Source organism: Mytilus californianus, unplaced genomic scaffold, assembly GCF_021869535.1.
Source record: "Mytilus californianus isolate M0D057914Y unplaced genomic scaffold, xbMytCali1.0.p SCAF_11, whole genome shotgun sequence".
NCBI classification, from domain to species: domain Eukaryota; kingdom Metazoa; phylum Mollusca; class Bivalvia; order Mytilida; family Mytilidae; genus Mytilus; species Mytilus californianus.
In genome coordinates, this window is record NW_026262593.1 from 14653463 (window position 1) to 14724930 (window position 71468).

Genomic DNA, 71468 nt, shown 5'->3' on the forward strand with positions numbered 1-71468 from the left:
TGTGGAAATAATTGTTTAAATATGTTTTCTATACTTACTATTCTATGTTTCAGTTAATTTAATGTTTGAATTTCCTAAAGAATGGGACATCTTTCTGATAAACAATGACAAAAAAATATAGGTGGCGCTGATTATAGGCGTGAACATTTTACATACTATTTGTGTTGACAGATGGACCTTTATTTGTCAAATTGAGGCGTTAACCGTTCAACTGATTGAGTTTATTGCAAATACATGTAGGAAAATACATATGATACGGGTTTAATAAAAAAAAAACCAATTATTTTGAATATATGAACAGTATCAAAACGGTCTAAAACAGAGCAAAAAAGAAAAAACAAGAGTATACACACTGAAATGTCTTGCCTGCTTTACTTGTAGTGATTGAATTTTTGTTATATGAAGGTTTTACTACAAGTATCACATAAACTTAACATTATCAATGACCCATGTAAATGAGGTCAAGGTCAGATAAACCTTGCCAGACAGACATGTACACCTTACAACCATACCATACACCAAATAAAGTTAGTCTATAGTTTAAAGTATCTTACAAACAGACCTATTCACGAAAATTGAACACTGACCAATGAACCATACAAATGAGGTGAAGGTCAGTTGAACCCTGTGAGACAACATGTAAACCATACACTTAACATTGTTGACCTATTGCTTGTAGTATATGAGAGACAAACATAACCATGAAAATCAAACATTGACTAATGAACAATGAAAATGAGGTCCAGGTCAAATGAATCCTGCCAGACAGACATGTACACTTTACAATCATTCCACATACCAAATATATATCTATTACTTATAGTATTTGAGATATATACTTGACCACAAAACTTAACCTTGATCACTGATCCATGAAATGTGGTTGAGGTCAGGTGAACCTTGTCTGACAGACATGTAGATTGCAAGGATTCAAATGTATACTAAAAATTATTAACCTATTGTTCATAATAAGTGAGTATTTCACATGACAAAAAAACTGTACATTTTTTCCAAGCAGTTGCTGAACCATCAAAATGAGGTAAAGGACAATGGACATACAACAGATGGAAACTTCGTAATATAAAGCATCTGCATACAAGGTATTAAGCATCCAGGTCTTCTACCACCTGAAATATAAAGCTTTCAAAAAAAAGTTTACACCACTGCTGCCAATTATTAATCCCAATGGCTCACGTTATGTGACTTTCATGGCAGGCGAGACCAAAAACCAGAAATAAAATTGCCTATATATATATTTTAAAACAAGAGTGCACTATACTGGCCATTGATTTTATGTTGATAGTCCTAAATATAAAGTTTTACTACAAGTACCACATTAACATTTATGATCCAAGAAAATGAGGTCAAGGTCAGATAAACCAAGAAGGAAATACATATACACCTTTAATACAATTATTCCATACACCTAATATAGATGACCTATTGCTTATAGTATAAAAGAAACAGACCAAACCATGGAAATTTTATATTGACCAATGAACCAGAAATGAGTTCAAGGTCAAATGAACCCTGCCAGATAGACATGTACACCTTAAAATCATTCCATGCATCAAATATATTTGACCTATTGCTTATAGTATCTAAGAAACAAAGTTAACCAGGAAAACTGAACATTGACCAATGAACCATGAAAATGAGTTCAAGGTCAGATGATACCTGCCAGACAGACATATACACCTTACAATCATTCCATACACCAAATATAGTTGACCTATTGCTTAAAGTTGAAAAAAAAACAGACAAAAACACAAAAACTTAACATTGAGCAATGAACCATGAAAATGAGGTCAAGGTCAAATAAAACCTGCCAGATTGACATGTACATCGTAAAATACTTCCATACACCAAATATAGTTGACCTATTGCATACAGCATTAGAAAAACAGACCAAAACACAAAATTTTTTACCACTGAACCATGAAAATGAGGTCAAGGTCAGATGACACCTGCCAGTTTGACATGTACACCTAACAATCATTACATACACCAAATATAGTAGACGTATTGGTTATAGTATCTGAAATATGGACTTGACCATGAAAACTTAACCTTGTTCACTGATCCATGCGATGAGGTGAGGTCAACTGAAAACTGTCTGACAGGCATTAGGACCTTGTAAGGTGCGCACATACCAAATATAGTTATCCTATTACTCATAATAAGAGAGAAATTAACATTACAAAAATCTTAACTTTTGACAGACAGAAACTTCCTATCATAAGGCATCTATATACAAAGTATGAAGCATCCAGGTGTTCTATTGAAATATTAAGCTTTTAAGAAGTTAGTTAACGCCACCGCCGCCAGATCACTATCCCTATGTCTAGCTTTCTGCAACAGAAGTCGCAGGCTCGACAATAAACACATAATTTTTTTATACTTTCAAATAAATTTCTATGCTCTGAAATGTTCATAAGAAATGTTTATTTGTTCTGAAAATTAAAAAAAAAATCCTTTTCTCCAGGACAAAAACATGATATTCAGAACTTAGGCATTTATAGTGATCCTTCTGTAAAAATGACCAACATTTGTCTTCCCTCTCAATCAGACTTCATTAAAAGTTCAGTAAAGCTGATGTCCATCCTTACAATTGCCTTTAACTGTTACTCTTCATGACTTTAACATGTCCAAAATCTCAGGCAATGTACAGACAATCATGTAACCTCATCATAAATTTTACATGTCCAAAATCTGAGGACATGGACAGACAATCATGTGATTTGATGTTGATAACATGCTATCCTTAGTAAAGACTCGTACATCTCAGATCTGTCTGCTGCTTTCAATATGTTATATGGTCTAGTGTAGGATATAGAAGACCTTCCAATAACTTTATCATCACCAAGAGCATCGTCAAGTACTTCTCCTTCCAGTTCTTTTATAGCATTTATATGACTTTTGCTCATTTCAAGGGCAGTAAAAATAACCTACAAAAAAATTATGGTCATATATAAACATCACTCAAGTAGGTATCCATGCACTAAACTCTTGAGTAGCAATTACTTCAGGACTGTGAAACACAATATGATATTCTGAAAACTAGAGGCTCTAAAGAGCCTGTGTTGCTCACCTGTATTTACTGATGCTTTGTAAATCATGTAAAATAAGGTTAAAATCATAATTAATAGTATTAGATATAAGTTAATATAATGATATCTAAGATAATAACAAAAAACTGCAAAATTTCTGTAAAATTACTAACTCAGGGGCAACAACCCAACAACGGGTTGTTGGATTCGTCTGAAAATTTCAGGGCAGATAAATCTAAATCTGATGAACATTTTTGCCACCTGTCAGATTTGCTCTAAATGCTTTAGTTTCAGAGATATAAACCAAAAACTGCATTTTACCCCTATGTTCTATTCTTAACCATGTCGGCCATTGGACAAATTTTTTAAACTAGATAACCTAATAATGATTATGGCCCAGTATGGTTAAATTTGTCTCAGTAGTTTCAGAGAAGAAGATTTTTGTAAAAGATTACAAAAATTTATGAAAAATTGTTAAAAATTGACTATAAAGGGCAATAACTCCTAAAGGAGTCGACTGACAATTTTGGTCATTGACGACTTATTTGTAGATCTTACTTTGCTGAACATTATTGCTATTTACAGTTTATCTCTATCAATAATAATATTCAAGATAATAACCAAAAACTGCAAAATTTCCTTAAAATTACCAATTCAGGGGCAGCAACCCAACAACGGGTTGTCAGATTTGTCTGAAAATTTCAATGCAGATAGATCTTGACCTAATAATCAGTTTTACTCTATCCCTATGTCAGATTTACTCTAAATGCTTTGGTTTCAGGTTGCACTTTGTAAATACAGCTGTTTCTCAAACCACGCCTCTTTTGGGGAGATATTTAATATTCATAGGTATGTTAATTTGTTAACGTACTGGTTCCAATTGATGATCTCTGTGTTTCATAGTAAAAGTGTCAGAGTTTTAGCCGCAAAGGGAGTTCCTATGGGAAATTGCATTGTCTGTATTTACAGAATTGCAACCTATATAGGGTTAAAAAATGGAACATACAGAATTTCACAAAATCTGGATTATCTCAGAGATTTTAAAGAATTTAACTCAAATATGAAGTTTTATAAATATTTCATGAAGATTGAGAAAATCCTGGGCCTTAACTATGATGACTCAGCATAAATTCACAGTTTACAGTATGCTTGGTTTACTTAAAGCCCTGAATTCAAAATAAATTCATAATATATGCCTATTTGTAATTTAAATTGTTTAGAAGTGCTTATATTTACTCTTCGCAGTAATTGCAACTCATTGATCCTTCCTAAATATTTTTAGTGGGGTGTTTTTTTCCTGTCGATAACCCAAAAGTAAGCCGTAACGCCTAAATGTGTTTTTTTGTGACCGCGGCATAAAAAAGTACAAGCTAGAATTACAAAAAGACCTCAATAAAACTTACAATAGTGTGTTCTATCCTAAATATGTAGTAAATATTCCACATTGCTAGAAACAGGGAAAAAAATTTGGAATTATGAGGCCCCAGGGGCAAAAAACACAAAAAATGCCTACCCCTGAGTCATAAAACAGATAATTTAACTTGAAAATGCTATGATTTTTTTATTTTAAAGGTATTTTGTAAAGTAAACAATAACTGTGCTAGAAAGTTATGCAAAAATCAGATGTTAGCAGTCATTTCAATCAAACTTTTAGTGAATTTATGCACCAGACTGATATCTTCATAAATACAACTTTTGCAAATATGGCTTTGTTTAAACACTTCTAGTTCATATATTAACTAACTTATGTTAGATATATGGTTAGAGATGATACTGTTGTGACAAGAATTCTAAACTGACCATTTGAGGCAGAAATTGTGAACTTTCATTGACAAATAGGCATACAGTAAGATGTGGACTGGAGACACATGCAGGATTGGATACTTTGTACAGTCTTGAATGTTGGAATGCTTAACTACTAAACAATACATTTATAGTATTCTAAAATGCTTTCAATTTGTTATCAGAATAGTTTCACACAGGTTTTAGACAGTTCATGTCAGAAAACATGCACATAGGGTAAGCTGGCAATAATTAGAGTCTTGTTTTCAAAATCTTTAAAAATTTGAAACAGGGGTAGGGGTATAAAATGTACTGTAAAAGGAAACTTAGAGTATATGCAGTGATTTCTTTAAGGCTATAATTCTGATAAATAAGTATTGTTGTGAGAAAAAGTGTTTTTAGAGAGTTTTCTTTTTGAATAAATGTTTGTATAGGTTGCACTTTGTAAATACAGCTGTTTCTCAAACCACGCCTCTTTTGGGGAGATATTTAATATTCATAGGTATGTTAATTTGTTAACGAACTGGTTCCAATTGATGATCTCTGTGTTTCATCTCATAGAGACATCACTTGGGAATGTAACCAGTATAGAAAAACATGGTAGCGGCTAAATTTTAATTCTTAGGAGGTCCAAAAATGGAGGTAAGGGTAGTATAGAATTTTAGTATAAGTTTAAACTCTTAGAAGTTCAGGGCATATAAATGTTGAAAATATGCCGCACAGCCCTATATTTTGACCTTTGAATAAAATAGTAGTGCATATAAACTTTCCGTTCTGGGATATCATTTTTCACGAAACTTCATAGTAAAAGTGTCACAGTTTTAGCCGCAAAGGGAGTTCCTATGGGAAATTGCATTGTCTGTATTTACAGAATTGCAACCTTCAGAGATATGTCAAAATCTACATTTTACCCCTATGTTCTATTTTTAGCCATGGCGGCCATCTTGGTTGGTTGGCAGGGTCATCGGACACATTTTTTAAACTAGATACCCTAATGATGATTGCGGCCAAGTTTGGTTAAATTTGGCCCAGTGGTTTCAGAGGAGAAGATTTTTGTAAAAGCTAACGACGTCGACCTTTGGGCCAGGTGAGCTTAAAATGTAACATAATATTCTTACTTTGGAAAAGAGAACATTTATAGTTGATTATTACCATCAACATAGATGTCAAAGGGAGATAATAGTCTCTTTTAATTCCTATGGACAAAAAGGGGGGGGGGGGGGGAAAGTTTGTCTTAAAAAAAAAAGGCAATGTCTAGTTTTGGTCATTTGGAGGAAAAGATTAGAGAATATCAGAAAAAATTGGAGATATATATACTGTAAATTCAGAAATTATTGCGAGGATTTTATTAATGCGAATAATGAGATTGGGTGAGAATCGCAATAATAAGAACTCACTTTCTGATATCTGATACATGTACATACATCTGCTTGTAGCTATTCCTGAAATCACAATAATTAATATTGCATTTTTGTCCATTCTTTAAAAATCGAAATTATAAATGCACGCAATCATTTCTGAATTTACAGTAATCAATTACATTTAATTTTTAATATGTATTTGACATGAGATTTTGAATGCAATTAAAAATGGAAAAAATTGAATTTGAGATTTATTCTTTAAATTCATATTTTCAGTGATAACCAAAGAGAATTAAAATAAAATGCTTCGCTGAGCGCAGCTGGATTCAACCGCAGAGGTCCAACCCTGAACAGTTGGGGCAAAAATGGACACAATATTCGCGCTTGATACCGGTCTGAATTTGGATTGTAATTAAATATTTGACACATAATAGGTTTCTGACACCGAATAACTGTAGTCAAAGAACTTAGAATTGGTTATACGATTTGAATTTATATTTTTTGTGCAATACACTATGCTGTTGCGAAATTGACCCCCCCCCCCCACCAATTAAAAAAGAGAAAATTGTTTTACCCCCCCCCCCCCTTTTTTTTGCAAAAAGAAATAATATTTGAAGAAATTTTCTTTTTTATTTCTGAAATTTTGAAAACTTGTATTCATAAACACTGCAATGCTACAATATTGCATACAAATTTTCATTTTATTTACAATTGCAGCTTCTACACATCCAGTGTGCTTTTGGGAGCATGTTTTAGTCTAACGCATTTTTAGTGGAACCACTCTAAGCAGCCATCACAAACGAGTGATGCAGCAATGTGCACATTGGTTTTGCAGAATTAACAGTTCCCGCTGCAATATCCACTTTTGAAGCTATAGCACCTTTCAATGTCTGCCATATGATAAATATTTTTTTATTCTTGAAATGTTTTTCGCCTTTGACACTACTTAACTATAGTATTATCTTGAAAAACATTAAACAATTATTAATACTTAAAAAAAATTTAAACATTATTTGTTGAATAATAATAATAATAATAATAATTATAAAAATAATAATAATAATATTATTATTATTATCAAGTATATAGAAGAATTAAGCTACAAAACTACAGTAGGTTGAAAGTTTAATAAATCTAACTTAATGTAACATAACGCAATGTAACCGTAGAAAGAAATGTTATTGTTACGTACGTAATAAATCGGTTCCTTACCCAACAAATCATTCCGGCAATTAGTGTCCAACGTAACAATACCTTTTTTTATTATTGTTACATTTCAAAGTAATCGTAGCCAGTGTCATTTCAGTTTTCGGTAAACAGGAAGGTAATGAGAAATGAATCTCAAAATGGAAGCTTCATATTGTTAATCAATTAAATACAAAAAAGCTTTTATTTTAAAACAGATAACTTGGCAAACAATTTCAAAAATTCATATCATAATGAACATATGTGATAAGGTTAAAGTTGATCACAATTTCATGGTTAACTACCTACAAATGTATATAACCAAACAATTTAACCTGAGAATGTAAGGATTTCAAACTACATGTATCACATTTCCATGTTCAATGAACCATAAAATCATGTCAAAACCATAATTTAGCATATAATTTCAAAGTTATAAGTTGATGTGACCACAACTTCATGGTAAACTACCTTTTAAACCAAAATCTTTAACCTGATACAGGACAGATATACTCATGACAGAGAAAGAGAGAGATGAAGGAAGGACACACAGTGCTCAGTACTAGTTTCTCAGGTTTGAGGAAAAACCTTATTTTCATCTTCGCTAGCCAAGGGTTACGATCCAGTCCCCTCCTCTCCACCCTTGGCAGATTAAGCCAACATTTGTGATTACAATGCTGCGCCATCTACCAGTAGATAGAAGTCACGCCCATTTTGACTACATCATTCTTGACCAATGGCAGCGCTTGAACTCTCTTCAGTGTATAATCATGATAATGGTGTAAAAATGGTTGTATGTAGTGTTTACAAATTTTGTGATGTATATACGTTGACATTCTAACATTTGCTCAGGAAAAACATACCCAGAAACACTAATTAGTTGATTAAGAACTTTAAAATTGTCACTACATATCGTCCTATGTTTTGGGGGTAAAGACTTGTAAAATCTGCACGTGCCAATTGTTTATTTACATTTTCCACATTTACACATGATCATCTTAAAGGCGCTTTTTGATTGGATGCAGCCAGTTACAACTGCGACCAATAGAAATCATTACCTCGTGGATCCGAAATTCTATCTAAATCCGCCGAGGGTGGATAGGATGGAACTGGATCGTAACCCTTGGCTAGCGAAGAGGATTGATATTTGATTACTTGGTTTTGTCTGCATACAAGCCAATAGAAAAATGATACATCTTTGAAGATTTAAATTTGTTGTTTACCCATTACATTGAAATCCACAAAAAATTGGTATCTCACCCAAGGATCCGGAAATTTTTCCAGACAATTTCGGTCATTTTGAGATGTTTGAAAAGTTGGTGCCCCTTTTCAAATTGTCGATATTAACTTGAATATATTCATAGCATCAACGAACATGACGAAATTGTATTGCTGTTTCATCGCATTTACTAAGTAAATGTCTTACCATTACCATGAAGGACAGTTTAGGGAAGGCAACAGTCTAAAATTGAAATGATTTTCATGACTCAAAATGGTTAATTTCTCAGACATTGCATAAGTTTCTTTCGATTTGACAAAAGATAAACCGGAAGTTTGCAATATTTTAAAGTACGAATAATTTCGGATTCATTTCAGGGATTTGTTTTGTTTATCAAATTGACAGGAAATCACCGGCTTTTTATGGCTTTTTTATTTTATTACCTTTAAAAGTGTTTGAATATAACAGATAATAGTTGCACTCGTTTAATTTAGCATGAAATCAATTTTCATTTTACGATTAAATATTAAATTTGCTGAAGACAATTTCACGCATGCGTATTACATAGTAAATAAAGCACATGTGTTACTCATGCATGATGAAAAAATACTTTTTTCTACGTAAATTTAGATTTAATTTTTAAATCAGAATTGACGAATGTCTTTGATGAAAAGTAAATAAATAATGAATACACTTGTCAGGGAAGTTTAATGTTTTAAAGATATTATTCTGAGCTTGTGATCACTGTCAGGTGTGAATTAAAACCACAGGTAAAAAGTGATTAGCGATAATTAGCCAATGTTTCCCGGAGGCATTGATATAGATATTAGGAGGGCCCTCAGGATTATAAAACTACTGTAGTGGCAGTTTTATTACAGGAAAGGGATTATAAACAAAAAAAAGTGATCACAAGTGCAAAATGGCGATTAAGAAATCCGATTTCAAACATTGACAATGAATGACCGAAATTACTTCTGTAAAAAAATAAAATTTGTCCTAAATCCCAATTACTCGTTTAGGACAACTAGTTTCATCTTAGGACATGACTGGCAAATATGACCGTTTCCGGACCCTTGATCTCACCAATAATAATGAGTCTACAGTAATCTATTGTCGCTTCAGTTTTATCATTACCTGTGTCCCTACACACATTGCTCCAAAAACTAAAATGCTTTCATCTTCTTCATCTCCAGTTTTCTCAAAACATGAATCTTGTATTTCAAGCAACAGATTTCCTCCATGTTGTCCAATTATATCATATGGATACAGATGTTCTATTTTAAAGTCATGAGGACTTGGTAATGCAACTTTCCTTTGTTTTACCTAAAACAAAAACCATTATTGATTATTATAAATTACATTATATATATTATATATATACATCAATTATATAAATTTGTGAAACTGGAAATATGTAACTTTTTAATCTTTATAGCAAAAATGCAGGTTTGAACATTAATGCTTTGATTTAATTTGTTATACTCTGCTTTTCTTAAACAAAAGTGAAGTTTATACATAAATAGTATATAACAAATTATCAACAACAGTGTGCATGCTGAAATGTCTCACCTGCTTTACTAACTTATCATGATTGAATTTATGTTGAAAGTTTGTAATATAAAGTATCAGATAAACTTAACATTATCAATGATCCATGTTAATGAGGTCAAGTTCAGATGAACAGTTGGACATGTACACCTTATAATTATTCCATATACCAAATATAGTTGATCTATTCCTTATAGTATCTGAGATACGAACCATGAAACCTTAATCGTGATCACTGATCCATGAAATCAGGTCGAGGTCACTTTAACCCTGTCTGATGGACATGTAGACCTTGCAAAGATCCCATATACAAAATATAGTTATTTTATTACCTATAATAAGTGAGTATTTCACATGACAAATTAAAACTAAACATTTCTATCAAGCAGTGGCTTAACTATGAAAATGAGGTCAAGGACAATGGACATTGGTTCATGTCTGTCATATTTGTTTTTCGGAAATTGTTTTGTTATAAATTAGGCCGTTTGTTTTCTCCTTTGCATTGTTTCACATTTTTCTTGTCGGGGCCTTTTATAGCCGACTTTGGTATTGGTTTTTCTCATATTTCAAGGCTGTACCGTGGCCTTTACCGGTAATTGCTTACTACCACTTCATGTTAACTTTGGAGGATATTTATCACATTGGCAATCATACTACATCTCCTCATTTTTATATATGTCAGACGGAAACTTTGTAACAGAAGGTATCTGTATACAAGGTATGACACATCCAGGTTTTCTACCTTCTGAAATATAAAGCTTTATACAAATAGTTTATGCCTCCACCACTACATACGGTAGTAATCCCTATGTATCGCATTCTTTGACTTTCGTCGTAGTCGTGACAAAATATTAGACAGTACAACAGACCACATCAATCAATAATACCCTACTCCTCCTTAAAAAAAGATAACATGTACAAATAAAGAAAAAAAGAAAACAAAATTTAACAAACAACATTTAGTCCAGATGGTCTGACTTGGTACAGACACAACATGTGGTGGGGTAGTAATGTGAAAAGATACATACGACTTTTGTTTTCACAAATGGACAATGTACGACTTGGGGCCAAATTGGCCCTGAAATTAAATAGATTTCAAAGTATCTGAGATATTCAGAACTAAGTGCCAATCTGCACAGAATTTGAAAATATTGACTAATCTTAATAATTTTTTCAACAGTTATATACAATTTAAATTTCTACTTCAAAGAATTCAATGGAGGTGGTGCATTTCTTCTGTTGTTGAGTATATTTTAAATCATGATGAAATATCTTGAAAATAAAAGGCAAGGTATGGCATAATTGCACGATAGGGTAAAAATTACACTGACCACAACGAGACAAAATGTTTTTTAAGATACTGTGCCAAAAATTGTATTTTTCAGATAAAAAGGAGATCCTCTTTGCCCCCACCTGAATCCGGAAATGCTGTTTTTGTATGTTACCATCAGCAACATTGTATTAATTTACTACATACCCCTCCTACTAACATCACTGTTTTCATGTTACCATCGGTAATATTGTATTAATTTACTACATACCCCTCCTACTAACATCACTGTTTTCATGTTACCATCAGTAATATTGTATTAATTTACTACATACCCCTCCTACTAACACCACTGTTTTCATGTTACCATCGGTAATATTGTATTAATTTACTACATACCCCTCCTACTAACACCACTGTTTTCATGTTACCATCGTTAATATTGTATTAATTTACTACATACCCCTCCTACTAACACCACTGTTTTCATGTTACCATCAGTAATATTGTATTAATTTACTACATACCCCTCCTACTAACACCACTGTTTTCATGTTACCATCGGTAACATTGTATTAATTTACTACATACCCCTCCTACTAACACCACTGTTTTCATGTTACCATCAGTAACATTGTATTAACTTACTACATACCCCTCCTACTAACATCACTGTTTTCATGTTACCATCGGTAATATTGTATTAATTTACTACATACCCCTCCTACTAACATCACTGTTTTCATGTTACCATCGGTAATATTGTATTAATTTACTACATACCTCTCCTACTAACATCACTGTTTTCATGTTACCATCGGTAATATTGTATTAATTTACTACATACCCCTCCTACTAACACCACTGTTTTCATGTTACCATCGGTAATATTGTATTAATTTACTACATACCCCTCCTACTAACATCACTGTTTTCATGTTACCATCGGTAATATTGTATTAATTTACTACATACCACTCCTACTAACATCACTGTTTTCATGTTACCATCGGTAACATTGTATTAATTTACTACATACCCCTCCTACTAACACCACTGTTTTCATGTTACCATCGGTAACATTGTATTAACTTACTACATACCCCTCCTACTAACATCACTGTTCTCATGTTACCATCGGTAACATTGTATTAATTTACTACATACCCCTCCTACTAACACCACTGTTTTCATGTTACCATCGGTAACATTGTATTAATTTACTACATACCCCTCCTACTAACACCACTGTTTTCATGTTACCATCGGTAACATTGTATTAATTTACTACAAACCTCTCCTACTAACACCACTGTTTTCATGTTACCATCGGTAATATTGTATTAATTTACTACATTCCCCTCCTACTAACATCACTGTTTTCATGTTACCATCGGTAATATTGTATTAATTTACTACATACCCCTCCTACCAACAACACTGTTTTCATGTTACCATCGGTAATATTGTATAAATTTACTACATACCCCTCCTACTAATATTGTATTAATTTACTACATACCCCTCCTACCAACAACACTGTTTTCATGTTACCATCGGTAATATTGTATTAATTTACTACATACCCCTCCTACCAACAACACTGTTTTCATGTTACCATCGGTAATATTGTATTAATTTACTACATACCCCTCCTACTAACATCACTGTTTTCATGTTACCATCAGTAATATTGTATTAATTTACTACATACCACTCCTACTAACATCACTGTTTTCATGTTACCATCGGTAATATTGTATTAATTTACTACATACCCCTCCTACTAACATCACTGTTTTCATGTTACCATCGGTAATATTGTATTAATTTACTACATACCTCTCCTACTAACATCACTGTTTTCATGTTACCATCGATAATATTGTATTAATTTACTACATACCCCTCCTACTAACATCACTGTTTTCATTTTACCATCGGTAATATTGTAATTATTTACTACATACCCCTCCTACCAACAACACTGTTTTCACGTTTAGTTCAGTTATCTCATCTATGCAACACCTTAAATATGGTTGAGAAGTAATAACAGACTTTCCAATCTTCATACTTTTCTTTTTTGATTCTCCATCCCTGAATATAAGATATTTTGGTACTTGTTTTAATAATCAAAAGAATTTTTCACTACTGCATTTTTTCTTACCTTATTCATTGTAGACATGGTGGTTGAATGGTCTAGGTAGTAATTTACAGTAATCACAAGACTGTCAATTCTACTGTTGTGTGTTCCAATCACACTTATGGCATTTTCTACTTCTATCTTAATTGAAAAGGATGACCAGTTTTCCTGTTGTTCTCTCCATGTACTCCTGCTTCCTCCACCAACAAAAAGTGAACACCATAAAGTAGCCAATGTCAATTAAAAACGTGGTAATTAACACCAACCAAGAGATCAATATTATATATAACATGTCCAAATAAAATTATCAAAGATACCAGGCTTAAATTTTGTATGACAGACACACCCTTCATCTAAAAAAAAACTCATTGGTGATGCTTGAATCAAAAAAGTTTAAAGGACGAAATAGAATTGAACAGACCTAAAACTATTCTTCTTAACTTTAAAATGAGAAAAGTTGGAAAGTTTTGAAAATGCAAAATCCCTTTGTCATGTTTGTTGTGAAAATTATATTTTTCATGATTAATTTCTTTGATGAAATCCAATTTTTACATATTTAGGGAATTAAAAATAATGCTATATCAGAAAGAAGTAAGTTTTTCAGAGTGATTTAAAGATGTGTTACTCAAAGAATTCATCTGAGAAGAACAGCATTATATCAGTGTAATGACTGTTTGATAGATTGCTGCTTAAAAGGAAGCTACCCCGTTACGGAACCAAGAGTTCATAGTGGCAAAGTTGAAGTTATCCCAGACCATTTCAAAAGTTTTAGGGACACCATGATGATTGGTTGATCAGGGATATATATAACAATTATCACAGCCACTACCTTATTGTTATTGATTGGAACTTGATGCATGATGATTATGGAATGATACTTATCAACAAATTTGTACTTACTTTGAGTAACACAATGATTGCCATAAGTAAAGGGGGATCAGCTTACCGCTAAAGCACCCAAGATCCACCCAAGTTTTTGGTGACAATGGCAGAGTTTGGGCCGGGGAGGGGCTACATATATGGTTAACACATGGACTTTTCACAAGTCCCACTCATAAGGTTGACTTGTTGACAGGCCACCTATTCAAAGTTTTGGCTATCTGGGTGGGGTTTGTTTTGCTAAGTCTTTAGTTTTATATGTAGTGGTTTGTAGACTCAAAATGTTGTTGGTCTTTTTGTAGTTTTTACATTAATTTTTTTTAAATTAATAGTGACAGCATAGATTTAAATCTAAGCACATCTCCTGTTGTTCTAAATGGTTTTTTTCTGGTTTTAGCGTGTTAAAGGGCTGATGTCCAATTGATATATAGTCCATGTCTCTTTGTATCTGATCTACAGGCCAATAAACATAAAGCAAGTTAATTAATAGTTCTCTACAGGATATAATGCAATATTCTATTTATAAAAGACCAATGTATATAATATGGACGATAAAATCACCTCATTTTTTACCCAAAGATATACCTTATTAAACTTTCATAAGTAGGAAGAATATGCTAGACACACAGGTCAAATTCTGTAAAATGGACCTAGAAGTTTTGAATATTTTAAGATCTGCATCAAAACCCTCTTAATAAACAACAATGAATATTTGTATGATGATTTACAATCTAAAAATCTATCTTTACATGCTGGTTTTCAAGTTAATCTGTAAATCATAACATGCATAAAGAAAATCTTTCACAATTTATTATACACTTTTAAAAAATACATGAAAAAATTAATTTCATTTGACTGTTTTTTAGGCTCTCATTTATATTTTTATAGATAAAAAAAGTGTTTGTGGGGGGCATATTAATAACATTGTGTACATGGCCAAAAAAAAAAAAAAATAGGGTATTTCAATTTACAATGATTTATGGTTATCTTTTTTACTTGTAGAAGTCAAAATTTGAAATATTTGTTGAGAGGAAAATAAACATGATACGCTCGTCGTCTTGTGTGTGAATTTTTATGCAATAAGCATGAACAGTTTCTGACATACGGCATGACATGCGAAAACCCCCTTTTTTTTTTACAAAAAACTCAACATCTCTAAAATAAAATTTTGAATCAAAACCAAAAAGTATAGAGATCTTTAGATTAATATAACTAAGAAGTGTGTAAAATTTTAAGCAATAATCATAAATCGTTTTTGAGATACGGCGCGACATGTGAAAACCCCCCCTTTTTAAAAAAAAAAAATCAATATCTCAAAAGTAAAATTTTGAATCAAAACCAAAAAGTATACAGATCTTTAGATTTATATAACTAAGAAGTGTGTAAAATTTTAAGCAATAATCATAAATCCTTTATGAGATACGGCGCGACATGTAAAAAACCCCTCCCCTTTTTTTACAAAATACTCAATAACTCAAAAATAAAATTTTGAATCATCACCAAAAAGTATACAGATCTTAAGGTTAATGTAACTAAGAAGTGTGTAAAGTTTTAAGCAATAATCATAAACTGTTTTTGAGATACGGCGTGACATGTGAAAAAAACCCTCCCCCTTTTTTAACAAAATACTCAATATCTCTAAAATAAAATTTTGAATCAGACAGACGGACGGACAGACGGACAGACCCCGGACATTTGTATAACATAATACGTCCCGTCAAAAATTTTACGGGCGTATAAAAAGGTATCAAATCTCATCTGACTTGTAGTCTTGTAGAAGTCTGGCTTTTTATTAATGATGGGAGGTAACTCATGACATTAAATATTCAGACTTCATAAGTCAGTAAATTCTGACTTGTTTCTGTCAGAGCTTAGACTGCATGAAATGCATGTACATTAATTTGTACGTGACAAATCTTCTTTTATTCATACGTACATTAAGTTCAATCCACACATAACAAAAAAGTCCCTAAATAGCTGTCTGCATACCACATCATTTGAAGTTCCTTTCCGGTTTTCAAGCATAAAATAGATTAATTTTTCACCAAATCCATAGATTCCATTCCATTTAATAGCTTCAAACATACTGCAAGAAAGCATACACAATAAAATATTATAACAGTATAAGATAAGTTAACAGAACAATAGCTCTTAAATTAGTATTTCTTAAAATCAATTATACAGCAAGTGTACAGTAAAACCAAGGTGCACTTCTGGAATAGAATAATTAAGATGTATGGTGTTTAAGAAATTCCACTGTAACTAAATATATACGTCATTGGAGCATTTTAAGACTAAGTAGATTTTATTATTTTGTTTTTATTTGCTATACCATTTATATGAACCCCATCTTCAAATTTTCTTTATTTTTGCAGCAAAAAGTCTTCCAATTTCCACAATGTCATATTATATATATATATATAACAGAACTAAAATTACACATTTGACATATAATTTTCTAGCTGTGGAACCGTAGCTGTTAGGTCCTTATGGTATTTTTTGACAATGTCTTCAAATTATAAAAAAAAAATCATAAGGAACCAAGAGCTAGCCTTCAGTTCCCCAGCTAATAATTTTGAAGTTGGATGCAGACCAAGCTTTTCGCAAACTAATGCAAAGTTAATGCTGTGTGCACATTTTCATACATGTACATATACGTAAATCTAATACACATTATCGCTATTCATTCCATTCCGGGTAAGTTCTAAAATTACACAACTTTTTCATCCAGTTGAAGCTATCTGGGGCCCTGTTGAAACAATGTATCATGCATAATACTTTTTAAAGAGACCTGTTTAAACCATAGTAAACACTTCAAACAAAATATTTTTTTTACTTTAATTTGAGTTTCAAAAAGTGGATCATAATTTCAAAGTTTCAAAGTGTTCGCTTTCTAAATTTTTTCCTCCCTCAGCTTGTTACTGATGACCTTTGTTTTGGCACCGGATGACCCAAACAGAAAGTTGTCTAAGTGACTGTTTTTTCTGGATTTGACCAAATAGCGATAAGGTGTATTCAAGTTTTTGTGTTTTCTATATTTACATATAACATGTATAACCTGTCTAAATGATAATTTCTAATGTCTACTCTAGTTTACCTTGTGTTTGTTTCGTTGTTAGTAAACAGGAGGGTAACAGATGTCACGTTTACTCTTTATGTGCACTTGAAAGTTAATACTACAGTGTGTTTGTTATGTATGTCTTACTAGTAGTCTGTTGTTATTTATGTATTATTGTCATTTTGTTTATTTTCTTTGGTTACATCTTCTGACATCAGACTCGAACTTCTCTTGAACTGAATTTTTATGTGCGTATTGTTATGCGTTTACTTTTCTACATTGGCTAGAGGTATAGGGGGAGGGTTGAGATCTCATAAACATGTTTAACCCCGCCGCATTTTTGCGCCTGTCCCAAGTCAGGAGCCTCTAGCCTTTGTTAGTCTTGTATTATTTTTAATTTTAGTTTCTTGTGTACAATTTGGAGTTTAGTATGGCGTTCATTATCACTGAACTAGTATATATATTTGTTTAGGGGCCAGCTGAAGGACGCCTCCGGGTGTGGGAATTTCTCGCTGCATTGAAGACCTGTTGGTGGCCTTCTGCTGTTGTCTGTTCTGTGGTCGGGTTGTTGTCTCTTTGACACATTCCCCATTTCCATTCTCAATTTTATGTAGACATGATAGATGCACATGTTAAAAGATAAAAATTTCTGAAATATTCAAAAAGAGTTAATTTCATTACCCTCTTAGAAAGTTTTCCTCTCTTGAAATATCATCTGCAAAGAGATGTCTAACCGTCTCAAAAGTAGCCTCTTTTGCTTTCGCAAGTGACAATTTTATATTGTTTACATCCTCCTTAAACCGTGTTACCCGGTCTGTACTTTGATCAACAGGTTCTTGGTATTCGCTTGCGTCAAAATCTAAAAAATAATCCAATACTCTAGCGAGAGGTTGAATTTTAGAGGAATGCGTTGTAATTTTTGAATCATAACATAATGTTTTATTCAGAAGAAACTCCAAGTCACTGACATGTTCTTTTTCGTAAAAAAGTCCAAGTAAGTCAAGCTCAGTTTCTTTCCAACAATATGTTTGGGGTATAATTTCTTCAACTAGCTTCCCTGTCTTTCTTTTCTTGTAGCATGGCGAGGATGCATCTACGAACATGATTTGAATGGCAATATTTATACGTGTCGTAAAAACTTTTCGACTGTCATCAATTTGGGGACACTACTGGAAGGGAAAGGAAACGAATATCATGTTTATCGTTACACTCGCACAACAAAACTAGATATTTTTTCAAAACATGAACTAGATGACAAAAAGGTAATGCAATATTATCAAAATATCATTTAATCGAAGCAACAGTTGTGTCGTCATGTGTGAGAACCAGACGAAAACGTATTGTAAAGATGTAAAAGGAGAAGAGTTGTGGTAGAAAGGAGGAGACGGTGGGAGAGAGGAGAAGAGGGGTGGAGAAAGGAGGAGAGACAATTTACTCCTTTTCAGGTCACTTTTTGGTCATTGCCCTCTGCGCACTAAACACGGCCTTCGAGTTTGCAAATGCCCAAGGACGTTGGCATCAAAGTCTGTTGATTCTTTACTAGGCAAAATCAGAGTATTATTCATAGACGAGGGCCGATCAGGAGAGTGGAATCCTATGCTTCTTACGGGTATCCCGGCTGCCTCACATTTGTTAAAAAAACATTTGCAGGTCATAAATCAGGAGCAGGCTAACGCCAACATTTCTGTAAAACAAGCTACTCCATTAATGTTTAGTAAGTTAGGAAGGTTATGCAGACATTTATCATATCGAGTTTCAGTAGAGGTAGATCCTATTTCGAAATTTCTTTATGCAAGAGACCTAGCTTATTTTTCAATTTTATGTCATTCTGGTAGCAGATAGAGGGGGCGACCTTGGTTTATTGACTGCAGACAGATGTTTTCAAATACCCGACTCGGAGGGGATTTTTGTGTCGCAAACGGCTGGAAAAGTTGCCACTTTAGATAATCCAAGAAATTTCATAGTCCTTCCTTCAAAGGACTCTGATATTTGTCCGGTCAATAACTTTAAAAAAAAATACACCACCAACGCTAAGGAGTTAAGCATTACTCATACTGAAGGGTATGTTTTCCGTATACGAGATAAAGGGTCACGCAAAAGTGTAAATGAACCCAGTGGCGGATCCAGAGGGGGGGTTCCGGGAGTTAGAACCCCCCCCCCCCCATTTTTTCGGACGATCAATGCATTTGAATGGGGACATATAGTTGGAACCCCCCCCCCCCCCCCTTTTATCCTGGGTTGGGAACCCCCCTTTTTAAAATAGCTGGATCCGCCCCTGGAACCGGTTACTTCATCTTGCATGACAGAGAGACTTAAATTGCATTTAAATGTGTTGAAATTATACGAAGGGGAAACTTCCCACAGCAGTAGAAGAGGATGTGCAATTACATTACGTATGCTAGGGGTTAATGATAAAGGAACTAATCAACATGTAGGGTGGGGCAAAAAAAAAAAAATGGTTGATCATTATGCCAATGTAGGGAAATTGATAAGTCCTACAGGGCCGGGTTCAATTTTGTCGCAGGCTGCGGAAAATTTGGATAAGGGAAGTTCTTCTTTTGATAAAGTTGCAAATCAATATACTGGTTTGAGCAAATTAAAAAGTTTCAGTTTCAATTAATTATGTTTGTGTTGAATACAATTAGGGTAATATAGCCATGCATGTTCTGACATGGAACATACTTCTTTTTTACAAGTATTGAATATGTTTTATGATGGGTATAGTTGTATAATAATGAAGTTGGAACATTAAATAAGGTTTTGTATTTAGTTAGTCAGTTATGTAATATCAGTTCACTGAGGCCCGTTTATACATCGTTGGTTTGTTGAATCCAATATCTTATATATGAGAGGAACCGTTGTGATCTTGTAATATTCCACTATTCCAAGTCTTCCCTTCGGTACCTCGAATGTATAAGATAGCACGCTCACTCTTAGTCTCATCATTACTCGATTGGAGGTCATAAGTAGAGCATGATCGTTATGTGGATCGAATGCACAAGCATTGTTGATTGAGCGGTCATATGCTTCAGAAAAAAATACATTCAAAAACAAAAAAAAAGGGCAAAAACAAAATACAAAAATAAAAACAAAAACAAAAAAACAGCGAAGAAAACAAAATTGGAACTCTGTTAGTTAGTTGTCTCATTTGATATTTACCATATCCCTTGCTTTATGTGGAGTCATATTAGGGATGATGCAGTATAGCAAAGGTACTCGAGATATGCACATATGATAAAGGTGTGGTCCATGTAAAAATTTAGGTAAGCCCCGCCACGATGGTTTTCAACAGAAGGACATTGTACTTGTTATTTTTTAGCGGTGTTCGGATATTATGGGATATGAAAATGATATATTCATTAGATAACAATATAGCCAGTATTTGGTCTACTCGTTTGGTGTTGTAGTTACAGAAATTATGACTATTACTAGTACTGGTTTTAATAGATGGTAAAATTGCTATAAATAAGCGATAACTAATTTTAAACTGATGATGTGCATTGTACCTGTGGGACAGTTTTTGTCAGTCATGTTGCTACACAGTCATTTTGTTCGAATACCGAAACGGGTTTTATGTTTTCAAACCATGATTGGCTGTATTGTTCACCACGAACATTTGAACAAGTCAAGTTGTTACACCGGTGATTCGTTGTATACTTAGTCTCTTTTTATGTTGTACAAATATGAGTCAGGATAGAATACATTTTAAAGTTGTCAAATGGTCGATGATGAAGAAAGCTAGAGGTAGAATTAAGAATTGGAACCATAGAGTTATGGAAATGTTTAAAACTCATTATTTTGAAAACTATTGTAATTTTGAATCTAATGTATTAGATAAGAGTATTATTGTACAAATTCAAGTTGAAACAATAATGTTTGATAAATATAAAATAGATTGGAGTAATAGAGTATCTACGTATGCTCAAGGTAATAAATTAAGAACATAGTTATCTAAATATGATTATTGTACTGAACCTTACTTAAAATGTAAATTGCCACCTAAATTTAGGAGCGCTTTTGCAAAATTTAGATGTGGAGTTGCTCCCCTTAGAATAGAAACAGGCAGATATGAAAGAAAAGAAATACTTGAAAGAACGTAATAATAGTACCGAAGATGAACTACATGTTTTTATTTGTAATAATAGTACTGAAGATGAACTACATATTTTATTAAAATGTCCACTATACGAAGATCTTAGACACATATTGTTTTATGAAGATGCAAATTTTAATGTGGATTTTAACGTTTTATCAGATAATGAAGAGTTGATTATTTATTCAATAACGATGAAAGTGTTGCCAGAACCTGCTATAACATTTTAATCAGAAGAAATGGTTTTTTATATAATAAATATGCTGTATTTTAATGATATTCTTAAACAAATATATATTATATATAATATGTACATTATCAAACTGTATTTTAATATTGCTTGTACAGTCTCTCATAAATCTTTTAAGATTGGCACATACAATGTTAATGTAATGTTTCTTGGTATCTGTTTTATGTACCTGTATGAATATTTTATTGTGTAAATATATGTAATTGTATGTGGCCAGACTATAATAAAATATTGAATCTGAATCTGAATCTCGTGTATTATTTTCTAGTAAATTCAAAAGGCTTTGTGATTTAAGTTTTACAGGATGTTATTTAAAATTTATTACTCTCTGACCAGGTGTGCTCATCTGATGTACCCTGATCTGTAGAGTCTAAAAGTATTTTGCAGTATTCTCTAATTTGATTATCAATGAGTTTGAAATTTTTATTACGGTCCAAAATGCATAAGATATCGCCAAAAGCAGAAGTGATGAATTCAGTGATATAATTCAGGACAAATATTTTAATGCTCCCTTCACGTATAGCTAATGATCAGAAACAACAGCTCCGGATCTGAAAACCAGAAGTATTATTAACGGACTTTGTAATTACATTAAATCGTCATACGCCGCCGCAGCCGAAAATATTTAAACAATAGGTGCACACGCTGAAATGTCTCGCCTTCTTTACTAATCATTGATATTATGTTGATAGTCCTAAACATAAAGCTTTATTACAACTGTCACATAAACTTAACATTAACCAAGTAAACTAAACATTGACCAATGAACCATGAAAATGAGGTCAAGGTCAGATGAACCATGCTAGGCAGGCATGTACAGCTAACAATTCTTCCATACAACAAATATAGTTGACCTATTGCTTATAGTTTAAGAAAAACAGACCAAAACACAAAAACTTAACACTGAGCAATGGACCTTGAAAATGAGGTCAAGGTAAAAAAAAACCTGCGTGACTGACAAATATATCATAAAATATTTCCATACACCAAATATAGTTGAACTATTGCATATAGTATTAGAAAAAAAGACCAAAACTCAAAAACTCAACTTTGACCACTGAACCATGAAAATGAGGTCAAGGTCTGATGACACCTGCCAGCTAGACATGTACACCTTACAATCATTCCATACACCAAATATAGTAGACCTATTGCATAGAGTATAAGAAAAACAGACCAAAACACAAAAACTTAACTATAACCACTGAACCATGAAAATGAGGTCAAGGTCAGATGACACCTGCCAGTTGGACATGTACACCTTACAGTCCTTCCGTACACCGAATATACTAGACCTATTGCTTATAGTATCTGAAATATGGACTTGACCACCAAAACTTAACCTTGTTCACTGATCCATGAAATGAGGTCGAGGTCAAATGAAAACTGTCTGACGGGCGTGAGGACCTTTAAAGGTACGCACATACCAAATATAGTTATCCTATTACTTATAATAAGAGAGAATTTAACATTAAAAAAAATCTTAACTTTTTTTTCAAGTAGTCACTGAACCATGAAAATGAGGTCAAGGACATTGGACATGTGACTGACGGAAACTTCGTAACATGAGGCATCCATATACAAAGTATGAAGCATCCAGACCTTCCACCTTCTAAAATATAAAGCTTTTAAGGGAATACGATACAGTAGCAGGGGCAGTTAATAACGTTTTCAAAACTGTTCGTGTTGTTTTCGCGACGTTGTTAATCAGAACGTTGTAATTTCGCGAAGTTTCTAATAAGAAAGATTACATTTCGCGACGTCGTTTTTTAAAAATGTAGTCACATTTGCGGAAAATCCAGTGACGTTACAAATCCGGTTGCGCGAATTTGAAAAAAAAGTACCTGCCAAGAAAATCGGCCATATCACGAAAATTGTTATATTCATTCATTAATATTGAGGTCAACAGTATTAACTTGAAATGTGAAAAAAAAAATTAAATCCACATTCATACTCTTGTATATGTTTTATTTCATATAGGAAATGAATAACAGATATGCAAATAATGATACGTCGATGACACAGAAACCCAACTAAACAAAAAGACCAATAAGTAATTAAATGTAATTTAGATATTAACGTACTGTCTTGATCTATATATAATATCTACACCATTTGGAAAACTGTATGGAGAATTGTGCAAATGAATTTAACAGAGACTATCAACAAAATGACAAAATAACATGATTAATAAAGACAACGCCTCATACTGCAACTGACTTTGAATAAGTACATTAACAAGTTTAACGGCATGTTTAGAATTTAACCCAGTGGAATACATATGTGTATGAAAAAGAACTGTCAGTTTAAAAGACACAGTTATAAGCCCCGTATTATAGACGGAATGACGGACGGACAGACGGACAGGTGTAAAACAATACGCAACCCAACTTTCAGTTGCGGGGGTATAAAAATACCCTGAAGACAAATAAACTTAGGCAACTTATCTATTGATACAAAATCATGCAATTTCATGATCTAATACCGACTGCTGTACTTCCTATGAAATGTTAAACTACACCGTAATGGACTTTATTGAGACAATTAAGACATAAATTTGCTCGAAACAGCTCTAATTATACACCTTTTTGAACATGTTCAGAGTAGTTCTAAGCTGACCCGAGTTAATTTGGGTATGGTTTTGTGTTCATATAATGCCTATATAGTAGGCCGATAGTTTTCTTGATTGAATTGTTCACATTTTCATGTCGGGGCTTTTTAAAGCTGACTAAACAGTGAGGCTTTTTTTTTGGTGAAGGCCGTGCGGTGACCCTTAATTGCGTTTATCTACGTAATTTGAAATATGGTTGATAGTTGTCTCATTGGCAATCATACCAACTGTCCTTATTTTTATATTATCCCACTTACTTGATAATTGTTTCATATTTTGTCATGTTGGGATCTTTTGAATAATTAAAAACATGCCCAAGCTGTGTTGTCTGCATGAGTTGAAGGACTAATGTCGGACTGAGATGCAAGTTATTTTTTATGCCAACGCCGTAGCGGAGGGGGCATTAAGTTTTACCCTTGTATGTCTGTACGTACGTACGTACGTCCCAAAATTGGTTTCCGTTCTCTAACTTTAGTTTGCCTCAACCAAGTGTTATGAAACTTATACACAACGCTTATTACCACAAAACACAGATCAAGTTTGAATTTTGGTGGCGTCACTTTTACCATTCTAGAGTAATGCCCCTTTACAAATGGAAAAATTGCTGAATTTTTCGTTTCCGTTCTCTAACTTTAGTTTGCCTCAACCAAATGTTATGAAACTTATACACAATGCTTATTACCACAAAACACAGATCAATAGATATAAGAAGATGTGGTATGAGTGCCAATGAGACAACTCTCCATCCAAGTCAAAATTTATAAAAGTGAACCATTATAGGTCACAGTACGGTCTTCAACACGGAGCCTTGGCTCACACCGAACAGTAAGCTATAAAGGGCCCCAAAAATTAATAGTGTAAAACCATTCAAACGGGAAAACCAACGGTCTAATCTATATAAAAAACGAGAAACGAGAAAAACTTATGAACCACATCAACAAACGACAACTACTGAACATCAGATTCCTGACTTAGGACAGGTGCAAACAAATGCAGCGGGTTTAAACGTTTAAATGGTACCAAACCTTCACCCTTTTTCCGAAACAATAGTGTAACATCACAACATAGAAAGACACACTATAAAATATCAACTGAAATAGCTTAACTCAATCAAAGGACATATTAACACCATTGAACATACACTGAACAAATAAATTTGACCTATGACACAATGTAAATACAAAATAAATAAACTAAGGGAAGAATAATAAAAGTAACATGTTATATCGGTAAGAAATGTTAAACAATTAAAGAAAAACAATATGCTCGAACAAAAATATCAGCCATTTGCACTAACTTTAAACACAGGTAAATGAAAATAATTTTGTTGTTAGGTATACGTGTATAGTACCAATGGAGAAAGGAAATATTTAATTTTACAAAATAAATAATTTTGATGTTCATAGTACGAAGTGAAAATTTATAGTTATACCAAACACTTATCAAAGCTGGTATATAGACCAGATATAACCCTGAATAACATTAAATAACAAAAAAGCAATACAATTAGTATCAACATGTCAAATATACAAGAAAGTACGATTTGAGAGTACTCGCAGTTACTGACAGCTAGTTAAAAGCCAAAACAATTAATAATAAAAAAATCATGCATCAGAGACTATAAAATCAACTAAAACACATCCCAGGGATTTAGTATTTTAACGTCATGGACAGTCAAGGAAGACATGACAAGTTTGAATTTTGGTGGGGTCACTTTTACCGTTCTTGAGTTATGCCCCTTAACAAATGGAAAAATACTGAAATATTTGTTTCTGTTCTCTAATTTTAGTTTGCCTCAACTAAATGTTATGAAACTTATGCACAATGCTTATTACCGCAAAACTCAGATCAAGTACAAATTTGGGTAGCGTCACTTTTACAGTTCTTGAGTTATATCCCTTTATAACGTTATATGCAAGCGGGGGCATCATCTGTGTCCCATGGACACATTCCCCATTTATTTTTATTGTTATTATTATATTTTGATTATGAAATATTTATTTTTATCAAATTTATCTTTTTATGTTTCCGAACATTTCTTTTCTAAAAGTAATTTACTAGAATACTTTTTGTATCCAACATGTCCAAGATTCGTAACAATTCATAAAGGTTTGGCAAATATTTTATGCTATTTTACGAGTAACCAGCTTTCAAAGTTTTAATGAATAATAACATTGCTTTTGAAAAAAAAACTTGGCTATACCACTGAACTTGACAGCGTAATCATGAACGGCGGGAATGATTTTACGACGTTATTGCGATTAAAACTTATTTCAACGTAGTTTAGCGCCCTATTGGCAAACGTCCCGTTTGCAATTAAAAATCAAGGTTTATTGCTTTTATTGAAAAAACAAGCACATGAACCCCCAGCTTTTTCTTTTGCAATCAATCAAGTAATATTTAAAGAACACTCGGCCAAAATTTTAAGAAAAAATCAACGATCGATTTTTTTCTGCACTTCTGAATAGACGCAAAAATATTGTCAATTTCTTTATTTCACTAATAGTAAAGTAAATTCAGAAAACAACAATTTTGTTTAACCTTAAACTTGTTACAGCATGGTCATGCCATGGATAAAGGGAACATTTTACAAAAAAACCGGTTAAGTTATGACTGTTTGTTCAAAAGTATTGTAACTTTCTTTAAAAGTCCATTTTTATGAAATTTCAGGGTTTTCACTTCAAATATGCAAATTTCAACCCAAATTATCTCAAAAAGTAAGTCATGAAGGTATATTTTTCTTTGTATATTTCAAAAGTACACATCGAAATTGACCTTCTACCAAAATTTCAAGAAAAAATCAACGAGGGATCTCTACTGTATGCCCTTAAGAAGTTAGCTAACGCCGCCGCCGCCGCCGGATCACTATCCCTATGTCGAGCTTTCTGCGACAAAAGTCGCAGGCTCGACAAAAACCAAGTTGCCTGGACTTAATTCTGTTTTGACCGTATAAGGACGTTCTATAGCATAAAGTTTCTTACTCACAGTTTTTTTCTGTAGTACAGTCAACAATTTTCTCATAGTTATTTCAAGTAAGTATTTTGGTTTTTACTCTACTATTTACTACGATTTTCCCTGGTGTAAATATTGCCATTTTCCCTTGTACTCGATCACTTCTTCTTGCAATTTCTATTAGAAGGATTTATGTGAGTGTAAAGAAGGATTGAAGGTATTTTTAAACCAAACTTTAACATAAAATATTAAATGTTCTATGGACTTCAACAATGAATAAAATGTCACTGGCGATATATACTATCACAAATAATAAACTTTCAAGTACAAGCTAAAAAATCCTCATCATTCTTTTAAAAATAACTACGGTATTCATGCAAATGTTCATCATCTACAAATTGTGTTTCCTTGCTCTCACATAAAAAAAATAAAAAGTTCAAGACTTGTTCAAAGTGGTGCTATATATATTGTACACTATAAGTCTATTCTGTAACAAGTATTTCGTAACGGACACATCTGAGTACCATAAAAATGCATTTAAAATTACGTTAAAAATATGCAGTATGAAATAATTCAGCTTTAAGTTTTAAAAATATATAAAACTTCACTTCAAATCGACATTTCTGTAAATGTTCGTCAGCACGACATTTCTATAAATATTTGTAAACACAGCACTTATGTGTAACTTGGGAAATAAGAACCCAATTCTCAAGTGTAATTACCAAATAGTTAAAATTTTCTCGCAAAGTTTGAGAATTTTTCAAGATGGCGCTAGGGGAGGCTGTGACACCGCCCACTGATATTCACTAGTTTTTCGTAATAAAACACCTTTGAATAAAATAAAAGTATTTTCAAATCGTTAAAATACATTTACAGTGTGGAATGAATCAGCTTCTTCTAAAATTGTGTGTGTGTTTAAAACCACTAAAAAGATCCTCTACAGACCTCATTTACAACTGACCAATGATTGTTCTGCACAAGAAATTTTTGTTATATATATTTGGCGTTTGATTATCTGTCAATGATTAGGAAATAGTTTCATAAAGGCCAGATTATAAGACAACACTAAGTAAGCAATTCTTTTTTTAAGCAGTTTGTTTTACAACTTCCTCATCAGTATATTCATCTAAATAATCATTTAAGTTTTAATTATGTAATTTACCTTTGCTAACATGACATGCAAATGCAAAATGATTAAAGTGTTCTTTGTTCAGTTTTATGTTTTTTTTCCTCTAAACGTGTATGGACGAGAAATTCTGGCAAAATTGATCATCATTCTTATATAATACAATAATCTACATGAAAACAAATACTTTTATTTTAATCATCCGTCGTTCACTTTCTTAATTTAGCGAACACCCTTGAAATTCAATACAGGCATCTGTTTATTATAGAAGACTGTATGTTGACTCTAGATGTCTTGATTGTTCTGTAACGTTGTTTTACTGTCTCATCAAAGTATACCTCACATAACCTTTTATTCAAACTCCAAGAGTTGACTTCTCCAAAACAACCATAAACCCTTGCTAATAAAACTCATTATGCTAAAGTGTGGTATCCGTTATGATGTGCGGGATGTATTCATCATAGATACCAGGATTAAAAGATTGTACGCCAGACGCGCGTTTCGTCTACAAAAGAATCATCAGTGACGCTCGAATAAAAAAATTTTAAAGGCCAAATAAAGTATGAAGTTGAAGAGCATTGAGGACCCAATATTCCAAAAAGGTTTTGCCAAATACAGCTGAGGTAATATATTCCTGGGGTATAGAAAATCCTTAGTAACTCGAAAAATTCAAAGCTTTTTTAACAGTTAATTTATAATTATGACCATTTCAATAATAATTTATAACAACACAACCAGCCACGTTCAGTTGAAATGCGTACGTTAAATGCGATGTCTCGTGAAACGAGAGTGTCACGTTCTAGTCTCGTAAAAGAAACCTTGGAGCAACTCTTTTAGGGGATCCGTACGTGGCCTGTTCAAGGTAAAAATACTGCCCTTTCCAACATACAATTTTTTTCAAATTGGCAGTCATGAAAATTTACCGACCTTCATCCGTGTCGTCCCATCTTTCAGAACCTTCCTATGATATTTAATTGTAAAAAGTTGCTGGCCCCGAATATGTTTGAAATAATTGCCATTGTACGTTAAAAAAGAACAATTAATCAATTCTGGTCGACCTATCAATTGTATTAATTGTTAATACTACTGGGTAATTTGCGTTGGTCCTTAATATGCATGTAACATTTGTCACTGGACGTCAATCAATCAACCAATCCATTTATTTATATATCCGATTGTGCTTAACACACCAAGCACTGCAACATAGAAGTCAAAGTGAGTAAGTTATGTTTGCCTCATGTGAATGAGGATGTTTTGTTATCAACTTTCGTCTGTACACGTGTTCATATGAAACTTTGGTATCATCAATATTTTGGGATGAGCACGCCTTATTTAATCTTTTTTTGGAGAAGAGTTTGTTTCAATTAGGATGGTTAGTCGACTCCTTTTTAGTAGTTATTATTATTCGGTACATCTGAATATACAATATGTAAACTGTAAACTGTAACAGATAAGGAGAACATTTAAATATCAAAAATTGTCTTTAAGTAAGTCACATGGCTGAAATTATCAGTCGCCTTCAAGACGATTTTTACCCATTTCTTGTATTTGTGGCTAATACAATTCAAAACGAAAAAAACTACTTGAAACAGCCAAAATAGTCATCAAGACAAGTTCTACAAATATGTAAAATGGTCAAATCGTCAGTTGATTCCTAATAGAAATTATTGCCCTTAAAGGACATTTTTATCCATGTTTTCCTATATACTAGATCTGAAAATGAGTCAACATGACTGCGATCGTTTTGTTTATCAGCTCATAGACATAATTTTGTCATGTGACCGTGACGTCATCAACGTTTTTTCATGGTTTACTCCGGTTTAAAATGGAATTGTGAACAAAACAAACAGACATAATAGGTAAAAATGTCAAAAATAGGGGTACAGCTGTCAACATTGTGTTATAATCTTAATCACTATAAAAACAAATAAATATGTCAACAAAGAAAAACAAAATAGCATATAGACAAAGCACATAAGCCAAAATGAAAGACAAGAATACAAAAAAATGACCACAGCACAACAACACATTAGTAGGATGCATAAGTACCGAGACACACAAAAAGGATATTACCAAAAATGGACTAAACAGTAAAGGTTAATAATTTACAAAGAAAAAGAAAATGACACTATAACACGTAATTAAGATGATAAACAACGTCAGTACCTAGAAGCTATACTTCAAGACCATCATGTATTATTTGTGAAGTTGATACAGAATATTTTTCAACAAGGTCTTAGTATCTTCCGATGAACCTTTTTAGAAAAAGAACGAGACGTTCTTTTACATACCCTGGTTCATCAACTTTCTACTCAGACACTGGTTACGTTTTATAAAGTCTGGATAGCAGCTGCAAGCTCTTAAATACCGAATGAGTTGGGAAATGTATATCCAATATGCATCTGAATTTGGTATATTACTATTAAGGTGAGGGAAATTGATAATTTCAAAATTAAAATCGTCTCGTTTGTTATAGATTCTGGTACTGAGATGACCGCTTATGTCAAATTCGAGGTATAAGTCTAAAAATGAGGCGGAGAATGAGTTCCACGATGCAATGATGTACAATGATTTTATGAACTATAACTTATGTAAGAATAATTATAATTTAATTATCACTACAGGACAAAACATTGTGAAAATAAAGATAAATATATTCATATTACAGTAATGTGTATAATTTAGGATTATGTATGATCCCTTAAATTTTTAGGGAAAATGTATAATAACACAGACATTATCCATCGGATAACACGTGGTTATACAGGGCTAACATCATACATAAGTGACCGTGAATTTGTATAATCGGGGATTAGGTAGAATCCCTGATTTTTCAGGGATTTTGCAGAATCACTAAAATCATTAGTTAATCCCTGAAATTGTCCAGTGATTCTACATAATCACTGAAAATTTAAGAATTATTTTACATATTCCCGGATATTATTTCAGGGATTATCAATGACACGAAGATCCTTTGTTTGATAAAAATAAATGAAATATAGACAAATAAATCATCTGTATTTCTTACCCTTTTAATGTTTAAGTGGACAGTTTTCATGTCCTGTCCATTTATCAAATCTATAGTGAACAGTTTTTCGAGTGATCTATCTAACTGTGTTGAAACACATTAAATTTTAAGTAAAAAAGTATTTTAAAATTGAAAATAAAATAACAACATTTTCAATTATAGTGATAACTGCACATGTATGCATTGAATTGTATGTTTTTCCCATAACAGCTTCAAATGCACATTCATGTTCTGAAAGTAAATGCACACTGCATGTAATTTGCTGTAAAAAATGGCAATAAATGTTATTGAATATTTGTTTAATGTTTCCTTTGTTCCAATGAATAAGGAATTAAATTAGCAAACAAATGCAACTTAAAGTGCAGGAAAACAAACAGAACGCATGCTTGACAGATTGAACACAATGTTAGAGGAGACAAATATCTGAAATGATTTGATACAGATTATGCATGTTGATCGCAGCAAGGGAGATCCCTAAAATATATTTGCCATTGTTCATGAACAGAATGAAAAGGATATTGCCTTGCTACAAAACAGAATTTTGCTCGGATCCTACACAAGAAATTAATTTGAGGTGGTTGATTCACTTTTGTTTTTTCTTATGAACATTTTTTTCTCTTCAACATTCGATAAAATCAGATTCAATATTTGAAGGACAAGGTTTTTTTTAAAGTGGATTTTGTTGCAAAAAAGGTTGATTTATGGAACGCCACAGCTGTCTTATGTGGAACTCTGATATTACTTTATGTTGTTTTATTATTACTTGATGATATTTTGTCTTTACTTAATATGGTTTTGACATTACGTAATGATGTTTTGATATAACTCAATATGGAATAGTCATTACTTAATGATATTTCGATATTACACGATATGGTTTCGTATTGACTTGATATAGTTTTGTCATTACTCAATATGGTTTTGTCATTACTCGATGTGGTTTCACCATTATTTAATGTGGTTGTGTCATTAGTCAATGTGGTTTTAACATTACTTGATGTGAATGTGACTTAACGTTATGTAGTTGTTTCATTACATGATGTGGTTTTGTTATTTTGTAATGATGATTTGCCTATTCTTTATATGGTTTCAACATTACGTAATGATGTTTCAAAATTTGACGATTTTACACTACATGATGTGTTTGTTTCATTAGTTGATGTGGTCCTGTCATTCTTTGATGTGGTTATCCCATTACTTGATGAGGTAAAATCACGTGACCAATTCGGAAAAACCTGTTCTATTTTTAGATAGATTTCCATGTTGTATGTGCCTTGGATGAGTGTGGCCATCCATCGAATTAGAGTTCAAATGAAAGTTCGGGTTACTGTTTGAGTTAAACTTTGAGTTAGTTTTCGATTTCGAATTCAAGTCATTATTAGAATTAAAGTTTTAGTTAGCATTGAGTCTCGAGTTGGACTTCGAGTTTGAGTCACATTTAACTGAGGTAAAGTTCTAGTTACAACATTAAATTTGAGCCACTTTTTGAGGTAGAGTTTGAGTAAGATTCGAATTTAAGTCTCATTTAGATTAATTAGGATTTTGAGTTGAAATTCGAGCTATCTTATATGAGTTCGTAATTAAATTTTCTATCGCGTAACAAGGACTTTTGCTCGGGCTTCCGAAAAGAGGGCTCCGGGGTATGCGTACAAAAGCTAAACACTGTTACAGTATACAAAACGCAACATAGAAGTTGAAATAAAGTTAGATGTGGTGTGATTGACAATGAGACAACTATCCATCAGAGTTTAAATGTAATGGATGTAAGAAATCATATATAGGCAACCGTACAGCCTTCAACACACCGTATAGTCAGCTACAAAAGGCCAACATGCAACATGTGAAAAAATTCAAACGAAAAAACAAACGGTCTTATTTATAAATAAACAATCTACAAAAAAAAATGACACACATTTATACAACGACAACAATTGAACTTCATGCTCCTGACTTGGTGCAGGTACATAAAGAAATTGCACGTGGCGGAGTTTAACATGTATGTGAGCGCTAAATCCTAACCTTTCATCGGACTGTTACAGTTGTGTAACAGCACAACACGAGAACAAAATGTAAACTAGACAAAGTGATGCCCCCACACTCAACTCATTTAACCGCTTATACCCCAAAAATGACAAAAAAAGTTCAATTATCTCCCAAAAGAGCAAAAGATAATAAAAATAAAAACCCTGACCACATGTACACCTTCAATATATGTACAAACAGACAGTAAAGAAAAAAATTCCTAGGATTCAAACTGTAGGAGGAGTTATGCCCTCCCCCCCCCCCCCCCCACCCCCCCCCCCCCCCCCCCCAACTTTCAGATGCGGTGGCATACAGAACAGTTTCATTTGGCTGTTTCAATAGATCGGTATGACTGGGTAATATAAATCCATCGGGGTGATCTCGGATGCTCCAGAAAGGCACCCGTCGTGTTTTTCGAGAAAGTACAAACCCAGTGATTTGGTTTTATTTGGTAGTTTACATTCAAGGAAAAGATGACGGTTTTATGGTTACGACCACTGGAACATGTCCGTCGTCACATATGAAACAGATATTCCAAAAAGTTTATTTTTCAATTAGTGCGAGGTAGATCAGGGAATTCAATTGATTACAAATAAAAGATTGATATTCGTATAAGTTCAAATGATCATTTACGCTAAAAAAAAATCAGAGAATTCTAATTTTATAGTATTGATGCTTTGTCGCTTAGTCCGAGCCCCCCTCCCCCCGTTTCCCTGTAACTTTAGTGTGAGTTGATTTGAAGTGTTTCATTTGTTAACAATAATGTTCAAGTCTTTTGATTTGTGTCGAGCCTGCGACATCAATGTAGCGGTAGTGAGACACAACAAACCTATATTTCGTCGTCGATAGTGGCGTCGGCGTCTCCATCTCCATTTTTTTATTTCTATTGAGTTTAACCTTTCATTATACATGTTACTAAACATGTATGCCATGTATATTACTTTTAGAATATCATACTGGATTTGTTTACCTCGACTATTGTATCTGTATTTATATTGTATGTTTCTCTGTAAACTTGTATTTAGTTTTTAGAGAATAAAGTATCTATCTATCTATCTATCTATAGATCGTTAGGTTTCTAGGTTTTTACATTTTTCATTTCGGGACCTTTTATAGCTTACTATAGGGTATGGGTTTTGCTCATTGTTGAAAACCATACAGTTTTGTTTTAGTTAAATAAAATCGAATTAAACTGTTTTGACATGATAAATTTGTAAACCTCCATGAAGTGTTTTAAAACTTGTATAGGAGTTATTCCTCAATTTCAAGAAAAAGCATCTACAGAAAAAAAAAAAATTTTAAATTTTTTTTTTTACCGATAAATGTATAGATAAATGTACAGCCGATCAACATGACGCTTTTACACTTACAGCAGCAATATCAGGCGAGGCACAGGGTTCCGTGGAATATTTTACAAATTTATTACAAAAATACTGCTTCCGTTTGAGAACTTAGGATAAAAACAACAGGACCAAGTGGTTTGGGGATATCCCAATTATGTCCGAAATACTGTAAACTTTTTAATACTTTTTTTCTTATTATTGTCTGCCGTTCCCCTTTTTCATACCAAATAACTCTGAACAACCACTCGAACTTTAATTTGAACTTTAACTCAATGGATAGCGATACCCATCCAAAGCACATTAAACAAACGATAAATTTAAAATATGTTTAAAAATAAAACATATTTTTTTCCGAATTGGTCACGTGGTTTTACCTCATCAAGTAATGGGATAACCACATCAAAGAATGACAGGACCACATCAAATAATGAAACAAACACATCATGTAGTGTAAAATCGTCAAATTTTGAAACATCATTGCGTAATGTTAAAACCATATAAAGAATAGGCAAATCAGCATTACGAAATAACAAAACCACATCATGTAATGAAACAACTACATAACGTTAAGTCACATTCACATCAAGAAATGTTAAAACCACATTGACTAATGACACAACCACATTAAATAATGGTGAAACCACATCGAGTAATGACAAAACCATATTGAGTAATGACAAAACTATATCAAGTCAATACGAAACCATATCGTGTAATATCGATATATCATTAAGTAATGACTATTCCATATTGAGTTATATCAAAACATCATTACGTAATGTCAAAACCATATTAAGTAAAGACAAAATATCATCAAGTAATAATAAAACAACATAAAGTAATATCAGAGTTTCACATAAGACAGCTGTGGCGTTCCATATTGATTGGTCAATGTACAATAGTAGATGTGGTCCGGGGACACAGTTACCAAATAGAGTCACTAGTGTGGACAGTGTATAACATGCCAAATTTTTTCATACACCATCTTAATAAACTTCTTTATATTTTAAGAATAACATAGTAAGAAGAGAGGTGAAATTACACGTAAACAAAATTTGAGAATGAATTTTAAGGTAAAGTTGTGATTTGGTCCAGTTAGAAAAGGAAACATTAGTATGTCTGAAGCTGTCAAACTAAATTATAGACCCCTTAAAATAAAAGTGTCCATGTTTTGAGTAAAAACAGATAATTTTTTCTATAATTTCGATATAATTTGTCTCATAAGTAGTACACATCACTGTCAAAATCTTATTTGGATAGAGCGATTTATTAAATTTGCTTTCATTGTCTAAAAAAAAAATGCACTATGAAATAACTGTGTTCTCGGGCCTTGTCATCCAAATTTACAATATTTTATGAAAATAAATTATTTGTTTTAGAGTATTGTGCTTATCATTTTAGATTTTTTGTTATAAAGATGTTTAAGGTAGATGGGGTGTCTAAATTATAATCCATAGAATTTTTTAATAAATTGCCAAAATGTAGTTTATATCATGCTTATTTAAAAATAATAATAAAAAGAATGGGTCACGGGGCTTATTTTCAGGCTACAGGTTGTGCAAAATTGACAGATTTTGTATAGATTATGCATGGAAAACCCAATTTTCTGCCATAAAACGAAAACTACACCATAGAATTTTGAGATAAAATATGAGAAGATAGCTCTAATATTATGCTTTCAGATAAGAAAAAGAAAAAATGGGGTCACCGGGCCCGTTTTCTTGCTACATAATAAAATAGATAAATTCCTAACACATTCTATTGTAAAAGTAACTTTATCTGAATTATCTGCCCTTACATTTGAGTTGCCTCCCCTTATGTGGCAAAGTTAGAAAAAATTGAATCAAACAAAAGTATTCTGTTTTTTGTAAAATACAACCATAGATATAATAAAACATGTCATTTTCTATATTAAAATGAAAATTCTTACACATGAATTACCCACTACTCTCAAAATGTGCACATTTTATTAAAGGTCTAGACCGATTATTACCTGGTATTTCAAAATCCAAGATGGAGGAAGACACCCTATCTACCTTAAATATGGTTTTATAGAATAAGATGCACTGTCTTATCATTCCAGTTATTATATATAATCTCTGACATTTTTTCTAGTGATAATGTATAATTCCTGAAAATCTTAGTGATAATATATAATCACTAAAGTTGCCAGTGATTATACATAATCCCTAAAAATTTCAGGGACTATACATAATCCTTAATTATACACATTTACTGTAATATAGATACATATATCTTTATTCTAACAAACCAAATTGCAAAGGTATAGAGATAATAATACATAACATGTTTCAATACAATTACTTAATTAACGTACGAAAGTAGATAGAGACCTTTACAGTTATTCACCCAGAAATTTCAATTTGTTGTTGATTTCCTTAAAAAGTTTACACAGCTCATTTAGTTCTGGAATGTTTTGGAATTCATTGGATATGAAACTTCAAAGTGTTAGGTCTATTTCTATAATGAAATTGAATACATTGTTTTCTACAGTCATCATAGAAAATGTTATTATTTTCTGGGTGGTTCATTGTGTGTTTTATATATATAAATGAATGGAATAAATATTGACAATGAATACATCTGTGTACTAAATGTAGTTCTCAGCGTTTGATTAAAATCATTTCTTGACTGTTTACAACAACAGATTCCGTGTCCAAATTATTTCTACCAGTCTTTTCCTTTACAAGAAAGAATGAGCTTTTTTTTTTTACATTTGTGTACAAACAATGTCAAAATAGAAAAACTTTTAAAAATATTGAATTTGAATGTTTATGGGCATTACTAAGTTTCTCTTCTATTTAGGTAGAGGTTTCGGTATGTTACTCATATAATATCGTTGATAAATTAATAGAAAGGATTTTTCTTTTTCTCAATTTATCACAATTTTAGATTTAATTCCACGGGTGGCACATGTAGAGCAGGATCTGCATATCATTTTGGAGCACCTGAGATCACCCCTGTTTTTGGTTGGGTTCGTTTTGCTGAGTCTTTAGTTTTCTATGTTGTGTTTTGAATACTGTTATTTATCTTTTGGTCTTTTTCGTTTTTTATGCCATTGCGTTGTCAGTTTATTTTCGACTTAAAAGATTGCATGTCCCTTTGGTATCTTTTGCCTATCCTTTAAGCTTGATGTATCTATAAGAGAGTATTATAATTCATTTGAATGTCCAACAATTGACATGATGTTACCTCATTCTTAAATGTCAATTACGGTTCAAGAGGATTTTGAAGATTTAGAAAAACGCCTTGACTTAATACGGGGAAAATTCTTCCTATCTCTTTAAAGATAATTGGCATGTGTTAATGCGTATACATTGTATGTACTTTCACCCGAATCAAATTACTACAAATCAAAACTATGGTTACACATGTAAAGGCATATACCATGAAAGGCGATTTCGTTTTGATTATATTAATTAGGTCTGAATTGTAAGTTTCTTTGATGAGTTATCACAGCTTCACACAAGATTCCATACATAACCGTATCATTGTCTTTATAACAGCATTCTTTCCATTTGTTTAGAGCATAGAAAAGCCGGGAATGAAACAGTTTTTGTTCGTGACGTTCTTCTGCTTCATTTACAGTTTCCTGTCCTCTTCCCGAAACGGAGAGAGCTATAAAATAAATAATGTAAAGTAAACCCGCATGATTTAGTTTTAAATTGTTTATCTAAAACACTTTGTTCATACTAAAAATTCAAAGGCACCTGTCATAGATAATATGAAAACAACTGTATACAAATGTTTACCATGTTTGCATAAATTATTTAATCTAGTATTTGATAGTGGAGATAGTCCTGAGACTGAGTCATGGACATTAGGAAGGGTGATCCAAAGGACCGCGACATTTTTCTGGTGATTTCTTTAGTGCAATGTCTAGGTAAAGTTTTTAGTTAAATTTTGGACACAAGATTAAATTATTTTTTAGATGAAACGGGTCTTATATCTGGGACACAAGCAAGTTTCCGAACTGGATATTCTACGCAAGACAATATTTTCATTTTTGTATTCTTTAATTGCACTATTTGTTGTCGACGAAATAAAGTTATTCTGCATATTTATAGACTTTTTAAAAGCATTTGATACAATTTTGAGGGAAAGGCTTTGGCAGAATGTGATTAAAAGTAACATTCAAAGGAAAATGTTTAATGTTATTTTTTTCATTATAAAGCCATATTAAAATCTTGTGTAAAAGATGGTGATAGATACTCTGATTTTTTCACATGTGATATTGGTGTAAGGGAATGAGAGAATTTATCTGCCTTTCTTTTCTCTTTTCTCTATTTTTGTAAGCTATTTAGAAGAAAACTCGTCTGAAATTGTGAAATTGGACTTGACACTCTTAGTTCTTTAAGCTTTAAGATATAGGTATACATATGAAACTATTTTTATTACTTTAGGCAGACGAAACTGTTAAAAAAGCGCTGAAAGTGTTTGAAAACAATTGTAATTTATGGAAACTCAAAGCCAATGTATCAAAAACAAAAGTAGTGGTGAATATTATTCCAAATTTAAGATAGAATTTGAATTAGAAGAATATCTTTTATGGTTACATCCTGTAAATACAAGCTATATCTGTAAATGTAGACCCATGCAACAACTCTTTGAGGGGTCCGTAGGTGACCTGTTGCAAGGCTAAATTTCTGTCCCTATCCAATATACCCTCATTTCCCGTGGCAGTCTAAGTTTCTCCGACCTTAATCCCTTAATCTATTACAGAACCTACCTATTGTATTTATTGTGAACTTGTTCTCGTCCTGAATATGCATGAAATATTTGCCACTGGACGTTAAGCAACCAACAATCAATCAATCAATCATGTAAATGTAGAACTAGCAATCTTAAATTTCCGATAGAGACGGGACGTTGGAATGATATACCCAGGAATAAAAGACCATGCAATCTCTGCAAACAAGCTGTAATGTTGGAAATGAGTTCATTATATTTTTCTGTTGTGATGTATTTAAAGATATTAGAACTAAATACATAGCGGGCTATTTTGTAATTAGTTATCAAAGGTACCAGGATTATAATTTAATACGCCAGACGCGCGTTTCGTCTTCCTAAGACACATCAGTGACGCTCAGATCAAAATAGTTATACAGCCAAACCAGTACAAAGTTGAAGAGCATTGAGGACGCAAAATTCCAATAAGTTGTGCCAAATACGGCTAAGGTAATCTATTCCTGGTATAAGAAAATCCTTAGGTTTACGAAAAATTTAAAGTTTTGTCAACAGGAAATTTACTAAAATGACCATATAATTGATATTCATGTCAACACCGAAGTGCTGACTACTAGGCTGGTGATACCCTCGGGGACGAAACGTCCACCAGCTTGTAAATGTACCCAGTGAGGTAAAAATGAATAAAATGTTGAATATAAGAAATACACAAGTTCGTACTCACCTTTCAGTGATATGCCAACAAATTTCAAAACTCTTATAGAGACAAAAAAATAAACTCACTTACTTCATAATCTAGTAGACAGATAAATAAATATGTATATTCCAAAAATACACACTATTTGGTCAATTTGTCGCATATACATGTACACAAGAGGGACGAAAGATACCAGAGGGACAGTCAAACTCATAGATCGAAAACAAACTGACAACGCCATGGCCAAAAATAAAAAGACAAACAGACAAATAATAGTACAAATGACACAACATAGAAAACTATAGACTAAGCAACACGAACCCCACCAAAAACTGGGGGTGATCTTAGGTGCTCCGGAAGGGTAAGCAGATCCTGATCCACATGTGTCACCCGTCGTGTTGCTTATGTTATTACAAATCCGGTAAATAGTCTAATTCGGTAGGTCACATTCGTCAAAAGGGAAGGGTATATAAGTTGGATTTTTTGACGTGATTGCAGCGTACTTAAACTGTGCATCATTTTAAAAGACCAATTGAAGCAAAACTGAACAAAATTGTTTTGACGAGAAAAAATATGATTCAGATAGTTTAGGATAAGTTATTGCCTTTTTAGAATAAAATGCTAATCTGCCATCTTTTTTAACATGACCAAATTGCAGCATGATTAGATATACTAACAGATTGTACATGAGAAATATTCTTTAAACATTGACTTTAAGTTGTATAAGTCTCTAAAAAACAAAATATTATACCATTTATGTTAGAAATGCATAGCCTCTGATAATGACTGACAACTTTAATTAGACGACAGATATTTGGGAACAATTGCAAATTCGACTTGCTTGTATAACAGTATAAAAGTAATGGAAATTATAACAAATCTTTGAGAGGAATCTGTACTCATATATTTTAAATGTTCAACATTAAAAAATACTTAATGTACATTGTATATGTAATTAATTGTTCATTCTTTTACGACCAACCACAGAATAAAGAAGACAGGACGGCACTGATCGAATAAAGTTGCGATACATTTCCTAGTTGAAAATGAGTTGTGAACGCGGAATTATGAATAAGATTTCTTTACAGATTTGGTATAAACATGTGTATATATAATATTAATTTTGTTATCAGTAAATTCAAATCAAACTAAATATCATTTTTATATACATATGCACATTCATGGCTCTACAATCTGTCGATAACCGTATCTTGGCATTGCACAAGGTCATGTTTTTCTCTGACTGTTAATGACGTCTTTACATTAAATCCATTGGATGTTGGATGTGTACTGATTGATATTTTAGTCTTAGATGCATGATTTTTGTCGAGCCTGCGACTTTTGTCGCAAAAGTGAGACATAGCGATCCTACATTCTGTCGTCGTCGGCGGCGTCCACAAATATTCACTATGTGGTTAAAGTTTTTCAAAATTTAATAACTTTCTTAAACTATCCTGGATTTCTACCAAACTTGGACAGAAGCTTCTTTATGATCATAAGATAGTATCCAGAAGTAAATTTTGTAAAAATAATTCCTGTTTATTCGTATTTTACTCATAAATGCACTTAGTTTTTCTACCAGTTAACAATACATTCTCTCTGTGGTTAAAGTTTTTCAAATTTTAATTACTTTCTTAAATTATCCTGGATTTGTACCATACTTGGACAAAAGCTTGTTTATGATCATAAGATAGTATTCAAAAGTAATTTTTGTTAAAAAAAATCCTTTTTACCCGTATTTTACTTATAAATGGACTTAGTTTTTCTGCCAGTTTACATTACATTCACTCTGTGGTTAAAGTTTTTCAAATTTTAATAACTTTCTTAAACTATCATGGATTTGTACCATACTTGGACAGAAGCTTGTTTATGATCATAAGATATTATTCAAAAGTAAATTTTGTTAAAAAAATCCTGTTTATCCGTATTTTACTTCTAAATGGATTTAGTTTTTCTTCCAGTTAACGTTACATTCACTCTGTGGTTAAAGTTTTCAAATTTTAATAACTTTCTTAAACTATCCTGGATTTGTACCGAACTTGGACAGAAGCTTGTTTATGATCAAAAGCTAGTATCTAGAAGGAAATTTTTTGTAAAAAAAAAAATTCCTATTTTTCCGTATATATCTTATAAATGGACTTAGTTTTTCTTCCAGTTTACATTACATACAGTCTGCAGTTAAAGTTTTTAAAACATTTATCAGATTCATAAACCATCCTGGATTCTTACCAAACTTGAACAGAAGCTTCTTACATTCAAAAGATAGTATCTAGAGGAAAATTTTTAATAATTATTTCCCCATTTTTGTTGAATTTTTTTTATTAGTTGTTATTGGCTTTGAATTAGCTGTCAGTAACTGCGAGTACTCTCAGATCTATTCTTGGTGTCTTTTTGTTGTGGAGATGTATCAGTACCTTTGCACGTCCACTCTGTGTTTTTGTTTGATGTATTTCTATTTGTGTTCATCTGATGAGTTAAGCCCTTATCAACTGATTTTTATAGTTTGTTCTTATGTTGTACTGTTACACCACTGTCCCAGGTTAGGGGGAGGGTTGGCGCTTTCAAACTAGTTTAACACCGCCAAATTTCTGTATATGCCTGTCCCAAGTCAGGAGCCTGTAATTCAGTGATTATCGCTTGTTGCTGTATAACATATTTGTTTTTCGTTCATTATTTTGTAATGAATTACGTCGTTAGTTTTCTCGTTTGAATTGTTTTACATTTGTCATTTCTGGGCCTTTTATAGCTGACTATGCGGTATGGGCTTTGCTCATTGTTGAAGGCCGTACGGTGACCTATAGTTGTTAATTTCTGTGTTATTTGGTCTCTTGTGTAGTGTTGTCTCATTGGCAATCATACTATATCTTCTTTTTTTTATATTTAGTATCAATTAATTTAATTAGAGTTGATGGGTTTTAGTCATCGATAGAATGCAAGCGCTCTAAAGCTGTTGAAGTACACGTTTCATACAGCCATATAAAAATATACATTCAAGAGACCACTTCTTTAAAAATTATCTTCCCTTTTGTTGCATTTTACCTATTAGAAATCAACGAGTCTGCTCCGTTTTGCAAGTCACCCTTTAATACTGACATTAAGCAATCTCTAATAAATCACATATTTATACTTTTTGTCACTGGTCTCTAAAAGAGCGACGAAAGATATCAGAGGGACAGTAAAACTCTCTAGTTACCACTTAACACACAACTATATTCTCTTTTCCTCATCAAATGTTTCACGGCCCTATAAACTTTGCTAAAGTGTATTAATGCAGAGAAGTTGGCAGATATTTTGTTACATGTTATGATTTTCTCTTCTTTTGATGTTCATATAAAAAAGAAGATGTAGTATGAATGCCAATGAGACAACTCTCCACAAGAGACCAAATGACACAGAAATTAACAGATTTAGGTCACCTTACGGCCTTCAACAATGAGCAAAGCCCATACCGCATAGTCAGCTATAAAAGGCCCCGAAATCACAAATGTAAAACAATTCAAACGAGAAAACTAACGGCCTAATTAATGTACAAAAAAATCAAAGAAAAACAAATAAGTAACACAGCAACAGTTTGTTTTACATAGGACATGCACTGACTAAATATTTTGTAAATCATCATTATTGATTGCTGTAACTTTTTATGGGCCTGATTTTGATTCTAATACTTGCAACTGGACATTTAAAAACTATCAAGAATCAATAATATAGTAGATTAACATGGGAACGTGCTCAGAACCTGCTTTTAGAAATATATACACACCATACCAGATAATATATTAAATAATAAAGTTTCAAGGATAAAACAAATCTGCTCATCTACCAAATTACAAATCGTTTTTTGAAAGAGGAATTTACTTCTTCCCATAGCACCTGGCTTGATACTTACAAAATAAAGTCCGGATAAATTGCTGCCAGTCGGGAAGAACGGTCACTGTTGATGGAAATTTATTGAAAAAGCAATCCCAGTCAATTTCGTCACCTATGAAAATTAATAGTTACAACTAAATTGTATTCATGTAAACGTTTCATTTCATATTGTACTAGATATTGGTATGTTGCTGGCTTTTACGAAGACAACTTTGGAATAGTATGACATGTGATGTATGCAAATTAAGAAGGAGATCCTCGTTGTACCTAGTATGACTGTATTTGTAGTTCCGAGTGTTTATTCTAATTTGTTATCTGTTAAAACCTGGATGTTATTATGTAAAATGAAATGGGAATGTTACCTTCATATTTATCTTATTGTATAAACACTCCAATTTTAGATTATAATTGTTAAACTTCAAATGCAATGTAGACCTGATCTTTATGGGAAAAAAACAAGATTGTAATTCCTGCAACAGAGAAGTTTTGAAATTGATAAAAAGAACGGGGAAATTGCGATGTCCACTTTTTTTGGAAACGTCGGTTTATATTTCCGTCAAAACATGGATTTTTAATAAAATTGAGAATGGAAATGGGGAATATGTCAAAGAGACAACAACCCGACCAATGTGCAGACAACAGCCGAAGGCCACCGATGGGTCTTCAACGCAGCGAGAAAATCCCGCACCCGGAGGTGGTCCTCAGCTGGCCCCTAAAAAAATTGTGTACTAGTTCAGTAGAAATGGACGTCACTCCAAAACATACAAATGAACTAAGATTAAAAAAAATTACAAGACTAACAAAGGCCAGAGGCTCCTGCCTTGGGACAGGCGCAAAAATGCGGCGGGGTTAAACATGTTTTGTGAGATCTCAACCCTCCCCCTATACCTCTAGCCAATGTAGAATAAAGATAACATAGCAATACGCACAGTAAAACTCAGTTAAAAGAAGTCCGAGTCCGATGTCAGAATAGGTAACAAAAGAAACTAAGCAAAATGATAATGATACATAAATGAACAGAGGACTACTAGCAGTTACTGACATGCCAGCTCCAGACCTCAATTAAACTGATTGACAGATTATGTCTTCATCGTATGAAAATCAAGTACAATCCCTCCCGTAAGGGGTTTAGTATCATACCATCATAAAATATATGAGAAGAACATAACCCGTATCATGCCAATAACTGGTTTAAGAATAAATGTGTTTATTTCCGATGCAAAGACCCTATGAGTGAATCAATATTAATACCAAAATATGCAATCCTTAATGACTTGACAACGGTATCGTAACTATATCCTTTCCGAATAAGTCTGTTTAAAGGTTTGGTTAGCTTTTGAGGTGAATGCCGACATTTTTGTGCTTTGTAAGGAATATTACCATAAAATATTGGATGTGAAATACCTGAACGTATAAGATGTATGCATGTTGATTTATATTTACGAATGATGTCCTTGTACCGATGATAAAATTTAGTAAATGTTTTGACTAGTTTGTGATGTCGAAAACCCTGGTGTAATAATTTTTCAGTAATACAGAGATTTCTTCAGTTGAAATCAAATACGTTGTTACATACACGAGCGAATCGAACAAGGTTTTGTTTACTTGCAACAACACATCAATTTATATAATTGCTCCTTATAGGACCCATAATAATGAGAGTGTGGTCTTTATAAACAGTGCACGTAATTGTTATATTCCCTATAGAATGAAAAGATAATTATTTCAGTCTTGATCATTTTTAACTTTGTGTCCAAAGATCTGTTAAATGAAACTTTCATTAAACACAATTATTTGGTAAATGCTGTTAATGAAAAATTCCATAAGCAGCGGTACAAACATCTTCGTTATTTGCCTCATATATTGGAATCTTCTAATGTCATTGGTTATCTATACTTGACGCAATCAATTAGCATATTTATTGGAAGTAATGCTTATTTTGACGGTCTCAATTAAAGTATGCAAGTTCGTTTGCTCGCCAAATATTTTTCAAACACTTACCAGATCTAAGACAGATTTTCCTTATATTTTCCAGTATAGAACTAACATCTTGCCTGAAGAAAAGCAATAATAGAAACTGTTGCATCTAAACAATTGTAATGATAACATTCGACGTCATATTTCTTTTTCACTCATTTCCATATCAAATCACTAACAAATGCACATTTTCTATGTCATTCGATCAGTCTTAAAAACAACGCATTGACGAAGGTGTGTATCACTGACGATGATTAAAACAACTTAAAATTTTCAAAGAAGCATTTTCTTACGAGAAACATTTTCCTGACATAATTTGTGCACATATTTATTTCTATTGATTGTTGATTCCTTCCCTTTCAGTGGCTAATATTTTATACATATTCAGGATGATATTTACGGAAGCGTATTAGCGCCACACAATTTTTTTATATTTATTCCTATAACGCAAACATTTGCGAAATAACGCAAACCTTTTTTTGTTATAACGCAAACCTTTGCGAAATAACGCTAGCCTTTAGGTTATAAGGCAAACATTTGTTTTATTTTATTAGGGAAGCAGCTGTTATAAATGAAGGAGGATGCATGTATTAAAATTATTATTGCAACGTAAAATGCTTGAGTGTTTAGCACATATCATGGTATAATAATGAGCAGGAAAATACTTGTATACATATATTACAAAGAAAATTAAGTAATTGGAAGTAATACCGAAGAAAAAAAATCAACCCTGTTAATGTAGCCGAATTTAAATATATTTCCAAAGTAAGTGCTCGTTTGAGCATTGTGTAAGATTGGTTCGATCCAAACAAGCTAACCTATTGAAATAAAGATATAAGATGCAGATTTTGTATTATTATAATTATGTTCTTAACATTCAAATTGCTACCCAAACATCTTAAATAGCTACATCACTAGATTGAAGTTTAAAACCCCATTACTTTTTATCATAGAATCTTTATCATATTATGAGATTTCAACAAACGATTTCTTACATCAAAATTTAAAAAAAAAAAATTATTCTAAATAGTTCATTTTAAAGCAGAAAGATAATTTTGTCTATTAGACTTATAGTTTCACAACTGTATGACATCTTTTTGCTCTTCTTTTTTTTCCGTAATCAAAATTTTCAAAATCTTGACCTTTCAATTAAAATTTGCCTATACCATATCTATTTTCATGTTAAATTGATATTATTATCTGATACAAAAACCAATCTTAATTTGTGTATAATTGCATTTTAATTATTCCCTTATTCCTATGTATATTTATTATAATCATTTGACCTTGTGTTCGTGGTACTTCTCTTAACTAAATCACAACCGAAATTTACAGACAAACAGACATGCAAATGCCGACATTTACAAAAACACTGCTTTCAAATTATATCATAAATGTAAAATGTTTATCCAATATAGTTTTTGATTATAAAATATACAAAACTTAATGAATAATTAAAATCAAAATGTTTGCGTTACAACACAAACATAGGAAGAAATTTAAAAATACTGTATGGCACTAAAATTCTTCCGTATAAAATATTAAGAATTTGACGAATAATTAAAATCCAAATGTTTGCGTTTAACGCAAACATAGGAAGAAATATAAAAAAAATGTGTGGCGCTAATACGCTTCCGTAGATATTCGTTATCAAATATTTACCTATTGACAACTAAAATATCATTGCTAGGATTACTTTCGATTAAATTAGAAACATAACATTATATAATTATTATATCAACATTAACCGTTTTATAGGTTTATATGCCATTTAATTATTATTTCTTACAATCTTGTAGAATTTTAGACTATTTAACAACAAACTTACTCTTAGTGGGAAAAATTTAGTTCCCTTTTTAAAGTCCATTATTTACCCTTCAACATCAGTTTGATGTGTAATGCTCATTGTTGAGGTTCAAACTCATGGTCATATTGATTCAAAGACAAATGTCTTCTTCAACTCATTGTCATATCACTTCTGGTTACTTTTTGGAATTACAGGAACAAACAAAGTTGCGACTACTACCTGCGACAAGACCAGAAATTTTGTTGTTCTATATAATTCATTCATTTAAATAGAACAACGCATTGACGAATTTGTGTATCACTGACTATGATTCAAAATATTCAAAAATTGTCAATGAAGCATTTTCTTAAGTGAAAATTTACCGGACATAATTTTATGCAAATGATAATTGATATTGATTGTTGTTTAGTTCAAGTGCACTGGCATATATTTCATTCATATTCAGGATCATGCTAATTAATGAAAAGTTAAATACCTATTGACCAACGGCATAACGTTATTAGGATTTATATTGACCAACGGCATATCATTATTAGGATTCCTATCAACAAATTAGGACTTTAACATTATATAACAAATTTTATAAACAATAAACGTATAATATGACATAGAATTATTTTTTTCTTTTTCATTTCATTACATTGTAGACTATTCAACAACAAACTTACTCATAGGAAAACCAATCAAAAGTCAAGTTGAATTTGCTAACAACCATCTGTATCAGTTTGATATATAATGCTCATTTTAAAGGTTCAAGCTCATGGTCATATTAATTCGAAAACAACATAATGTGCTCGAAACATGTAGGACTTTTAAGTTTGTTTGTTATCATATAATTCATTTACTTGCAAAAACAATCCATTAACGAATATGTCTACCCCTAATGCGGATTGAAACCTTTCAAAGAAACCCTTTCTTAAGTGAAAATATTTTTCCAAATATTCGGCTTTGAGCGTTCCTGGTGAATGTAAATCCAGAAAAGCGCTTCGGACGCATGAAATTTCTAAAGTGTTGTTTTCATTTTTTACAGCACTGGGTCGATACCGCTGCTGGCTGGTGGACTATCAGTACCCGGGATTATCATTAGCGCAGTAGTCAGTACTCCGGTATGGACATGATTTATAACAATAATAATAAGAATATGTGGTATGATTGCCAATGAGACAACTCTCCACAGGAGACAAAATGACATAGCAATTAATAACTATGAGTCACCTTACGGCCTTCAACAATGAGCAAAACTCATATCGCATAGTCAGCTATAAAAAGCCCCGAAATGACAAATGTAAAACAATTCAAAAGAGAAAACTAACGGCTTGATTAATGTACAAAATAGAGAACGAAAAAGAAATATGATATATAGAAACAAACGACAACCACTGAATTACAGGCTCCTGACTTGGGACAGGCATATACAGAATGTGGCGGGGTTAAACTAGTTTAAAGACGCCAACCCTCCCCTAACCTGGGACAGTGGTGTAACAGTACAATATAAGAACAAACTATAAAAATCAGTCGAAAATGGCTTAACTCATCAGATCGATACAAAGCAGAAATACATCCAACGAAAACACATCCCCACAAAAAAGTACAGATATGAAAGTACTCGCAGTTACTGACGGCTAGTTCAAAGCCAATAACAACTAATTACAAAAAGCATGCATCTCAGACTAAAATATCAATCAGTACACATCCAACACCCAATGTATTTAGTGTAAAGACGTCATTAACAGTCAGAGAAAAATATGACCTTGTGCAATGCCAAAATACAGCGATGAATGTGCATATGTATATAAAAATAATATTTAGTTTGATTTTGATTTACTGATAACAAAATCAATATTAATACCAATAAAAACAATATTCAAAGATCTAATTACAGTGTTGAATTGGTAACCTTTTAGAATAAGTTTATTTAAAGGATCGATAAGTTAACCCGGATTGTTTATGAATTTCCGGGCTCGGTAAACAACATCACTGTAAAAATCAGGATGTGCTATCCCGTTTGAAATAAGTTTTCTGTCTGCAGATACATCTAAACTTCCAAACCAAATCTTTTGTATCTTTGGAAGAATTTAGTAAATGTTTTAAGTAATTTGTGGTAACGAATTCCCTGACTTAATAATTTACAACCTAGTTTCTAAAATTGTCCGTTTATATATCTATAAATTATTAAGAAACTAAGGTTTCAACTCCCTCATGCAAAGTTGGCCTTAGATTGATTTGGCTATTATTTTCAAGTCCTTTTGGTCAAAGTACTCTTCAACTGTTATGTATCTTTCTTAAACATCTTTGACTTTCAAATATTCGGCTTCGAGCGTTCCTGATGAAGGTAAATCCAGAAAAAGCGCTTCGGACGCATGAAATTATTAAGTGTTGTTTTCACTGTTTGTCTTGCAAATAGGTTTCATATTTATCCCATGGCGTTGTCAGTTTCTCTCGACTAATGAGTTTTGAATGTACCCTTAGCATCCACCGCTCCTATATTCATATTGATAGTTTTTTGCTTCACGTCCATTGGCAAATATTTGATACAAATTCAGGATGATAATAAATGAAAAGGAACTTACCTATTGACCAAGGAAATATTGTTCCTAGAATCACTATTGAACAAATAAGAAACATACAATAATATAACTAATTTTATTAATAATAATCGTATTATATGTTATTAATTGTTTTCTTTTTCTTTTAAATCTTATAACATTTTAGACAATTTAACAACAAAGTTACTCCTCCCATGCAAAATAAAATAACCAAACTTGCATTTTATAAGCCATTTGCATCCCTTCTACATGAGATTGATATCTAATGCTTATTTGTAAGGTTTAAACTCTTGATCATTTTGATTCGAAGACAAAATGATGCCTGGGATAAACGTAGGATTATATAGTCATTTGTTCATGTACGCATTGGCGAATGTGTGTATCACGATAACGAAAGAAGCTTGTTACGATGTGAATAATTTTTCCTATATATTTTGTTGAAGCAAATAATTATTAATAATAATTGTTAATTGCTTCACGAACAGTGGCAAATATTTCAATCAAATTCAAGATGATAATTAATGACAAGTTACTTACCTATTGATCAAGGAAATACCGTTGTTAGGATTACTATTAAATAAAAAAAAACTATTTACAACAAAGTCTCAAAGGGAAAAAATGAAAATAAAATTGCATGTTTTATGCCATTTTCATCTGTTTGATTCAAATATCCAATGCTGATATTTAAAGTTCCAAATCGTCAGAAAACAAATTACCCTAAATTCACTGGCATACACCAAACTATTCTGTATAACAGTAGTCTATTGAGTAACTGCTTGAAAATACTCATATGTGTATGACGTTCAAAAAAGTTTATTTTTGAAGGTAAATATTTTAATTTTTTACAACATTTTTTTAATATTTACTTAAAAAGAAAAATCAGATTAAATTATGATATACATCATGAGTTGAGAAAAAACAACACTATAGCAAAAACAAAAGACGAACATTCCATCTCCTATCCACAAAACATTACATAGAGAATTAAAAAAAAAGCAATCCGAGACCCAGAATAAAATAGGGTTGATTGTAAAAAGTGCCTGCTTGGCTTGTTGCACCAATCGTGTTGCTTATCTCGACCTAAAGAGCATGGCGTTAGAGAATATAGGGGAAAATGTGTTTAATTCAAGGACAACCACAAAAATGTAATCTAGTATTCTAGAGATCAATATACTTGTTTTAATATTATACAGGTGCCTACAACCTCATATGTTAAACCTTGGTCAACGGTATAACAAAAGGTAAACAAAATATCTATATACTAAACAATCTGTACCTGAAATGCATTGAACTCTAATATATATTTCAGTTTTAGAATATATAGGACTTTTCGTACAATCATTTATTGTACTCTCAAAAGGCTGCATTCTGTATTTTCTTTATAACAAATTAATTTACGGTTACGTTTGCATTGTGACTTGTATTTTTTTCATATTATTTCTACTAAATCCTTAAGAATGCAATAATGATTGATTTTATGACACCTTCAATTATTTCAGCTTTGAGTTAGAAAGTCATGCTGTTCATTTTATGATTTGTATTGTTCATCATACTTTTATTTTCCCCCTTATCTCTTACAGTTTCCATTGAACATTTCCTAACGCAGACAATTCATTACTTATGTACAATTGGTTCAATTATTGTGATCAATTATGTTATACTTATCAATCATATTTTATTCATACTGAATTTATATGAGAATCTCATTTTTCTATCCTATCTTTTCTATCCCAGTTCCATTGCGGTTACCGAAAAGAAATAGGGACAATAAGGCATATATTTGGCTTAAAATTGGTGCAAAATTTAAAAGTTACATCATGATCTTAATTTAAGAATTAAACAAAAGATTTTAAAAAATAATGACGAAAGTAGTATTTTTGAAAACTTTTTTGGTTTTCCCCTTCCTTACTCATCTTTTGTAAGTACATTTTGGTTTGAAAAGTATTGGCACATATAAGAAACAACTTCATATTTCATGACATCATGTAACAAGCTTTGACAGCTGCTCTAAAAAAATATCTAAGTTCTTTACACGTCGTTTTCACAAAAGGAAATATCGATGAAATACCAAATTATCAGCCTGTATCGTCAATTCCGTGAAGTAGATGCCGATTAAAAAAGTAGTATTGCGTTATATAAGTAAACATTTTCATTTTCTTATGTTATGTATTTTTCTTTATTATGTGCAAATGTGAAATAGTAAACAAAATGTTCAAAATTTTCATTTTTTCAATTGCCAAAAACATGTCCTCCTACTCTTTTTATCAAAATCACCGAACACAGACTGGTTGGGAATAAGAATAAACGTATCATAAAAACAATTTAGTATTCTATTTGTTTTGATTTAAAGTAACATAAAATAAACACACCCTAATTGATGATTTTTTTCTGTTCCTTGTCTTCTCCTCTTAATGAAACATATGGTACACAAAGCAACTATGAATCCCACACCACTACCCATTCCAGCTTTTAAATAAGTACTCGGGCCGCTTTCAACAACTACGTGCATCACTTCTGAAAGACAAAATACAATGAACAATCGTTATTTTTTATGAATCAAAATTGAAAATGTTAAATCATTCTATATGAACAATCTCGCATGTCATATCTAATTTGTTGTTATATGGAGAATGTGATGTTGATGGAATTTTATATTTTACTGTGTGGTGTTTTCCGCTTCTTTGTTTAAGTAGAAGTTGTGCTTTTCCTTCACATATTTATCTATTGTCTTTATTTTTGTCATTAACACATATTTTGAAATTCTCACTTTTGTTTTCGATAATAGATCTTTGTATTATGTGTTTGTGGGCTTTGTATTTGTAGTTGGGTTGTTTCATCTTTATATCATGGCATTGTTTTTTGTTCTACTCTACCTTGACACCCGATAAAACCTGATGCTTTCTTAGGACTAGGAAATATTTGGTGTGGTCTTGTGGCATATCTTAGTCTTAGCCAGTTTAACGAAAGTCTCATAAGATAAGATTCTGTCCACAATTTAGGATAGCTAGAATGTTTTAGGCAATTTCTAAGACACAGATCAAAAGTCAAAATGAAAAAACAAATTAAACGGAATAAAATTCCTTTATATGTTTTTATTCCGACATTTTTTATCTTGAATTAATTCCTTTTTTTACTCGTGCTGATGCAATGAGAACCGTTATACAGGTAATGCAAACGAGTGAACCCAAGGTCAAATCTGTTATACGTATTAATAACACAACGATTATAACCTCTTATTAAATATCCTACATTTTAATTTTTAATTTTAGATAGATTTTGTTATATATTATCATTAACAGTCATTTCAATATCTTTTATCGTATTGTTATTCTTGTAACATTTTATGTTATGTTGAAATAAAGAAAATACGATACTCCTTTTACATGTATACTATGAAATATCATAAATTTATTTCATATACGTCTCTATTTTTATATTCATCCATTAGATAAAATAGATTTAGGATCTTAGATACGACCATCATAAAGATGGTCTTGTTTTGCATCCTAAGAAATGTATCAGCAAAGTTCTAAAACCATCCTACATTAAGACGTAACTCGGGACATATCTTTGATTTCATTGACATGGCCCCTGACATATTTTGTCATTTATTTCCGTTCCAGGTTTGGTGGAAATTAAATTTCTAATGTTTGGCAGTGTGTTTTCAAATTAGAGTTATAGTTCAAGCTCGGACACTGGGGCTACTCTTCATTGCACGAAAACGTCCGATACCATGCTTGAAGATATATGAATCTTTTTGTCCCCTTTTTTTGTCGTTGTCGCAAAAGAAGATTGAACCTTGTCTTAGTCAAGATTTAAAAAAAACTATTTGGATGTCAGATATAATAAACGACATTTAAAGAACTGTAAATAATTTGATCACGAGGGCTACAGCGAAACTTGACATTTCACAAACGTACATCAAACTACAAACCTTTGTCTGGTATACATGCCATATTATGCGTGGTGTTACAAGGATACCACATTTCAGTATTGTTCGGGCATGATGTCATGCATTGGTGACATGGCTCCAACGACTGAGCAGGATTGTAGGAGCTACCGTTGGTGCATGGTTTACACTGTGTATCTGTAAAATTTGATGCTGAAAATAGAAAATATGTTTTACTTACGAAGGAAATACTCAACATTATGTAAACATTTTTCTGTTCCACGATTGTTTTTTAAAGAAGAGGAAAATTTTGTTTTAGATGTTATTGTTCATATACATTACATCAGTTCAATAATATAGAAAGTTACAATGACGCAAGTCTAAATATCTAAAGATCAAAATCTCATGGCGAAATTCATATGTCATATTGATTGAGTTGCTCTTTACTTGCATAGAGTCCAGTCTCAAATATTTAATGCATATTTAAGACAAGAACAAACGAACAATTATTGACATTGCACATTGTTAATGACGTCTTTACACTAGATCCATTGGATGTTGGATGTGTACTGATTGATATTTTAGTCTTAGATGCATGATTTTTTTTATTAGTTGTTAATGGCTTTGAACTAGCTGTCAGTAACTGCGAGTACTCACAGATCTGTACTTAGTGTCTTTTTTGTTGTGGGGATGTATAAGTACCCGGCCACTTCAACTCTGTGTTTTTGTTCGATGTATTTCTATCTATATCCATCTGATGAGTTTAACCTTTTTCAACTGATTTTTATATTTTGTTCTTATGCTGTACTGTTACACCACTGTCGCTTTCAAACTAGTTTAACCCCGCCACATTCTGTATGTGCCTGTCCCAAGACAGGAGCCTGTAATTCAGTGATTGACGTTTGTTGCTGTGCATCATATTTGTTTTTCGTTAATTATTTTTTACATGAATTAGGCCATTAGTTTTCTCGTTTGAATTGTTTTACAATTGTCATTTCGGGGCCTTTTATAGCTGACAATGCGGTATGGATTTTGGTCATTGTTAAAGGCCGTACGGTGACCCATAGTTGTTGATTTCTTGTTAATTTGGTCTCTTGTTAAAAGTTGTCTCATTGGCAATCATACCACATCTTCTTATTTTTTTATTTATACGAGTATGAAGTGGACTTATGTTAAAGGCAAAACATTTATGACTGCAACTTGAAACTGAGACTATTTCTGAAATGGACAAAACTCTTGGTTTACGCCAGGCCACCTAGATGAATTCTTGCAATATAGAGAAAGCAAAGCATTCACACTTCGATTTAACATTCCCATGTTTATCGGTCGAAAATGCGAATTAGTACAGTCATCCCGTTTTGCCAAACAAACTTCTAAATTTGTCAAGACTTATAATGCTAGACAGAAGAAGAATAATAAGAATTTGAAGTAGAGAACTGGCTAAGCTTTTTCAGAACTTTACTGTTGGATGCATCAATTTATATTTTGTAAAAGGTAGACATTGCTTGAGTGAATAAAAAAATCGAAAACAAAATAATCCCATACAGTCTAAGGTTGAAGGGAAAAGGAAAATAGTTTTGTTCACGTCTGCAATTGAATTACGCCCTTGGTTTTTACCACACACACACACATATATATATATATATATATATATATATATAGCAAAAGTTAAATAAATACGGTGTACAGAATGTATATATTAAAATTTTAAATTCGCAGACTACATTTTACATCAAATAATAAAAGTTCGTTAAAATAATGTCAATAGCGCTTTCATGCCTTCTGGCAATCTTCAGGCGACGATTTAACAATGAACGTTACCAACGGTAGTGTCGTCAAGGACATTGTTAAATCGTCGCCTGAAGATTGCCAGAAGGCATGAAAGCGCTAGTGACATTAATTTAACGATTTGTTATTATTTGATGTGAAATGTAGTCTGAGAATTTTAAATTTTAATATATATATATATATATATATATATATATATATATATATATATATACATTGTTACTTAACAAAATAATGTTTTTTGTGTTATTGGGATGTAAAAGCCCTTCATACTAAAAATGTGTACAACCGGTCATAAAATTACAAAATAAAACGGAAAACAGTTAAAGCAGAAATTACAAGCTAAATCAAGTTTGGTATGGTCACATTGTCATGGAGAGACTGCGATCATGACTGCTGCGTTAATTAAAATAAACTGAATACTTCAATTTAGAATATCACGTGATTTATGTCTGCCAATGTAAATCATATATTGGAATCACCATACAACATCTACACGTATGTCATGTTATTATAACTCTTAACTATTGTGTGCATATGTAAATATGTCGGCAATATATGCAGCAAATTAAAAACAAACTTTGGTAAAATAAAAGAAAAGAAATGTTTTTCATACATTTACACCATATTAAAAAAGATATTATCATAAGTGAAAAACAATCTTACCATTTGCTACTAACCCATGTCCAGCAGAACAAAGAGAGTTTGCCTGACAAAAGCCTCTTGCTGGTTCTCTTTGGTCTTTAGTAAAATGATACCCTTGAATACATCCGCAAACAGTGTTAGATGTTGCTGTGCATGGAGACAGGATAGCTGATACCCAATGATTCATGACAACCTCTTCACACCTTGTGCAACTAGTACAGTAGTTGGCTCTGTTTGAGGTAACCTGATAGGCGCCATCCGGGCATGGAACGCACTGCATTTGGGTATTTGAATTCTGTAAGTTAACAACAACAGATAAGCTAACAAAACAGATAGTGTACACAATCTTTAAATGAGTTAAAACCAAAATAGAAACAGGTGCTAATGTCAACTTTTAAACACCTTCCATTTTCAGACCGAAAGAGAAGTAATTAATATAATAAAAGCCAGTTAACCTAGTATTTAATTTACTCATAAAATTTAATACAGCTGACAATTGTTGGATTTAGTGAATTTCAATATAAAGATGTATGAAAATGCTTCAAAGATGTTTCAATAAATTTGAATAAGAAAAAACATGACAATGTCATTCATCCAAAAACATTGACGTTGATGACAATTTTGGTGTAGTATACTAATTTTTTGTAAGTTTTTATTTTTCGTTATTAGATTCTGCATTAATTAAGTATGTACTCTTCTGAAGAGGAAAATTTCCTGAATTAAACTTTAAAAATGGTTATGACATTTCTATAGACAGATATTTCCTTGTGTGTTTTCAACAACAAAAAACTGTAGGTAGGTGTTCAATTAAGGAAGCTACGGTCATCTGAAATTTGACCATTTACAGAATATGGAAAAGGTGACAAATCCCAAAAATACCAGCAAAATATGCATTTTTCTCAAGTAATCAGGTCTACAACTCATTTCCTGTGCTTTATCTCTTTAAATAAACATATCATAGATACCAGGATTGAAAATATGTGCGCCAGACGCGCGTTTGGCCGAATAAAAAAAAATTAAAAAGGCCAAATAAAGTACGAAGTTGAAGAGCATTGAGGACCCAACATTCCTAAAACTTTTACCAAATACAGCTTCGGTAATCTATTCCTGAGGTAGAAAAGCCTTAGTATTTCGAAAATTCAAAGTTTTGTTAACAGTTAATATATAATTATGACCATATCAATGATAAGTCATGTCAACACAGAAGTGCTGACTACTGGGCTGGTGATACCCTCGAAGAGAAAAACTCCACCAGCAGTGGCATCGACCTAGTGGTTGTAAACAAACTCATCATAGATACCAGGATTGGAATTTTGTACGCCAGACGCGCGTTGCGTCTACAAAAGACTCATTGCCTCATGGACAAAACAAATATAAATAATACACCATATGAATGCATATTAATTTTTTTTCTTCATCATATTGGATATGAAAAATTCACAAATTTATCACGAAAACTCCCAAACTCCAGATTTTACACTAAAAATATCACACTTTCCGAATTAAACTCTTTTGAAGACTTAATATATAGTTGGACCCACATAACATCAACATTTTAAGCCAAACAAAAAATGGAAAATTAATGTTTTGTCTGAAAAAGAATATATAGTTTGATATATGATAGAACTTGTAGGTTTGGTTTAGCCCTTTCCATCTACTTGTGTTTTAAATTTGCTGATTTGAGCCATTAACAAATCGTAGGACGTCATATGTTCATGATCTCTACACTATTTTTCAATTTCGTTTCTTTATGATAAAAAGCGTAAAACTACCAAACGTCTGTATGGAATTAAATGGTCGCAAACCCCTAGTCACCTTGCAAAATAACAATCCCTCTGTAAGGGAGATAATCAAAGGTTTCTACAATATCATTAGTGGCCATAACTCGGACATAAGAAGTTTTATAGATGTAATGTCTTCGACATTACATTGTATTACTTCATATGTGATCTGTATATAGGGTCAAGGCTTATGACTTTCCGCATTATTCCTTTCTATGTAAACATGTTGGAAATTGGCCGTAAACAGTAAAACGTTAGAGTAAATGGTGAAAAATATTTGCCTGCTTTTTTATTATGTTTTGATGAAAAAGCTGCCCTGGCACTCTTGGTTATTTGTTACTCAGTCTCTTTCTATTGAACAATGTTGAATAGTTGATAATACTTTCATAAAAATCAAAGCCAAAAACTTTAATTGCCCTGATTGGTTTTAAATTGCACCATGTTATAGGCCATGCTCTACTGAAAAAAAAATGTATGATTTCAAGGAAATTTTGTCAACAGAAGTCACTTTTGGAACTTGAAATGAACTTTGTTCCCATTGATATCAAATATCTTCCTTAATCCAACAGTACACGGTTTCAAGATATGTTTTAATGAACAATGGTTTTATTGACAAAAATTACCTTCATCTAGCTTTGCTTTTTATCTTCTTGTCTTGGAGTCCAATGATAAAGACACTAGGTTCTTACGACTAAACGTTTACGAATTTTCCCCACTTATACATTTCCGGACCTACGATAGGGACTATTGTCGTTTGAGAAATCCCCCACCCCTCCTTTCAAAACTATGTCAGGCCCCCAAAAAAATTAAAAGGACGCTGACTAACTTCTAGACTATAGATATTTTGTTTAATTTTTGCTTGCCACTTTCAGCAGTTTGCCCCTCTCCCTTCCCGCCATTTCAGTGTACTCCTACTCCACTGAAAAAATTAAATAAACATATATCAAAGGCATGAGATACTTGAGGCAAGTGCAAATTAGTAAATTGCTGCTTTGCTAACTTGGTTAAAAGTCAAGTCTTCAGAACCCTTACACGATCGGCCTAAATTACGTAATTTTAATCATCGAAAAATCATTTCAGCTTTCAATTAAAGTTGTGTATACATGATATATAATAAAATCTAGAAGTTGAGAAAAAATGACAAGAAAAATTAGACTTGTTTTCTCCAAATATTTTGCCCAAAGAAACTATGGTCACGACTCAACACATTATTATAAATTTAAATACCTTGCAATGCAATATCATTATGATCTAGATTAAAACATATCATTTTAACAAAAGAATTTTGGGTCATGTTCAAAAATCATATCATTTATATACATACTTCCTGATTTGAACTAATAAAGGTAGATATTATATATTATTAATATTTATCTAAAAGGAAATTGTACTCACCAAACAGTCGCCAACCGAATGGAAACCAGGTCCACAGTAAAAACACACTTTCCCGTTTTTCTCATACGAAGGCCATTTATTGTAATTACAGCAAATAGAGTCCAAGAAAGAAATTAACACAAAACAATAAAACAAATTCTGTCGGCGATAAATCATAATTTTGAAGTATTCTAACTTAAGATATTGGTTTCATTTCATATTAATTTCTTTTGCGAATTTAAATTGAAAAAAGAAACTGGAAATACCAATCATTTAAAATAAAATCAAAGACAAAACATGAATGACGTACGTAATATTATGATCACAGTAGGCATATTGTCCGGCTGGGATCGTGTTTTTTCGAGTGATTTGATCGGGTTTTTTTCGAGTGTGACCACGTTTTTTCGAGTAAATACGATCAAAACTGTCAACAACCAGATGTCTTTTCTGGTAAAAATGTAAACTTGATGCTTATACTTAATATACAACACCATACAAGGTAAGGTAGTATTTTTTGTTTAAAAGATATTATCAACCCTACATTATTTTGTGTTATAAAAGTTTAATTTAGTCTTACCACATTCCAAAATATGGAGTTAACCCGTTTTTATATACATACCAATTCAAGTGTCAGAGAGAATGCATACATGGCATGTATTTATCCTTAAATATATAGACACGTTATAAAAACTCTTGTTATTGCATTCATAAGAACATTTTGAAAAAAAATCATTTGTATATATCCGGGTTTTTTCGAGAGCAGTTCGATGTTTTCGTGTGCGGTTCAGGTATTATCGAGTGAAAAAAATCGTATGTCTTAAAATGTTATATGCCTGTGCATTTACGATTATATGATTTGCATATCTACAAATACTTGAATTGGATTGGTCCGTTAGCATTTTTTTCCTTGGTTTACACTTCGAAAGACCATGTTGCCGAAACTATTTTCGTAACCTTCATTGTGATCTATTTGTGCGCGATACAGATGCATGGGATCAAATACATAACTGTTATTTCTATTCTAATGAATAATAAAAAGAATTAATGCATTTAAGCTTGGAAAATGTATAAATTTACAATAAAATAAAATTCCGCGAAATTTCTTGAATGAGCTTGGCGCATTAACGTCATGGAAAAGCTTGACGTCATACGAATGAAAACTCTCAAGATGAAGATTATTCCGTTTTTTGTACGCTTCAAATTTAAATAATATTTCATTAAAATGAAGTTTTTGAGGTAGGTGTTATTTCATTTTAGATTCTATTGCATTAATCGAACATTTAATAGATTTAAGAAAGTCAATATGGCGGCTTACTCCCTAGTTACGAAATGTCAATTGTGCATTTGATGGTAAATAGTAGCCAATGTACCAAAAATTGATAATTAAAAATTGCAAATGTTTGGGTCAAGAATTATAAGGATTATACACATTTTTTCTAGAGGTTATTGATGTGTAAACTGAGTTGCTGACTCACAAACTTTACATAAAAGTCCTTCGGACTTTTATTCAGTTTGTGAGTTAATCGTCCCAGTTTAAGATTAAAATTTAAACATATTTTTTCTAGAGGTTATTGATGTGTAAACTGGGGCGATTAACTCACAAACTTTACATAAAAGTCCTTCGGTTTGTGAGTTAATCGCCGCAGTTTACACATAAATTCGGACTTTTATTCAGTTTGTGAGTTAATCGCCCCAGTTTACACATCAATAACCTCTAGCAAAAATGTGTTTAATCCTATAATAAACATCGTTCATTTGTATATATTAGCACATCTTATCGATTGCATGGACACCGGCATACATATTTTTGGATAGTCAGTCAACGCCGAAGTAAACATGCTGTATCGATCCAAACATACGTATATGATGTCGATTCCAATAGTAAATTTACGTGATTTGAACAATATATTCGTGATGTTAGCAATCTTTATGTAAGCACAGACTTGTTGAATTGAGACGTACGTACATACATGTATAGTGTGTTAAGCTAGTATATATATGTGTTGGAACAGAAAATTCATCCTAAATGTTTCATTTACTTTTTGTCTTGACGGTAATTTTTTTTTTTTTTATCGTTCTAAAAATGAACAATATTCAAATGCTACTACTGTGAAGAGGAGTCTAATTAAGCGTATGTTATACTTGATCACCCAGCAATAAAGCACAAGGTAGCTACCTTTACAAAAAGAAGTGTTTAAAAATGAAAAATATGGATTGCTGTCTAGACATTACAACGTCGTTTATGATGTTGTTAAAAACACTGGGCAATATCTGGGTTTATCATATTATACTTAAAGAAAATAATGGTATAATTGTACCCCATGATAAAACTTATTTGTACATATATTTATTCATTAAATTTGAAGAATTGCCTTAGCCGTGTGGTATGACTTTTGTTATCAACTGCTTCCGGTTTATCAACTGCTTCCGGTTATTATCGCATGCTTTTCTGTAACGTTATCGCATGACAGTTCGACGTCATTCGGCAAATTCCGGAAAATGTACCTAAATGGTACGTTTTTTTTTAGTAAAACATAACAAAGTTGGAGAAAAAGAAAATATTAATAATCAGGAAAATATATTATTAAAAAATACAAAACAAATATTACAACAAATGCATTGTTTCAAAGTTTTAAAGATAGTTTTGTCTGTATGTCTTCTGCTGAAGTATATGATAAAAAGAACATAACATGTCGTTTTTCATATCAGACCCCTTATCAGCCCATGGTCAAAATCATCCCTCGAGCCTGTCGGCTCTCGGGCTGATAACATGACCTAGGGCTGATAAGGGGTGTGATATGAAAAAGGCCATGTTATAATCTATATTTATCACATACTTGTATAAAATATTACTTAAATTTTACAGTTCAATAACATTTAAAAATACTAAAAGGCTATAAAAGGATTACTATGTTTATTGACCAGATTCCTAAGAATTTCCTTGGCGGGCTGATAAACGAACCTTTATTGACTGCTTCCGGAATGTTATCACATGCATTTCCGTTAATGTCCGTGACGTTTATCACATGCAACTTCGTGCATTTTCGGAAATTTGTTAGAAAACGACAACACAGCGCGGAAAACCGCAAGTGATTTAAGACTTTTCACAAAATGATTGAGGAGCAAAAATGAATTAAGATTAAACATGTTTTGAAAGACATAAATGAGATGCCAGAAATTGTCCATGACAATTTAAAGGAAAAACTATGCACATGTTTTCGGGGGCAACAATCACAGGAAAGGTGGAAGTATATGATAAAAAGATAATTACATGTCATTTTTCATATCAGACCCTTTATCGGCCCTCGTTCATGATATCAGCCCTCGAGCCTGCGGCTCTTGGGCTAATATCACAACCTAGGGCCGATAAAGGGTCTGATATGAAAAATGCCATGTAATAATCTATACTTACATAAAAATTCTGTAAAGGCAAATGAAAACAGAAATATTTTCAAATACTTCCAACACTACCCTTTGCGGTTCGCCGAATATAGACAGAAGTAACATATAATTTTATAGCATTTTCAATGGGAAATAGTACAGGGGTAGATAAAGTTTTTGTTTGTTTGTGTTATTGCATTTTTTAATGGGAGAGGGGTGGTTGGCTCAATGCCTCTTTTAGTAGCATATTTGTGTTTATATTGCAATATTCAATTTTTTTACTGCTGTCCCTTAGTTTTCTTAGCTCTATTTTTAAAACTCCATGGTTCAACACTTTAATGTATATCAATTATGTTATTATTGAATGTTAAAACAAAGATGTAACGAAATCGAAATGAAATTTAAAAGATTATGAGTCCCCAGTTATCGGTTCTAAATACCATTTCATAGAGGATCCAGTGATTTCTTATCATATCTTAATACTGCAAGGTTATGGTAAAATGTTTTCAGACCAGAACATTAGCATTTTATTGCATAGGTTTAAATTTGATCAACATAGTAGTATTTTTGTTTTGACTTATTGGAAATATATATAACATTTTTCTTCACTAAATTACAGTTAAAAACGAGGAAAAGAATGCCTTCTTTCTTTTTCAATTTTTCATTTAAAAAATCGGACCATTTGTTAAAAAAAAAACCAGCGTTAAATGTTGCTCTCTTAAAACCCCGGACAATGTAAAACACTGAATTATTATACGTGAAATACAAGGAAAATGTAGGTCGTTTGTGCTCAAAACATGTATAGTATTCAGAATAAGATAAACAGTCACGAATAAAACTATTATCCATGCAAAATGTCAGTAAATCGGTTTGATCGTATGTAATATCAATCGAAAAAAAAAATTCTACACTAAAAAAAAATATGGACCGATTTACTTGTAAAAAATGAGATCCCAGCCGGACACTATACCTACTGTGATGATAGGCATAGCATTTAAATTTAAATCAATTATCCTTTTACAATTGTAAAAATATGGGTCACATACAATTTTCGATTAACCTCTAATGAATAAAATGAACTTTCGGATAACCAGTAATGCGACAACAACCCAGCGTAACATATAATAAAATGACATCTCGAGTTAGAAAACCGTCTTTAAAAAAAAGAGTAAGTGTCTACCCAATATGACAAGTATTAACTATCGTTCCGTGTCCAGCATAGTTGTAAATTTGGTTGAACGTATACTATCAAGGATTTGTCATAAATTAATTACTACATTTCTTAAATGATAAACAACATTCGTAAATTGCAGAAGACAACGACAAACAAGTTACCAGTCCTGATTTTGAACAGCCACGTGTTTATCTTGCTCGTATATCTCAATCCTCCCCTTTTACACCTCCCTCTGTTAAATGAAAAAGAAATATGACACACAAATGCGTGAACGCACGAAATTGGTATCACGTTTGTTGATATCAAAACAGGCCAGGACTTGTTTACACAAACAACAATAAACGGAAACGCTCGAGACCAAAGTTTCAATAGCTCAAAATATCAATCGATTCGAGGCGATGTATACTTAATTAGAGCTCGCATCTAAAGTCGTCAATGGTCAATTTACCTTAGGTATTTGCATACCTAGTTGTAATGCAATTAAAAGATTTACTGTTTCAATTTAAAAGATTTACAACTTTGAATATGCATAATTTCCACCGCATTAGCTTCTGGTCGAATGCTTCGTATATAAATCTTTCGTATTGTACACAAATTGAGAGCACATTAGTTATACCGATAGCATCACATTCTAAAATGGACAAACATTTAGTCACAATGGCAAGAATGGACGAGGCAGAAACATATGAAAGATATAGGGTACATACGAAGGACGGGTTGAGAGCTCAAAATAATGAAACTTCTCTCCATATGTTTAAGTGTCTGTCAAACGTCTAATCCATATAGACATAAAACTGTAAACGACATATATGTCTATAAAGCAAACGTGTGGGTATCAACTCAAATTCGCCTTCTTGAATTGAAAAGAGCCAATAACAAACTTTAACATCGGAGGAATTCAGCTAAAAGTACAGAAAACATCTGACATGAACGCCGAATTTTGAGGGGGAAAAAGAACAAAAGATTATTGCTTATACAGATGAGTTCTAGGGAGAAACAGTATTGACACTCATTGTACAACGAAAATGTTCGTCAAAGTTTTCTTGGCTTCAATGAAAGGGAATGATTAGTTATGATCCAGTATATATGTTACCTCAATCAATTGCATGCAGCCAGTGACGCAGATCTAGACCTGGTATTGGTCTTGTTTATTAAGCACCTACATGAGGACAATTTAAATAAACATGCCATATTGAAAAATATGCTCAGTTAATGCCGTCAGGGGGGGGGGGTGTCTAAATTTAGCTCCATAGATTTTTTTAATAATTTGTCAAAATGTAGTTTATATCATGCTTTTTTCAAAAATATAATAAAAAGTATGGGTCACTGAGCTTTTTTTTACGCTACAGGTTGTGCAAATTTGTCAGATGTTGTATAGATTATGCATGGAAAACCCAATTTTGTGTGATAAAAAGAAACTACACCATAGAATTTTAAGATAAAATATGAGAAGATAGCTCTAATAATATTCTTTCAGATAAGATAAAGAAAAAATGGGGTCACCGGACTCGTTTTCTTGCTACATAATTATATAGGTAAATTCACAACACATTCTATTATAAAAGTTACTTTATCTGAGTTATCTCCCCTTATGTGGCAAATTTGTAAAAAATGAATCAAACAAAAATATTCTGATTTTTGTAAAATACAGCCGTGAATATGATAAAACACAAGGTCGTTAAAAATACACATAAGAACGCTGCCTTAAGTTCAGTATGCTTGAATGTTTTGTCCCGGAAATCTGCCACTGTATTTTAAAATACATTTCATTCACTAACCATATATAAGCAGTATGGTAAACCAATAGCATTGAAAGGTTATAAAAGTTTGTGAGCTAAGCTTGTCTTAGTACAGAAAATAAAAAAAAAAAAGTTAAAACAGTAATGTTAATGATTTTTTTTTGAGTTAATCAATATACTTTCCTAGAGGAAGAAATTTCGAACACAAAAACCAGTCAAATACCATCTTCACATATTGCGGACAATCTTTAAATAGTATTATGACATTAATTAATTGGTTTTATTGAATAACTTACCGGTGTTTATCATTTTTCGAGTATGTGTGTGTATTTGTGTGTGTGTGTTTGTGTGTATCGATTCAAGGTTTTGTCCATATAAATATGAGCAAGGAATTATCCAATATGATCCTCTTTTTGTGTGATTGTATTCCTATTTTTTTTTTAAGTTTCTGCTTCTCGGTACAACACTAGTAATGATAACAACAATAATTTATACAATATTTAATGTCCCCGTCGATTCAGACAGACATGGGTCGGGGAGCCATCCACATGTTGTCTTTACAATATATATAAAGAATAAAATTATCTATAACTATTTTATACATCGAGATAAAGAAATAGAGAGTCGCATATCACTCAACAGTATCTCTAACCTCACGAAAGGGCCAACAGTATGCTATCTTTCGTGCAGGGGTGTAAACTGTCGAGACTTGAAGTTAGTCTTTCCGGGATAGTTAACTCTCTCAAATATCAGATAAATCGCGAGCTTTAATCCAAGAGTTGAATTTCTTTAGCTATTGTAACCATTTCACATAATATTGCGTGTTGGGTCCTTTGCCTTTCGAATTCGTTTTGAGGATGTTTTCAACTTTCCACACATCGTCTTCCCGAACATCTACTTTCTGCACTTCTGATTGGTAGAAGGTTCCTGAAATTTCGTCGTCTTGAAAGTCAATAAGTCGATAAACTGGAAGCCCACCACGTAATATTCTTTGAGATATTCTAAATATCTCTCCGCTCCATTTCTCTGAATATCAATCAGATCGTTATTCATATCAGTATCAAGACTGGGAACCCATACGGTCGGTAGACTGAGGAGTCATTTTCCCGACCCGTGGACGAGTACCAGTGGCGATAGACTCCTTTGATATGAATAATAACTGGTTGTCTTTATCTTAACAGACCCATCTACGTGGGATTAACTATACTCGATTTGTCAAAGACACTTATGTACGATTTTCAATTTACATTGTAATTATTTGAAGGATAAATATGGGCCTAGAGTAACACCCTTGTTCACGGACACAGACTCACAATGCTACAACATCAACACTGATGATATATATCAAGATATGATGGAGGACAAAAACTTGTTTGATACGTCAGAATATGACCCTGAACATCAGCTTTATAGCACATTCAATAAAACGGGTTAGGAAAGATGAAGGACGAAACACATGGTATTCCCATACAGGAATTCGTTGGTCTGAAGTCAAAGATGTACTCGTTAATATATGAGGAGAATAAAACACTCTGCGAAAAGAAGACAGCCAAGGGTATAAAGAAGAGTGTGATCAAACAAGACACGAACATTATAAACAATGTTTACTCAATAAAGAGATCCACAGGTCTACCATGACACAGATCCGTTCATACGATCACAAGTTGTATAATATATCCATCAACAAACTGGGCTTATCCCCTTATGATGACAAAAGATACTTACTAGATGATGGGATACAAATTTTGGCCTATGGACATTGGAGAATATAATAAGGATGTATGTAAATATTTTAATCACTCTATGTTTAACATTTGAAGGAAGAGGACGTGTTTAAAGAGCTCTCTATGATGAATACAACATGTTCAGAATGTGGTATAGAATTTTCGAGAAAAGATGCTATGTTGATACATTATAGGAAAAAACACAAAATCAATCAACCATATCCACCGAGCAGTCATGCGTATCCACCACCACCACCGCCACCACCACCACCACCACCACCGCCGCCACATGTGGTACTACATCATCCATTCACTATGATGTTGGCTGGACCTACTGGTTCAGGTAAGACGTTTTGGATGAAAACATTATTGGAGCGAGCACGGACTATGATAAAACCTTCACCTGATAGGATTATATGGTGTTATAAACGGTGGCAGCCATTATTTAGTGAAATAAAGCAGACCATTAAAAACATTTTGTTTATTCAAGGTTTACCTGAAAATTTGAATGATGACTCATTCATTGACTCTAGATATCCAAGTTTAATCATCCTAGACGATTTAATGAGAGACACCACCAATAGCAAGGATGTTTGTGAATTCTTTGTGGAGGGCAGCCATCACAGGAACCTAAATGTAGCTTGTAATATGCAAAATGCGTTCCCGAGGGGAAAGGAGAGTCAAACCATGAGCATCAATAGCCAGTATATAGTCCTATTCAAAAACCCACGTGATCAAGTTGGGCCATCCATATTTGCTAGACAGATGTATCCTAATTACCCAAAGAAATTCATGAATAAGTACAAAGAGGGGACACAACGACCATATGGGAGTCTATTCATTGATTTAAAACAGAATACACCGGAAGACGACAGACTAAAACTTAATATATTCGAAAACAAGAACATGATTGGTGGAGGTGTTTCAGAAGAGTATATTAGCAGAAAAGAACTAGAACCACCTCAGTTTGAAGAAACATTTCAAAGTGAGCAGACGTATTTACCAGACGAGAGAGAAATCATGCCTTCATGTGATGATTGCGGTGTAGTCTTTGAAAGCGTTCCTGATTTAGCTAGACACATGAATAAGTGGTGTCCGGAAAATAATGATTTAAAAAGAAAAAGGGGAAACGAGGATGACGACATTCCCTTAAAGAAGTCTCGTGTAGACGAAATTTATATAGAAGATGGAGAAGATATGGCTTTTATAAAATTAGCTGAACTTGCCAGAGAGGCAAATGAAGATATTTGGGAAGAAAAAGTTGATAAATACATGGATGGTGATATGAATGAAGACCACGCAATAAGTAAGGCCGATCACAAACTAAAAGATGAGGATATGGATCAGTTTTTGTCGAGATATAGCAGTTTGGGTGAGTATGTACTACAGTTACAAAATGGTAAATTGCATGGCAAAATCATGAAAATGATTACAGAATTAGTTAACGATGGCAAGGACTACGATAAAGCCATTAAAGTAGCCATCAGGAAATATAAACCTTTGTTGGAAAGCTATCTAGATGAAGCTATTGATAACGAAACAATCGATGATGGTTCTGAAAGTGAAGATAGCATTGATGATGATGAAGAGGAAGAGGAGGATGAGGAGGATGTAGACGATGAAAGCTCAACTATATAAATATGAGAACGTTTTACTCTGTATGTCATTCTATAATCATCATTCCATATGTAAAGATGGCCTTTTGGGAAAAGTACTTGAGAAATATTTATTACAATCCAGCTAACCCAGCGAGTTTTGCAGTCCTGATAAACTTTACAGATTTGTTCGAACAGATGGAAAGTTCGTTCTCAGTAAATATAGAATACGAAAATGGCTACAACGACAGGAACCATACAGTTTACAAAGACCCTTAAAAAGGTCGTTTAAGCGGAACAGAGTTATCGTTATTGGGATAGACGACCAATGGGATGTTGATTTAATGGACATGTCTAAATTTTCTAAATTTAACAGTGGATTTAATTTCATATTGGTGGTGATTGACATATTCTCCAAATATGTATGGCTAAGACCTCTAAAGAATAATAAAGGTGAATCCGTGGCAAATGCTTTGAAACATGTTTTATCACAAGGAAGATCACCAAACAGAATAAGAACAGACAAAGGACAAGAATTCAGATAAAGATTAGTAGAATCTCTCCTAAAACAGAGAAATATTCAACATTTTCTTGCACAAAATACGGAAATCAAAGCTAATTACGTTGAAAGAGTTATCAAGACTATCAAATAAAAAATCTTGAGATTTATCACCAGTAAGCAGTCATATGACTATGTGGATAACTTACAGAATTTTGCTAACAGCTACAACAAGACCTTCCATAGAACGATTGGCATGGCACCAGATAAAGTCACCCTATCTAAAGAGACAAACCTGTGATGGAAAATGTATTGGCCAAAAAGATTACAACCTAAGACAGAGAAAGTACGAAAACCTTTCCGTTTCAAAATCGGTGATAAAGTTCGGATAACATACATAAAAAATCCTCTTACCAGGAAATACGATGAGAAATGGAGCGGAGAGATATTTAGAATATCTCAAAGAATATTACGTGGTGGGCTTCCAGTTTATCGACTTATTGACTTTCAAGACGAAGAAATTTCAGGAACCTTTTACCAATCAGAAGTGCAGATAGTTATCAAAGGTACCAGGATTATAAGTAAGTGGATGTTCGCGAAGACGATGTGTGGAAAGTTGAAAACATCCTCAAAACGAAAGGCAAAGGACCCAACATGCAATATTATGTGAATGGTTACACTGGCCAAAGAAATTCTACTCTTGGATTAAAGCTCGCGATTTATCTGATATTTGAGAGAGTTAACTATCCCGGAAAGACTAACTTCAAGTCTCGACAGTTTACACCCCTGCACGAAAGATAGCATACTGTTGGCCCTTTCGTGAGGTTAGAGATACTGTTGAGTGATATGCGACTCTCTATTTTTTTATCTCAATGTATAAAATAGTTATAGATAATTTTATTCTTTATATATATTGTAAAGACAACATGTGGATGGCTCCCCGACCCATGTCTGTCTGAATCGATGGGGACATTAAATATTGTATAAATTATTGTTGTTATCATTACTAGTGTGGTACCGAGAAGCAGAAACTTAAAAAAAAATAGGAATACAATCACACAAAAAGAGGATCATATTGGATAATTCCTTGCTCGTATTTATATGGACAAAACCTTGAATCGATACACACAAATACACACACATACTCTAAAAATGATAAACACCGGTACATTATATAATAAAACCAATTAATTAATGTCATAATAACTTAAAATGACGTCATAGAAATAAGCCTCACATCGGGAGGCTACCTCTCAGGAGGCTACCTTTTCCCCATAGGGTTAACATTAGCAAAAAGTCGCCAGAACCGCCACTTCCCCCACTACTATTTAAAGTCGAAAGCTAAACTTCAGAAAGCG

At 32.5% G+C, this 71468-nt stretch overlaps 2 protein-coding genes and 1 long non-coding RNA gene across 8 annotated transcripts in view; 1 reads left to right on the plus strand and 2 right to left on the minus strand.

The window, feature by feature from the left end:
- LOC127719632 (uncharacterized) overlaps nt 1-18782 on the minus strand; it is a 19165-nt gene extending 383 nt beyond the window's left edge. Inside the window, exons 1-6 of one of the 5 annotated variants that reach the window (XR_007990436.1) lie at nt 18177-18780; nt 16374-16523; nt 13386-13512; nt 12938-13257; nt 9732-9920; nt 1-2948 (exon numbers count right to left, since the gene is read on the minus strand). The exon at nt 1-2948 is cut by the window's left edge and continues 383 nt beyond it. Coding sequence is in view for 2 of the 5 variants with exons in the window: in XM_052225853.1 (XP_052081813.1) it covers nt 2733-2948; nt 9732-9920; nt 13386-13512; nt 16374-16523; nt 18177-18598 (1104 nt within the window). In the remaining 3 variants the exon portion in view is untranslated. Of the gene's footprint in view, nt 2949-9731; nt 9921-10403; nt 12199-12937; nt 13258-13321; nt 13364-13385; nt 13513-16373; nt 16524-18176 lie in introns of those variants that run through there. The other 4 variants (XR_007990437.1, XM_052225853.1, XR_007990438.1 and 1 more) reach the window with 4 other exon arrangements.
- Nucleotides 18783-35276: 16494 nt separating this feature from the next.
- LOC127719642 (uncharacterized) lies at nt 35277-38559 on the plus strand. The gene is made up of 2 exons (XR_007990440.1): nt 35277-36346; nt 36976-38559. It is a non-coding gene; the product is annotated as an uncharacterized LOC127719642 (long non-coding RNA).
- LOC127719635 (tumor necrosis factor receptor superfamily member 5-like) lies at nt 38341-60278 on the minus strand. 2 transcript variants are annotated; one of them, XM_052225858.1, is made up of 10 exons: nt 60020-60278; nt 56865-57138; nt 54456-54623; nt 52891-53035; nt 51059-51091; nt 50546-50578; nt 48451-48516; nt 46193-46245; nt 44211-44303; nt 38341-38559 (listed from the first exon to the last, which is right to left on the minus strand). In XM_052225858.1, exons 1-10 carry the CDS (start codon nt 60173-60175, stop codon nt 38357-38359), a joined length of 1224 nt encoding a protein of 407 aa, XP_052081818.1. In that variant the 5' UTR covers nt 60176-60278; the 3' UTR covers nt 38341-38356. The 2 variants fall into 2 exon arrangements, with proteins under 2 accessions (XP_052081818.1, XP_052081819.1); XM_052225859.1 differs by lacking the exon at nt 48451-48516.
- Nucleotides 60279-71468: the final 11190 nt, after the last annotated feature.

Excerpts from the sequence above, each read along its gene's own strand:
- LOC127719635 (XM_052225858.1), bottom strand. The coding sequence starts at position 60,175 with ATGATTTATCGCCGACAGAATTTGTTTTATTGTTTTGTGTTAATTTCT. Across the intron at positions 54,624-56,864 it reads ACATGGGTTAGTAGCAAATG|CATCAAATTTTACAGATACA; the intron begins GTAAGATTGTTT and ends TTCTATTTTCAG. Across the intron at positions 46,246-48,450 it reads GTTATGCCGTTGGTCAATAG|GCAAGATGTTAGTTCTATAC; the intron begins GTATTTAACTTT and ends GCTTTTCTTCAG.